Below are 72,089 nucleotides of genomic sequence, written 5' to 3' on the forward strand. Positions count from 1 at the left end.
CTCCTTATTGAGAGCGGGCACTCCTCGTTGACAGGGGACACACCTCACTGACGGGGGAACTCCTCACTGACAGGCGGCACTCCTCATTGACAGCGGGCACTCCTCATTGACAGGTGGCACTCCTCATTGACAGGGGGCACTCCTCATTGACAGGGGTATTCCTCATTGACACGTGGCATTGCTCATTGACAGGGGGCACTCCTCATTGACAGCGGGCACTTCTCATTGACAGGGGGCACTCCTCATTGACGGGGGGGGTGGGGTGCACTCCTTATTGACCGCGGGCACTTCCCATTGACAGTGGGCACTCCTCATTGACAGGGGTTACTCCTCATTGACAGGGGGCACTCCTCATTGACGGGAGTGGGGGTCACCTCTCATTGACGGAGGGCACTCCTCATTGACAGGTGGTACTCTTTATAGAAGGGGGCGGTCCTCATTGACAGGGGACACTCCTCATTGACAGGGTTCATTCGTCATTGACGGGGGCACTGCTCAATGATGGGGGGTACTCCTAATTTAAAGCGGTTACTCCTCATTGACGGTGGGGCACTCCTCATTTACAGGGTTACTCCTCATTGACAGGGGGCTCTCCTCATTGACAGGGGGCACTCCTCATTGACAGGGGGCACTCCACATTGACAGAGGGCACTCCTCGTTGACAGCGGGCACTCCCCATTGACAGGTGGCACTCTTCATTGACAGGGGGTACTCCTCATTGACAGGGGGTACTCCTCATTGACAGGGGGCACTCCTCATTGACAGGGGGCAGTCCCAATTGACAGGGGGCACTCCTCATTGAGAGAGGGCACTCCGCATTGACAGCGGGAACTCCTCATTGACAGAGGGCACTCCTTATTGAGAGCGGGCACTCCTCGTTGACAGGGGACACACCTCATTGACGGGGGGCACACGTCATTGACAGGGGACACTCATCATTGACAGGGGGCACTCCTCATTTACGGGGTCATGCCTCATTTCCAGGGTCACTCCTCATTGACGGGGCACTACTCATTGACAGAGGGCACTCATAGTTGATAGCGTGCACTCCTCATTGAAATGGGGCCCTCCGCATTGACAGGGGGCACTCCTCATTGACAGGGGGCACTCGTCATTGACAGCGTGCACTTCTCATTGACATGGGGCACTCCTCATTGACAGAGGGCACTCATCATTGACAGGGGACTCTCCTCATTGACGGGGGGCACTCCTCATTGTTTGGCACTCTTCATTGACAGAGGGCACGGCTCATTGACCGGGGTCATTCGTCATTGACAGGGTGACTCCTCAATTACAGTGTCACGCCTCATTTCCAGGGTTACTCCTCATTGACGTGGGGCACTTCTCATTGACGGGGTACTACTCCTTGACAGAGGGCACTCATAGTTGATAGCAGGCACTCCTCATTGACATGGGGCCCTCCGCATTGACAGGGGACAAAACCCATTGACAGGGTGCACTCCTCATTGACAGGGGGCAGTCCACATTCACAGAGGCCACTCATAGTTGATAGCGGGCACTCCTCATTGACAGGGGGCCCTCCGTAATGACAGGGCGCAAAACCCATTGACACGGGGCACTCTTCATTGACAGGGGGCACTCCTCATTGACATGGGGTCTCCTCATTGACAGGGGGCACTCCTCATTGACAGGGCGCACTCCTCATTGACAGAGGGCACTCCTCATTGACAGGGGGCACTGCTCATTGACAGGGGCACTCCTCATTGACAGCGGGCACTTCTCATTGACAGGGGGCACTCTTCATTGACAGGGGGGAACTCCTCATTGACAGAGGTCAGTCCTCATTGTCAGGCGGCACTCCTCCTTGTCAGGGGTCATTCGTCATTGACGGGGGGCACTGCTCAATGATCGGGGGTCTCCTAATTTAGAGCGGTCACTCCTCATTGACGGTGGGGCACTCCTCATTGACAGGGGTCACTCCTCATTGACAGCGGGCTCTACTCATTTTTACGGGCACTCCTCATTGACAGGGGCCACGCCTCATTGACAGGGGGCACTCCTCATTGACAGAGGGCACTCCTAATTGACAGCGGGCACTCCTCATTGACAGGGGCACTCCTCATTGAAAGAGGGTCCCCCTCATTGACAGGGGGCACTCCTCATTGACAGGGGGCACTCCGCATTGACAGGGGGCACTCCTCATTGACAGAGGGCACTCATCATTGGCGTGGGCATTCTTCATTGACAGGGGGCACGGCTCATTGACCGGGTCATTCGTCATTGACAGGGTGACTCCTCAATTACAGTGTCTCGCCTCATTTCCAGGGTTACTCCTCATTGACGTGGGGCACTTGACCACTTGACAGAGAGCACTCATAGTTGATAGCAGGCACTCCTCATTGACATGGCGCCCTCCGCATTGGCAGGGGACAAAACCCATTGACAGGGTGAACTCCTCATTGACAGGGGGCAGTCCACATTGACAGAGGGCACTCATAGTTGATAGAGAGCACTCCTCATGTACAGGGGTCCCTCCGCATTGACAGGGGGCAAAACCCATTGACACGGGGCACTCTTCATTGACAGGGGGCACTCCTCATTGACATGGGGAACTCCTCATTGAGTGCGGGCACTCCTCATTGATAGTGGGCTCTGCTCATTGACAGGGGGCACTCCTCAGTGACAGGGGGCACTCCTCATTGACAGAGGGAACTCCGCATTCAATGCGGGCACTCCTCATTGACAGAGGGCACTCCTCATTGACGGGGGTGAGGGGGGCACTTCTCATTGACGGCGGGCACTCCTCATTGACAGGTGGTACACTTTATAGAAGGGGGGGCGCTCCTCATTGACAGGGGACACTCCTCAGTGTCAGGGGTCATTCGTCATTGACGGGGGGCACTGCTCATTGACAGGCGGCACTCCTCATTGAGAGAGGGCACTCCGCATTGACAACGGGAACTCCTCATTGACAGAGGGCACTCCTTATTGAGAGCGGGCACTCCTCGTTGACAGGGGACACACCTCATTGACGGGGGCACTCCTCACTGACAGGCGGCACTCCTCATTGACAGCGGGCACTCCTCATTGACAGGTGGCACTCCTCATTGACAGGGGGCACTCCTCATTGACAGGGGTATTCCTCATTGACACGTGGCATTGCTCATTGACAGGGGGCACTCCTCATTGACAGCGGGCACTTCTCATTGACAGGGGGCACTCCTCATTGACGGGGGGGGTGGGGTGCACTCCTTATTGACCGCGGGCACTTCCCATTGACAGTGGGCACTCCTCATTGACAGGGGTTACTCCTCATTGACAGGGGGCACTCCTCATTGACGGGAGTGGGGGTCACCTCTCATTGACGGAGGGCACTCCTCATTGACAGGTGGTACTCTTTATAGAAGGGGGCGGTCCTCATTGACAGGGGACACTCCTCATTGACAGGGTTCATTCGTCATTGACGGGGGCACTGCTCAATGATGGGGGGTACTCCTAATTTAAAGCGGTTACTCCTCATTGACGGTGGGGCACTCCTCATTTACAGGGTTACTCCTCATTGACAGGGGGCTCTCCTCATTGACAGGGGGCACTCCTCATTGACAGGGGGCACTCCACATTGACAGAGGGCACTCCTCGTTGACAGCGGGCACTCCCCATTGACAGGTGGCACTCTTCATTGACAGGGGGTACTCCTCATTGACAGGGGGTACTCCTCATTGACAGGGGGCACTCCTCATTGACAGGGGGCAGTCCCAATTGACAGGGGGCACTCCTCATTGAGAGAGGGCACTCCGCATTGACAGCGGGAACTCCTCATTGACAGAGGGCACTCCTTATTGAGAGCGGGCACTCCTCGTTGACAGGGGACACACCTCATTGACGGGGGGCACACGTCATTGACAGGGGACACTCATCATTGACAGGGGGCACTCCTCATTTACGGGGTCATGCCTCATTTCCAGGGTCACTCCTCATTGACGGGGCACTACTCATTGACAGAGGGCACTCATAGTTGATAGCGTGCACTCCTCATTGAAATGGGGCCCTCCGCATTGACAGGGGGCACTCCTCATTGACAGGGGGCACTCGTCATTGACAGCGTGCACTTCTCATTGACATGGGGCACTCCTCATTGACAGAGGGCACTCATCATTGACAGGGGACTCTCCTCATTGACGGGGGGCACTCCTCATTGTTTGGCACTCTTCATTGACAGAGGGCACGGCTCATTGACCGGGGTCATTCGTCATTGACAGGGTGACTCCTCAATTACAGTGTCACGCCTCATTTCCAGGGTTACTCCTCATTGACGTGGGGCACTTCTCATTGACGGGGTACTACTCCTTGACAGAGGGCACTCATAGTTGATAGCAGGCACTCCTCATTGACATGGGGCCCTCCGCATTGACAGGGGACAAAACCCATTGACAGGGTGCACTCCTCATTGACAGGGGGCAGTCCACATTCACAGAGGCCACTCATAGTTGATAGCGGGCACTCCTCATTGACAGGGGGCCCTCCGTAATGACAGGGCGCAAAACCCATTGACACGGGGCACTCTTCATTGACAGGGGGCACTCCTCATTGACATGGGGTCTCCTCATTGACAGGGGGCACTCCTCATTGACAGGGCGCACTCCTCATTGACAGAGGGCACTCCTCATTGACAGGGGGCACTGCTCATTGACAGGGGCACTCCTCATTGACAGCGGGCACTTCTCATTGACAGGGGGCACTCTTCATTGACAGGGGGGAACTCCTCATTGACAGAGGTCAGTCCTCATTGTCAGGCGGCACTCCTCCTTGTCAGGGGTCATTCGTCATTGACGGGGGGCACTGCTCAATGATCGGGGGTCTCCTAATTTAGAGCGGTCACTCCTCATTGACGGTGGGGCACTCCTCATTGACAGGGGTCACTCCTCATTGACAGCGGGCTCTACTCATTTTTACGGGCACTCCTCATTGACAGGGGCCACGCCTCATTGACAGGGGGCACTCCTCATTGACAGAGGGCACTCCTAATTGACAGCGGGCACTCCTCATTGACAGGGGCACTCCTCATTGAAAGAGGGTCCCCCTCATTGACAGGGGGCACTCCTCATTGACAGGGGGCACTCCGCATTGACAGGGGGCACTCCTCATTGACAGAGGGCACTCATCATTGGCGTGGGCATTCTTCATTGACAGGGGGCACGGCTCATTGACCGGGTCATTCGTCATTGACAGGGTGACTCCTCAATTACAGTGTCTCGCCTCATTTCCAGGGTTACTCCTCATTGACGTGGGGCACTTGACCACTTGACAGAGAGCACTCATAGTTGATAGCAGGCACTCCTCATTGACATGGCGCCCTCCGCATTGGCAGGGGACAAAACCCATTGACAGGGTGAACTCCTCATTGACAGGGGGCAGTCCACATTGACAGAGGGCACTCATAGTTGATAGAGAGCACTCCTCATGTACAGGGGTCCCTCCGCATTGACAGGGGGCAAAACCCATTGACACGGGGCACTCTTCATTGACAGGGGGCACTCCTCATTGACATGGGGAACTCCTCATTGAGTGCGGGCACTCCTCATTGATAGTGGGCTCTGCTCATTGACAGGGGGCACTCCTCAGTGACAGGGGGCACTCCTCATTGACAGAGGGAACTCCGCATTCAATGCGGGCACTCCTCATTGACAGAGGGCACTCCTCATTGACGGGGGTGAGGGGGGCACTTCTCATTGACGGCGGGCACTCCTCATTGACAGGTGGTACACTTTATAGAAGGGGGGGCGCTCCTCATTGACAGGGGACACTCCTCAGTGTCAGGGGTCATTCGTCATTGACGGGGGGCACTGCTCATTGACAGGCGGCACTCCTCATTGAGAGAGGGCACTCCGCATTGACAACGGGAACTCCTCATTGACAGAGGGCACTCCTTATTGAGAGCGGGCACTCCTCGTTGACAGGGGACACACCTCATTGACGGGGGCACTCCTCACTGACAGGCGGCACTCCTCATTGACAGCGGGCACTCCTCATTGACAGGTGGCACTCCTCATTGACAGGGGGTACTCCTCATTGACAGGGGGTACTCCTCATTGACAGGGGGCACTCCTCATTGACAGGGGGCAGTCCCAATTGACAGGGGGCACTCCTCATTGAGAGAGGGCACTCCGCATTGACAGCGGGAACTCCTCATTGACAGAGGGCACTCCTTATTGAGAGCGGGCACTCCTCGTTGACAGGGGACACACCTCATTGACGGGGGGCACACGTCATTGACAGGGGACACTCATCATTGACAGGGGGCACTCCTCATTTACGGGGTCATGCCTCATTTCCAGGGTCACTCCTCATTGACGGGGCACTACTCATTGACAGAGGGCACTCATAGTTGATAGCGTGCACTCCTCATTGAAATGGGGCCCTCCGCATTGACAGGGGGCACTCCTCATTGACAGGGGGCACTCGTCATTGACAGCGTGCACTTCTCATTGACATGGGGCACTCCTCATTGACAGAGGGCACTCATCATTGACAGGGGACTCTCCTCATTGACGGGGGGCACTCCTCATTGTTTGGCACTCTTCATTGACAGAGGGCACGGCTCATTGACCGGGGTCATTCGTCATTGACAGGGTGACTCCTCAATTACAGTGTCACGCCTCATTTCCAGGGTTACTCCTCATTGACGTGGGGCACTTCTCATTGACGGGGTACTACTCCTTGACAGAGGGCACTCATAGTTGATAGCAGGCACTCCTCATTGACATGGGGCCCTCCGCATTGACAGGGGACAAAACCCATTGACAGGGTGCACTCCTCATTGACAGGGGGCAGTCCACATTCACAGAGGCCACTCATAGTTGATAGCGGGCACTCCTCATTGACAGGGGGCCCTCCGTAATGACAGGGCGCAAAACCCATTGACACGGGGCACTCTTCATTGACAGGGGGCACTCCTCATTGACATGGGGTCTCCTCATTGACAGGGGGCACTCCTCATTGACAGGGCGCACTCCTCATTGACAGAGGGCACTCCTCATTGACAGGGGGCACTGCTCATTGACAGGGGCACTCCTCATTGACAGCGGGCACTTCTCATTGACAGGGGGCACTCTTCATTGACAGGGGGGAACTCCTCATTGACAGAGGTCAGTCCTCATTGTCAGGCGGCACTCCTCCTTGTCAGGGGTCATTCGTCATTGACGGGGGGCACTGCTCAATGATCGGGGGTCTCCTAATTTAGAGCGGTCACTCCTCATTGACGGTGGGGCACTCCTCATTGACAGGGGTCACTCCTCATTGACAGCGGGCTCTACTCATTTTTACGGGCACTCCTCATTGACAGGGGCCACGCCTCATTGACAGGGGGCACTCCTCATTGACAGAGGGCACTCCTAATTGACAGCGGGCACTCCTCATTGACAGGGGCACTCCTCATTGAAAGAGGGTCCCCCTCATTGACAGGGGGCACTCCTCATTGACAGGGGGCACTCCGCATTGACAGGGGGCACTCCTCATTGACAGAGGGCACTCATCATTGGCGTGGGCATTCTTCATTGACAGGGGGCACGGCTCATTGACCGGGTCATTCGTCATTGACAGGGTGACTCCTCAATTACAGTGTCTCGCCTCATTTCCAGGGTTACTCCTCATTGACGTGGGGCACTTGACCACTTGACAGAGAGCACTCATAGTTGATAGCAGGCACTCCTCATTGACATGGCGCCCTCCGCATTGGCAGGGGACAAAACCCATTGACAGGGTGAACTCCTCATTGACAGGGGGCAGTCCACATTGACAGAGGGCACTCATAGTTGATAGAGAGCACTCCTCATGTACAGGGGTCCCTCCGCATTGACAGGGGGCAAAACCCATTGACACGGGGCACTCTTCATTGACAGGGGGCACTCCTCATTGACATGGGGAACTCCTCATTGAGTGCGGGCACTCCTCATTGATAGTGGGCTCTGCTCATTGACAGGGGGCACTCCTCAGTGACAGGGGGCACTCCTCATTGACAGAGGGAACTCCGCATTCAATGCGGGCACTCCTCATTGACAGAGGGCACTCCTCATTGACGGGGGTGAGGGGGGCACTTCTCATTGACGGCGGGCACTCCTCATTGACAGGTGGTACACTTTATAGAAGGGGGGGCGCTCCTCATTGACAGGGGACACTCCTCAGTGTCAGGGGTCATTCGTCATTGACGGGGGGCACTGCTCATTGACAGGCGGCACTCCTCATTGAGAGAGGGCACTCCGCATTGACAACGGGAACTCCTCATTGACAGAGGGCACTCCTTATTGAGAGCGGGCACTCCTCGTTGACAGGGGACACACCTCATTGACGGGGGCACTCCTCACTGACAGGCGGCACTCCTCATTGACAGCGGGCACTCCTCATTGACAGGTGGCACTCCTCATTGACAGGGGGCACTCCTCATTGACAGGGGTATTCCTCATTGACACGTGGCATTGCTCATTGACAGGGGGCACTCCTCATTGACAGCGGGCACTTCTCATTGACAGGGGGCACTCCTCATTGACGGGGGGGGTGGGGTGCACTCCTTATTGACCGCGGGCACTTCCCATTGACAGTGGGCACTCCTCATTGACAGGGGTTACTCCTCATTGACAGGGGGCACTCCTCATTGACGGGAGTGGGGGTCACCTCTCATTGACGGAGGGCACTCCTCATTGACAGGTGGTACTCTTTATAGAAGGGGGCGGTCCTCATTGACAGGGGACACTCCTCATTGACAGGGTTCATTCGTCATTGACGGGGGCACTGCTCAATGATGGGGGGTACTCCTAATTTAAAGCGGTTACTCCTCATTGACGGTGGGGCACTCCTCATTTACAGGGTTACTCCTCATTGACAGGGGGCTCTCCTCATTGACAGGGGGCACTCCTCATTGACAGGGGGCACTCCACATTGACAGAGGGCACTCCTCGTTGACAGCGGGCACTCCCCATTGACAGGTGGCACTCTTCATTGACAGGGGGTACTCCTCATTGACAGGGGGTACTCCTCATTGACAGGGGGCACTCCTCATTGACAGGGGGCAGTCCCAATTGACAGGGGGCACTCCTCATTGAGAGAGGGCACTCCGCATTGACAGCGGGAACTCCTCATTGACAGAGGGCACTCCTTATTGAGAGCGGGCACTCCTCGTTGACAGGGGACACACCTCATTGACGGGGGGCACACGTCATTGACAGGGGACACTCATCATTGACAGGGGGCACTCCTCATTTACGGGGTCATGCCTCATTTCCAGGGTCACTCCTCATTGACGGGGCACTACTCATTGACAGAGGGCACTCATAGTTGATAGCGTGCACTCCTCATTGAAATGGGGCCCTCCGCATTGACAGGGGGCACTCCTCATTGACAGGGGGCACTCGTCATTGACAGCGTGCACTTCTCATTGACATGGGGCACTCCTCATTGACAGAGGGCACTCATCATTGACAGGGGACTCTCCTCATTGACGGGGGGCACTCCTCATTGTTTGGCACTCTTCATTGACAGAGGGCACGGCTCATTGACCGGGGTCATTCGTCATTGACAGGGTGACTCCTCAATTACAGTGTCACGCCTCATTTCCAGGGTTACTCCTCATTGACGTGGGGCACTTCTCATTGACGGGGTACTACTCCTTGACAGAGGGCACTCATAGTTGATAGCAGGCACTCCTCATTGACATGGGGCCCTCCGCATTGACAGGGGACAAAACCCATTGACAGGGTGCACTCCTCATTGACAGGGGGCAGTCCACATTCACAGAGGCCACTCATAGTTGATAGCGGGCACTCCTCATTGACAGGGGGCCCTCCGTAATGACAGGGCGCAAAACCCATTGACACGGGGCACTCTTCATTGACAGGGGGCACTCCTCATTGACATGGGGTCTCCTCATTGACAGGGGGCACTCCTCATTGACAGGGCGCACTCCTCATTGACAGAGGGCACTCCTCATTGACAGGGGGCACTGCTCATTGACAGGGGCACTCCTCATTGACAGCGGGCACTTCTCATTGACAGGGGGCACTCTTCATTGACAGGGGGGAACTCCTCATTGACAGAGGTCAGTCCTCATTGTCAGGCGGCACTCCTCCTTGTCAGGGGTCATTCGTCATTGACGGGGGGCACTGCTCAATGATCGGGGGTCTCCTAATTTAGAGCGGTCACTCCTCATTGACGGTGGGGCACTCCTCATTGACAGGGGTCACTCCTCATTGACAGCGGGCTCTACTCATTTTTACGGGCACTCCTCATTGACAGGGGCCACGCCTCATTGACAGGGGGCACTCCTCATTGACAGAGGGCACTCCTAATTGACAGCGGGCACTCCTCATTGACAGGGGCACTCCTCATTGAAAGAGGGTCCCCCTCATTGACAGGGGGCACTCCTCATTGACAGGGGGCACTCCGCATTGACAGGGGGCACTCCTCATTGACAGAGGGCACTCATCATTGGCGTGGGCATTCTTCATTGACAGGGGGCACGGCTCATTGACCGGGTCATTCGTCATTGACAGGGTGACTCCTCAATTACAGTGTCTCGCCTCATTTCCAGGGTTACTCCTCATTGACGTGGGGCACTTGACCACTTGACAGAGAGCACTCATAGTTGATAGCAGGCACTCCTCATTGACATGGCGCCCTCCGCATTGGCAGGGGACAAAACCCATTGACAGGGTGAACTCCTCATTGACAGGGGGCAGTCCACATTGACAGAGGGCACTCATAGTTGATAGAGAGTACTCCTCATGTACAGGGGTCCCTCCGCATTGACAGGGGGCAAAACCCATTGACACGGGGCACTCTTCATTGACAGGGGGCACTCCTCATTGACATGGGGAACTCCTCATTGAGTGCGGGCACTCCTCATTGATAGTGGGCTCTGCTCATTGACAGGGGCACTCCTCAGTGACAGGGGCATTCCTCATTGACAGGGGGCACTGCTCATTGACAGGGGGCACTCCTCATTGACATCGGGCACTGCTCATTGACAGGGGGCACTCCTCATTGACGGGGGGCGGTGCACTCCTTATTGACCGGGGGCACATCCCATTGACAGGGGGCACTCCTCATTGACAGGGGGACCTCCTCATTGACAGGGGGCACTCCTCATTGACGGGGGTGGGAGGGGCACTTCTCATTGACGGAGGGCCATCCTCATTGACAGGGGGTACATTTTATAGAAGGGGTGGCGCTCCTCATTGACAGGGGACACTCCTCATTGATAGGGGTCATTCGTCATTGACGGGGGGCACTGCTCAATGATGGGGGGACTACTAATTTACAGCGGTCACTCCTCATTGACCGTGGGGCACTCCTCATTTACAGGGTTACTCCTCATTGACAGGGGGCACTCCTCATTGACAGGGGGCTCTCCTCTTTGACAGGGGGCACTCCTCATTGACAGGGGACACTCCTAATTGACAGAGGGCGCTCGCTGTTGACAGCGGGCACTCCTCATTGACAGGGGGCACTCCTCATTGACAGGGGGCACTCCTCATTGACAGAGGGAACTCCGCATTCAATGCGGGCACTCCTCATTGACAGAGGGCACTCCTCATTGACGGGGGTGAGGGGGGCACTTCTCATTGACGGCGGGCACTCCTCATTGACAGGTGGTACACTTTATAGAAGGGGGGGCGCTCCTCATTGACAGGGGACACTCCTCAGTGTCAGGGGTCATTCGTCATTGACGGGGGGCACTGCTCATTGACAGGCGGCACTCCTCATTGAGAGAGGGCACTCCGCATTGACAACGGGAACTCCTCATTGACAGAGGGCACTCCTTATTGAGAGCGGGCACTCCTCGTTGACAGGGGACACACCTCATTGACGGGGGCACACCTCACTGACAGGCGGCACTCCTCATTGACAGCGGGCACTCCTCATTGACAGGTGGCACTCCTCATTGACAGGGGGCACTCCTCATTGACAGGGGTATTCCTCATTGACACGTGGCATTGCTCATTGACAGGGGGCACTCCTCATTGACAGCGGGCACTTCTCATTGACAGGGGGCACTCCTCATTGACGGGGGGGGTGGGGTGCACTCCTTATTGACCGCGGGCACTTCCCATTGACAGTGGGCACTCCTCATTGACAGGGGTTACTCCTCATTGACAGGGGGCACTCCTCATTGACGGGAGTGGGGGTCACCTCTCATTGACGGAGGGCACTCCTCATTGACAGGTGGTACTCTTTATAGAAGGGGGCGGTCCTCATTGACAGGGGACACTCCTCATTGACAGGGTTCATTCGTCATTGACGGGGGCACTGCTCAATGATGGGGGGTACTCCTAATTTAAAGCGGTTACCCCTCATTGACGGTGGGGCACTCCTCATTTACAGGGTTACTCCTCATTGACAGGGGGCTCTCCTCATTGACAGGGGGCACTCCTCATTGACAGGGGGCACTCCACATTGACAGAGGGCACTCCTCGTTGACAGCGGGCACTCCCCATTGACAGGTGGCACTCTTCATTGACAGGGGGTACTCCTCATTGACAGGGGGTACTCCTCATTGACAGGGGGCACTCCTCATTGACAGGGGGCAGTCCCAATTGACAGGGGGCACTCCTCATTGAGAGAGGGCACTCCGCATTGACAGCGGGAACTCCTCATTGACAGAGGGCACTCCTTATTGAGAGCGGGCACTCCTCGTTGACAGGGGACACACCTCATTGACGGGGGGCACACGTCATTGACAGGGGACACTCATCATTGACAGGGGGCACTCCTCATTTACGGGGTCATGCCTCATTTCCAGGGTCACTCCTCATTGACGGGGCACTACTCATTGACAGAGGGCACTCATAGTTGATAGCGTGCACTCCTCATTGAAATGGGGCCCTCCGCATTGACAGGGGGCAAAACTCATTGACAGGTTGCACTCCTCATTGACAGGGGGGCACTCCTCATTGACAGGGGGCACTCCTCATTGACAGAGGGCACTTCTCATTGACATGGCGCACTCCTCATTGACGGGGAGTGGAACTCCTTATTGACGGGGTGCTCTCCTCATTGACAGGGGGCTCTCTTCAGAGATGGGGGCGCACTCCTCAATGACAGGGGACACTCCTCATTGACGGCGGGCACTTCCCATTAACAGGGGCACTCCTCATTGACGTGGAGTGGAACTCCTTATTGACGGGGGGGAACTCCTCATTGACAGGGGTCACTCCTCATTGACATGGGGAAATCCTCATTGACAGGGAGCACTCCTCAATGACAGAGGGCACTCCTCAGTGACAGCGGGCACTCCCCATTGACAGGGGGCACACCTCATTGACAGGGGGCACTCCTCATTGACAGGGGTATTCCTCATTGACAGATGGCACTGCTAATTGACAGGGGGCACTCCTCATTGACAGCGGGCACTTCTCATTGACAGGGGGCACTCCTCATTGACGGGGGGGGGGGGGTGCACTCCTTATTGACCGCGGGCACTTCCCATTGACAGTGGGCACTCCTCATTGACAGGGGTTACTCCTCATTGACAGGGGGCACTCCTCATTGACGGGGGTGGGGGTCACTTCTCATTGACGGAGGGCACTCTTCATTGACAGGTGGTACACTTTATAGACGGGGGGGCGCTCCTCATTGACAGGGGACACTCCTCATTGACAGGGGTCATTCGTCATTGACGGGGGGCACTGCTCAATGATGGGGGGTACTCCTAATTTACAGCGGTCACTCCTCAATGACGGTGGGGCACTCCTCATTTACAGGGTTACTCCTCATTGACAGGGGGCTCTCCTCATTGACAGGGGGCACTCCTCATTGACAGGGCGCACTCCTCATTGACAGAGGGCACTCCTCGCTGACAGTGGGCACTCCTCATTGACAGGGGGCACTCTTCATTGACAGGGGGCAGTCCTAATTGACAGGGGTCCCTCCTCATTGAGAGAGGGCACTCCGCATTGACAGCGGGAGTTCCTCATTGACAGTGGGAACTCCTCATTGACAGGGGGCACTCTTCATTGACAGGGGGCAGTCCTAATTGACAGGGGGCACTCCTCATTGAGAGAGGGCACTCCGCATTGACAGCGAGAGTTCCTCATTGACAGAGGGCACTCCTTACTGAGAGCGGGCACTCCTCGTTGACAGGGGACACACCTCATTGACGGGGGGCACTCTTCATTGACAGTGGGCACTCCTCATTGACAGGGGTTACTCCTCATTGACAGGGGGCACTCCTCATTGATAGGGATCACTCCTGTGTGACAGGGAGCACTCCTCATTGACAGGGGGCACTCATCATTGACGGGGGGGGGGGGGGGGGGCAGTCCTCATTGACCGAAGGCACTCCTAATTTACAGGGATCATTCCAAATTGGCAGTGGGCACTCCTCATTGATAGTGGGCACTCCTCATTGACAGGGGACACTCCTAATTGACAGAGGGCGCTCGCTGTTGACAGCGGGCACTCCTCATTGACAGGGGGCACTCCTCATTGCCAGGGGTACTCCTCATTGACAGGGGGCTCTCCTCATTGACAGGGGGCAATCCTCATTGACAGGGGGCACTCCGCATTGACAGAGGGAACTCCGCATTCAAAGCGGGCACTCCTCATTGACAGAAGGCACTCCTCTTGATATCGCGCACTCCTCGTTTACAGGGGCGCTCCTCATTGACAGGGGTGTTCCTCTTTGACAGGGGGCACTGCTCATTGACAGGGGGCACTCCTCATTGAGAGCGGGCACTTCTCATTGACAGGGGGCCCTCCTCATTGACGGGGGTGAGGGGGGCACTTCTCATTGACGGCGGGCACTCCTCATTGACAGGTGGTACACTTTATAGAAGGGGGGGCGCTCCTCATTGACAGGGGACACTCCTCAGTGTCAGGGGTCCTTCGTCATTGACGGGGGGCACTGCTCATTGACAGGGGGCACTCCTCATTGAGAGAGGGCACTCCGCATTGACAGCGGGAACTCCTCATTGACAGAGGGCACTCCTTATTGAGAGCGGGCACTCCTCGTTGACAGGGGACACACCTCATTGACGGGGGCACTCCTCACTGACAGGCGGCACTCCTCATTGACAGCGGGCACTCCTCATTGACAGGTGGCACTCCTCATTGACAGGGGGCACTCCTCATTGACAGGGGTATTCCTCATTGACACGTGGCATTGCTCATTGACAGGGGGCACTCCTCATTGACAGCGGGCTCTTCTCATTGACAGGGGGCACTCCTCATTGACGGGGGGGGGGGGGGGTGCACTCCTTATTGACCGCGGGCACTTCCCATTGACAGTGGGCACTCCTCATTGACAGGGGTTACTCCTCATTGACAGGGGGCACTCCTCATTGAGAGAGGGCACTCCGCATTGACAGCGGGAGTTCCTCATTGCCAGTGGGAACTCCTCATTGACAGGGGGCACTCTTCATTGACAGGGGGCAGTCCTAATTGACAGGGGGCACTCCTCATTGAGAGAGGGCACTCCGCATTGACAGCGAGAGTTCCTCATTGACAGAGGGCACTCCTTACTGAGAGCGGGCACTCCTCGTTGACAGGGGACACACCTCATTGACGGGGGGCACTCTTCATTGACAGTGGGCACTCCTCATTGACAGGGGTTACTCCTCATTGACAGGGGGCACTCCTCATTGATAGGGATCACTCCTGTGTGACAGGGAGCACTCCTCATTGACAGGGGGCACTCATCATTGACGGGGGGGGGGGGCAGTCCTCATTGACCGAAGGCACTCCTAATTTACAGGGATCATTCCAAATTGGCAGTGGGCACTCCTCATTGATAGTGGGCACTCCTCATTGACAGGGGACACTCCTAATTGACAGAGGGCGCTCGCTGTTGACAGCGGGCACTCCTCATTGACAGGGGGCACTCCTCATTGCCAGGGGTACTCCTCATTGACAGGGGGCTCTCCTCATTGACAGGGGGCAATCCTCATTGACAGGGGGCACTCCGCATTGACAGAGGGAACTCCGCATTCAAAGCGGGCACTCCTCATTGACAGAAGGCACTCCTCTTGATATCGCGCACTCCTCGTTTACAGGGGCGCTCCTCATTGACAGGGGTGTTCCTCTTTGACAGGGGGCACTGCTCATTGACAGGGGGCACTCCTCATTGAGAGCGGGCACTTCTCATTGACAGGGGGCCCTCCTCATTGACGGGGGTGAGGGGGGCACTTCTCATTGACGGCGGGCACTCCTCATTGACAGGTGGTACACTTTATAGAAGGGGGGGCGCTCCTCATTGACAGGGGACACTCCTCAGTGTCAGGGGTCCGTCGTCATTGACGGGGGGCACTGCTCATTGACAGGGGGCACTCCTCATTGAAAGAGGGCACTCCGCATTGACAGCGGGAACTCCTCATTGACAGAGGGCACTCCTTATTGAGAGCGGGCACTCCTCGTTGACAGGGGACACACCTCATTGACGGGGGCACTCCTCACTGACAGGCGGCACTCCTCATTGACAGCGGGCACTCCTCATTGACAGGTGGCACTCCTCATTGACAGGGGGCACTCCTCATTGACAGGGGTATTCCTCATTGACACGTGGCATTGCTCATTGACAGGGGGCACTCCTCATTGACAGCGGGCTCTTCTCATTGACAGGGGGCACTCCTCATTGACGGGGGGGGGGGTGCACTCCTTATTGACCGCGGGCACTTCCCATTGACAGTGGGCACTCCTCATTGACAGGGGTTACTCCTCATTGACAGGGGGCACTCCTCATTGAGAGAGGGCACTCCGCATTGACAGCGGGAGTTCCTCATTGACAGTGGGAACTCCTCATTGACAGGGGGCACTCTTCATTGACAGGGGGCAGTCCTAATTGACAGGGGGCACTCCTCATTGAGAGAGGGCACTCCGCATTGACAGCGAGAGTTCCTCATTGACAGAGGGCACTCCTTACTGAGAGCGGGCACTCCTCGTTGACAGGGGACACACCTCATTGACGGGGGGCACTCTTCATTGACAGTGGGCACTCCTCATTGACAGGGGTTACTCCTCATTGACAGGGGGCACTCCTCATTGATAGGGATCACTCCTGTGTGACAGGGAGCACTCCTCATTGACAGGGGGCACTCATCATTGACGGGGGGGGGGGGCAGTCCTCATTGACCGAAGGCACTCCTAATTTACAGGGATCATTCCAAATTGGCAGTGGGCACTCCTCATTGATAGTGGGCACTCCTCATTGACAGGGGACACTCCTAATTGACAGAGGGCGCTCGCTGTTGACAGCGGGCACTCCTCATTGACAGGGGGCACTCCTCATTGCCAGGGGTACTCCTCATTGACAGGGGGCTCTCCTCATTGACAGGGGGCAATCCTCATTGACAGGGGGCACTCCGCATTGACAGAGGGAACTCCGCATTCAAAGCGGGCACTCCTCATTGACAGAAGGCACTCCTCTTGATATCGCGCACTCCTCGTTTACAGGGGCGCTCCTCATTGACAGGGGTGTTCCTCTTTGACAGGGGGCACTGCTCATTGACAGGGGGCACTCCTCATTGAGAGCGGGCACTTCTCATTGACAGGGGGCCCTCCTCATTGACGGGGGTGAGGGGGGCACTTCTCATTGACGGCGGGCACTCCTCATTGACAGGTGGTACACTTTATAGAAGGGGGGCGCTCCTCATTGACAGGGGACACTCCTCAGTGTCAGGGGTCCGTCGTCATTGACGGGGGGCACTGCTCATTGACAGGGGGCACTCCTCATTGAGAGAGGGCACTCCGCATTGACAGCGGGAACTCCTCATTGACAGAGGGCACTCCTTATTGAGAGCGGGCACTCCTCGTTGACAGGGGACACACCTCATTGACGGGGGCACTCCTCACTGACAGGCGGCACTCCTCATTGACAGCGGGCACTCCTCATTGACAGGTGGCACTCCTCATTGACAGGGGGCACTCCTCATTGACAGGGGTATTCCTCATTGACACGTGGCATTGCTCATTGACAGGGGGCACTCCTCATTGACAGCGGGCTCTTCTCATTGACAGGGGGCACTCCTCATTGACGGGGGGGGGGGGGGGTGCACTCCTTATTGACCGCGGGCACTTCCCATTGACAGTGGGCACTCCTCATTGACAGGGGTTACTCCTCATTGACAGGGGGCACTCCTCATTGACGGGGGTGGGGGTCACCTCTCATTGACGGAGGGCACTCCTCATTGACAGGTGGTACTCTTTATATAAGGGGGCGGTCCTCATTGACAGGGGACATTCCTCATTGACAGGGTTCATTCGTCATTGACGGGGGCACTGCTCAATGATGGGGGGTACTCCTAATTTACAGCGGTTACTCCTCATTGACGGTGGGGCACTCCTCATTTACAGGGTTACTCCTCATTGACAGGGGGCTTCTCCTCATTGACAGGGGGTACTCCTCATTGACAGGGGGCACTCCTCATTGACAGAGGGCACTCCTCATTGACAGGGGGCAGTCCCAATTGACAGGGGGCACTCCTCATTGAGAGAGGGCACACCGCATTGACAGCGGGAACTCCTCATTGACAGAGGGCACTCCTTATTGAGAGCGGGCACTCCTCCTTGACAGGGGACACACCTCATTGACGGGGGGCACACGTCATTGACAGGGGACACTCATCATTGACAGGGGGCACTCCTCATTGACAGGGTGATGCCTCATTTCCAGGGTCACTCCTCATTGACGGGGCACTACTCATTGACAGGGGGCACTCTTCATTGACAGGGGGCACTCCACATTGACACAGGGCACTCCTCATTGATGGGGGCACTCTTCTTTGACGGGGGCACTCCTCATTGACGGAGGGCACTCCTCATTCATGTTGGGCACTCCAAATTTACAGAGGGGTTACTCCTCATTGACAGGGGGAGCACTCCTCATTGACAGGTCCAACCCTCATTGACAGGGTCACTTATTGAAAGAGGGCACTCCTCATTGACGGGGTGCACTCCTCATTGACAGGTGGGGCACTCCTAATTTGCAGCGGGCACTCCTCATTGACGGGGGGGGGGGGTGTTCACTCCTCATTTACAGCATCCTTCCTCATTTACAGCGTCACTCCTCATTTGCAGGGGGTACTCGTAAATGGCAGGGGGGAGTCCTAATTGACAGAGCCACTCCTCATTTTTGGGGGACACCACCCATTGACAGGGGCACTCCTAATTGACACGGGGCACTCCTAATTGACAGGGTGCATCCACCTCATTGACATGGGCACTCCAAATTGACATGGGGCATTGCGAATTCACATGGGGCACTCCGAATTGAGGGGAGGCACTCCTTATTGACAGTGGGCACTCCTTATTGACAGGAGGCATTCCGTATTGACAGTGGGCACTCCTTATTGACAGGGGGCACTCCTAATTGACAGGGGGCACTTCTAATTGACAAGGGGCACTCCTAATTGACAGGGGGCACTTCTAATTGACATTGGGCACTCCTCATTGACAGGGGGCACTCCCCAATGACGGGCGGCACTCTTCATTGACGGGGGCATTTCCTCATTGAATGGGTGCACTCCTCATTAACGGGGGGCACTCCTCATTTTCAGTGGTCTCTCCTCATTGACCGGGGAAACTGCTCATTGATGGGGGGCGCTCCTAATTTGCAGAGGTCACTCCTCATTGACGGGGTGCAGTCTTCATTGACAGGGAGGACTCCTCATTGAAGGGGGCACTCATCATTGACAGGGGGCACTCTTCATTGACGTGGGGCACATTTCCCATTGACGGGGGGCACTCCTCATTGATGGGGGCACTCCTAATTTGCAGTGGTAACTCCTCATTGATGGGGCGTGGGGGCACTCTTCATTGACAGGGAACACTCCTCATTGACAGGGAGCATTCATCATTGACGGCGGGCACTCCTCAGTGATGGGGGGCACTCCTAACTTTCAGAGTTCACTCCTCATCGACGAGTGGGCTCTCCTCATTGACCGGGGGCTCTCCTCATTGACCAGGGGCAGTCCTCATTGACGGGGGGCACTCCTCATTGACGAGGGGGCCCTCCTCAGTGACGGGGGCATTTCACATTGAGAGGGTGACTCCGCATTGACAGGGATCACTCCTCATTGACAGGGGGCACTCCTCATTGATGGGGGATTCTCTTCATTGACAGGGGATTCTCCTCATTGACAGGAGTTACCCCTCATTGAAAAGGGGCAGTCCTCATTGTCAGGGGGAATCCTCATTGTCAGGGGGCCCTTTGCAATTACACGGGGCACTCCTCATTGACAGGGGGCATTTCACATTAACAGGAGGCACTCCTCATTAACCGGTGGTACGCCTGATTGACAGAGGGCACTCCTCATTGACAGTGGTGACTCCTCATTGACAGGGGGCACTGCTCATCGACAGGGGGGACTCCTCCTTGACGGGCGGCACTCCTCATTGATGGGTGGGGCACTCCTCGTTTACAGGGTCATTCCTCATTTACAGGGTCACTCCTCATTTCCAGGGCCACTCCTCATTGACAGAAGGCACTCCTCATTGGGAGGGGGCCCTCCACATTGATGGGAGGCACTCCTAACTTCCAGTGATCACTCTTCATTGACAGGGGGACACTCCTCATTTACAGGAGGCACTCCTCTTTGAAAGGGAGCATTCGGCAAAGGTGGGGGGGGCACACCTCATTGATGGGGGGCACTCCTAATTTACAGGGATCATTCCAAATTGACCGGGAGCACTCCTCATTGACAGAGGGCACTCCTCATTGACAGGGGTGTCTCCTCATTGGTAGGGGGCACTCCAAATTGACAGGGGGCACTCCCAACTGACAGGGGGAAATCCTAATCGACAAAGTGTACTCCCAATTAAAAGGTGGTACTCCTAATTGACAGGGGGCACTCCTAATTGACAGGGGGCACTCCTAATTGACAGGCATAAGTCCTAATTAACAGGGGGCACACTTCATTGTCAGGGGCCCTCTGCATTTACAGGGTGACTACTCATTGACAGAGGGCATTCCACATTGACAGGAGATACTCCTGATTGGCAGGGGGCACTCTTCATTGACAGTGGGCACTCCTCATTGACAGGGAACACTCCTCATTGGCAGGGGCGCTCATCATTGATTGGGGGTGTCACTCGTCATTTACGGGGGGGGGGGGCGACTCCCAATTGACAGATTTCTCTCCTAATTGAAAGTGGACACTGCTCATTGACAGGGGACACTCCTCATTGACAGGGGGCACTCGTCATTGACAGGGGACACTCCTCATTGACAGGGGTCATTCGTCATTGACGGGGGACACTGCTCAATGATGGGGGGTACTCCTAATTTACAGCGGTCACTCCTCAAAGAAGGTGGGGCAGTCCTGATTTACAGGGTTACTCCTCATTGACAGGGGGCTCTCCTCATTGACAGGGGGCACTCCTCATTGACAGGGGGCACTCCTCATTGACAGAGGCACTCCTCGTTGACAGTGGGCACTCCTCATTGACAGGGAGCACTCTTCATTGACAGGGGGCAGTCCTAATTGACAGGGGGCACTCCGCATTGAGAGAGGGCACTCCGCATTGACAGCGGGAGTTCCTCATTGACAGTGGGCACTCCTCATTGACAGGGGGCACTCTTCATTGACAGGGGGCAGTCCTAATTGACAGGGCGCACTCCTCATTGAGAGAGGGCACTCCGCATTGACAGCGGGTGTTCCTCATTGACAGAGGGCACTCCTTCCTGAGAGCTGGCACTCCTCGTTGACAGGGGACACACCTCATTGACGGGGGGCACACGTCATTGGCAGGGGACACTCATCATTGACAGGGGGCACTCCTCATTTACGGGGTCACGCCTCATTTCCAGGGTCACTCCTCATTGACGGGGCACTACTCATTGACAGAGGGCACTCATAGTTGATAGCGGGCACTCCTCATTGAAATGGGGCCCTCCGCATTGACAGGGGGCAAAACCCATTGACAGGTTGCACTCCTCATTGACAGGGGGCACTCCTCATTGACAGGGGGTACTCTTCATTGACAGGGGGCACACCTCATTGACAGGGGGCACTCCTCTTTAACAGAGGGCACTTCTCATTGACATGGGGCAATCCTCATTGATGGGGAGTGGAACTCCTTATTGACAGGGGGCACTCCTCATTGACAGGGGGCACTTCTCATTGACAGGGTGCACTCCTCATTGACAGGTGGCAGTGCACATTGACAGAGGGAACTCATAGTTGACAGCGGGCAGTCCTTATTGACAGGGGCCTTCCGCATTGACAGGGGGCAATACCCATAGGCACGGGGCACTCCTCATTGACAGGGGGCACTCCTCACTGACACGGGGCACTCCTCATTGACAGGGGGCACTCCTCATTGACAGGGGGCACTCCTCATTGACGGGGTGTGGGGCACTTCTCATTGACGTGGGGCGCTCCTCATTGACAGGGGGTACACTTTATTGAAGTAGGGGCGCTCCTCATTGACAGGGGACACTCCTCATTCTCAGGGGTCATTCGTCATTGAAGAGGGCAATGCTCAATGATGGGGGGACTCCTAATTTACAGCGGTCACTCCTCATTGACAGGGGGAATTCCACATTGACAGGAGACGCTCCTCTTTGTCAGGGAGCACTCCTCATTGCCGTGGGCACTCTTCATTGACAGGGGGCACTGCTCATTGACCGGTGGCATTCGTCATTGACGGGGGCACTCCTCATTACAGAAGGCACTCATTATTGAGAGAGGGCACTCATCATTGACAGAAGGCACTCATTATTGACAGAGGTAACTCCTCATTGTCAGGGGGCACTCCGCATTTCCTGGGGGCCCTTCTCATTGACAGGGGGCACTCCACATTTACTGGGGTCACTCCTAATTGACAGGGGGAATTCCACATTGACAGGAGAGACTCCTCATTGACAGGGTCACTCCAAATTGACAGGGTCACTCCTAATTGAGAGGGGGCTCTTCGCATTGACAGGGGACACTCAGCATTGACTGGAGACACTCATCATTGACAGGGGACACTCCTCAGTGACAGGGGGCACTTCTCATTGTCAGGGGGCACTGCTTATTGAAGGTGGGGCAGACCTCATAGACGGGGGGGGGGCACTCCTGATTGACAGGGGACATTCTTCATTGACAGGGGCACTCCTCATTGACTGGGAGCAAACCTCTTTAGCAGGAATCACTCCTCATTGACAGGGGCACTCCTCATTGACAGCGGGCACTTCTCATTGACAATGGCACTCCTCATTGACAGGGGGCACACCTCATTGGTGGTTCGGCACTCCTCATTGACGGGGGGGCACTCCTCATTGACAGGGGGCACTCTTCATGGACGGGGGGCGCTCCTCATTGACAGGGGCACTCCTCATTGACAGGGGGCATTCGACATTGACTGCGGGGCACTCCACATTGACAGGTGGCATTCGACATTGTGGGGGGGAGGACACTGCTCATTGATTGGCGGCACTCCTAATTTACAGCGGTCACTCCTCATTGATGTGCACATAGTTGATAGCGGGCACTGCTCATTGACAGGGGGTCCTCCGCATTGACGGGGGCAAAACCCATTGACAGGGGGCACTCCTCATTGGCAGTGGGCACTCCTCATTGAGAGGGGGCACTTCTCATTGACAGGGGGCGCTCCTCATTGACAGCGGCACTTCTCATTAACAGGGGGCACTACTCATTGACAGGGGGCTCTCCTCATTGACAGGGTGCACTGCTCATTGAGCGGGGGCATTCGTCATTGACGGGGTCACTCCTCATTGGCAGGGGGCACCTAACACATTGGCATGGCCACTCCAAATTGTCATGGGGCATTGCGAATTCACATAGGGCACTCCGAATAGACAGGAGGCACTCCTCATTGACAGTGGGCACTCCTTATTGACAGAGGGCACTCCTTATTGACAGTGGGCATTCCGTATGGACAGTGGGCCCTTCTAATTGACAGGTGGCACGCCAATTGACAGGGGATACTCCAATTGAAAGAGGGCACTTGAATTGACATGGGGCACTCCAATTGACATGGGGACTCTCATTGACAGGGGGCACTCCTCATTGGCAGAGGACACTCCGAATAGGCAGGGGGCACTCGTAAATGGCAGGGGGGGGGGGTCCTAACTGACAGTGGGCACGACTAATTAACAGGGGGTACTCCAAATTGACAGAGGAAACTCCGAATTCACAGGGGGCACTCCTCATTGACAGCGGGCAATCTTCATTGTCAGCGGGGACTCCTCAATAATGGTGGGGCAGTCCACGTTGACAGTGGGCCACTCCTCATTGACGGAGGGGGGGGCGCTCCTCATTGACAAGTGGAACTCCTCATTGACATGGGCCTCCTAATTGACAGGGGCACTCCTAATTGTCGGGGGACACTACCCATTGACAGGGGGCACTCCTAATTGAGAGCAGGCACTCCTAATTGACAGGGTGTACTCCTGATTGACATGGGCATTGCTATTTGACATGGGGCACTCCTAATTGACAGGAGGCACTCCTTATTGATAGTGGGCACTCCTTATTGACAGAACGCACTACCTATTGACAGGGGGCACGTCTTATTGACAGGGGGCACTCCTCATTTACCGGGGGCTCTTATCATTGAAAGGGGAAAATCCTCTTGACAGGGGTATTGCTCATTGACAGGGGGCACTCCTCATTGACGGCGGGCACTTCTCATTAACAGGGGCACTCCTCATTGACGTGGAGTGGAACTCCTTATTGACGGGGGGAACTCCTCATTGACAGGGGTCACTCCTCATTGACATGGGAAATCCTCATTGACAGGGAGCACTCCTCACTGACATGGGGCACTCCTCAGTGACAGCGGGAACTCCTCATTGACAGGAGGCACTCCTCATTGACGGGGGGGGGGTGCACTCCTATTGACCGCGGGCACTTCCCATTGACAGTGGGCACTCCTCATTGAGAGGGGTTACTCCTCATTGACAGGGGGCACTCCTCATTGACGGGGGTGGGGGTCACTTCTCATTGACGGTGGGCACTCCTCATTGACAGGTGGTACACTTTATAGAAGGGCGGGCGCTCCTCATTGACAGGGGACACTCCTCATTGACAGGGGTCATTCGTCATTGACGGGGGGCACTGCTCAATGATGGGGGGTACTCCTAATTTACAGCGGTCACTCCTCAATGACGGTGGGGCACTCCTCATTTACAGGGTTACTCCTCATTGACAGGGGGCTCTCCTCATTGACAGGGGGCACTCCTCATTGACAGGGGGCACTCTTCATTGACAGGGGGCAGTCCTAATTGACAGGGGGCACTCCTCATTGAGGGAGGGCACTCCGCATTGACAGCGGGAGTTCCTCATTGACAGTGGGCACTCCTCATTGACAGGGGGCACTCTTCATTGACAGGGGGCAGTCGTAATTGACAGGGGGCACTCCTCATTGAGAGAGGGCACTCCGCATTGACAGCGGGAGTTCCTCATTGACAGAGGGCACTCCTTACTGAGAGCGGGCACTCCTCGTTGACAGGGGACACACCTCATTGACGGGGGGCACACTTCATTGACAGGGGACACTCATCATTGATAGGGGGCACTCCTCATTTACGGGGTCACGCCTCATTTCCAGGGTCACTCCTCATTGACGGGGCACTACTCATTGACAGAGGGCACTCATAGTTGATAGCGGGCACTCCTCATTGAAATGGGGACCTCCGCATTGACAGGGGGCAAAACCCATTGACAGGTTGCACTCCTCATTGACAGGGGGCACTCCTCATTGACAGGGGTTACTCTTCATTGACAGGGGGCACACCTCATTGACAGGGGGCACTCCTCTTTAACAGAGGGCACTTCTCATTGACATGGGGCACTCCTCATTGATGGGGAGTGGAACTCCTTATTGACGGGGGGCACTCCTCATTGACAGGGGGCACTCTCCAGAGACGGATGGGGGGCACTCCGCATTGACAGGGGGCACTCCACATTGACAGGGGGCACTTCTCATTGACAGGGTGCACTCCTCATTGACAGGTGGCAGTGCACATTGACAGAGGGAACTCATAGTTGACAGCGGGCAGTCCTTATTGACAGGGGCCTTCCGCATTGACAGGGGGCAATACCCATAGGCACGTGGCACTCCTCATTGACAGGGGACACTCCTCATTGACATGGGTAACTCCTCATTGACAGGGGGCACTCCTCACTGACACGGGGCACTCCTCATTGACAGGGGGCACTCCTCATTGACAGGGGGCACTCCTCATTGACGGGGGTGGGGGGGCACTTCTCATTGACGTGGGGCACTCCTCATTGACAGGGGGTACACTTTATAGAAGTAGGGGCGCTCCTCATTGACAGGGGACACTCCTCATTCTCAGGGGTCATTCGTCACTGAAGAGGGCAATGCTCAATGATGGGGGGACTCCTAATTTACAGCGGTCACTCCTCATTGACAGGGGGAATTCCACATTGACAGGAGACGCTCCTCTTTGACAGGGAGCACTCCTCATTGCCGTGGGCACTCTTCATTGACAGGGGGCACTGCTCATTGACCGGTGGCATTCGTCATTGACGGGGGCACTCCTCATTACAGAAGGCACTCATTATTGAGAGAGGGCACTCATCATTGACAGAAGGCACTCATTATTGACAGAGGTAACTCTTCATTGTCAGGGGGCACTCCGCATTTCCTGGGGGCCCTTCTCATTGACAGGGGGCGCTCCTCACTGACACGGGGCACTCCTCATTGACAGGGGGCACTCCTCATTGACAGGGGGCACTCCTCATTGACGGGGGTGGGGGGGCACTTCTCATTGACGTGGGGCACTCCTCATTGACAGGGGGTACACTTTATAGAAGTAGGGGCGCTCCTCATTGACAGGGGACACTCCTCATTCTCAGGGGTCATTCGTCACTGAAGAGGGCAATGGTCAATGCTGGGGGGACTCCTACTTTACAGCGTTCACTCCTCATTGACAGGGGGAATTCCACATTGACAGGAGACGCTCCTCTTTGACAGGGAGTACTCCTCATTGCCGTGGGCACTCTTCATTGACAGGGGGCACTGTTCATTGACCGGTGGCATTCGTCATTGACGGGGGCACTCCTCATTACAGAAGGCACTCATTATTGAGAGAGGGCACTCATCATTGACAGAAGGCACTCATTATTGACAGAGGTAACTCCTCTTTGTCAGGTGGCACTCCGCATTTCCTGGGGGCCCTTCTCATTGACAGGGGGCACTCCACATTTACTGGGGTCACTCCTAATTGACAGGGGGAATTCCACATTGACAGGAGAGACTCCTCATTGACAGGGTCACTCCAAATTGACAGGGTCACTCCTAATTGAGAGGGGGCTCTTCGCATTGACAGGGAACACTCAGCATTGACTGGAGACACTCATCATTGACAGGGGACACTCCTCATTGACAGGGGGCACTTCTCATTGTCAGGGGGCACTGCTTATTGAAGGTGGGGCTGACCTCATAGACGGGGGGGGGGCACTCCTGATTGACAGGGGACATTCTTCATTGACAGGGGCACTCCTCATTGACTGGCAGCAAACCTCATTGGCAGGAATCACTCCTCATTGACAGGGGCACTCCTCATTGACAGCGGGCACTTCTCATTGACGATGGCACTCCTCATTGTCGGGGGCACACCTCATTGGCGGTTGGGCACTCCTCATTGACGGGGGGTCACACCTCATTGACAGGGGGCACTCTTCATGGACGGGGGGGGCGCTCCTCATTGACAGGGGCACTCCTCATTGACAGGGGGCATTCGACATTGACTGCGGGGCACTCCACATTGACAGGTGGCATTCGACATTGTGGGGGGGGGGGCACTGCTCATTGATTGGCGGCACTCCTAATTTACAGCGGTCACTCCTCATTGATGTGCACATAGTTGATAGCGGGCACTGCTCATTGACAGGGGGTCCTCCGCATTGACGGGGGCAAAACCCATTGACAGGGGGCACTCCTCATTGGCAGTGGGCACTCCTCATTGAGAGGGGGCACTTCTCATTGACAGGGGGCGCTCCTCATTGACAGCGGCACTTCTCATTAACAGGGGGCACTACTCATTGACAGGGGGCTCTCCTCATTGATAGGGTGCACTCCTCAATTGGCGTGGGCACTCTTCATTGACAGGGGGTACTGCTCATTGAGCGGGGGCATTCGTCATTGACGGGGTCACTCCTCATTGGCAGGGGGCACCTAACACATTGGCATGGCCACTCCAAATTGTCATGGGGCATTGCGAATTCACATTGGGTACTCCGAATAGACAGGAGGCACTCCTCATTGACAGTGGGCACTCCTTATTGACAGAGGGCACTCCTTATTGACAGTGGGCATTCCGTATGGACAGTGGGCCCTTCTAATTGACAGGTGGCACGCCAATTGACAGGGGATACTCCAATTGAAAGAGGGCACTTGAATTGACATGGGGCACTCCAATTGACATGGGGACTCTCATTGACAGGGGGCACTCCTCATTGGCAGAGGACACTCCGAATAGGCAGGGGGCACTCGTAAATGGCAGGGGGGGGGGTCCTAACTGACAGTGGGCACGACTAATTAACAGGGGGTACTCCAAATTGACAGAGGAAACTCCGAATTCACAGGGGGCACTCCTCATTGACAGCGGGTACTCTTCATTGTCAGCGGGGACTCCTCAATAATGGTGGGGCAGTCCACGTTGACAGTGGGCCACTCCTCATTGACGGAGGGGGGGGGGGGCTCCTCATTGACAAGTGGAGCTCCTCATTGACATGGGCCTCCTAATTGACAGGGGCACTCCTCATTGTCGGGGGACACTACCCATTGACAGGGGACACTCCTAATTGGGAGCAGGCACTCCTAATTGACAGGGTGTTCTCCTGATTGACATGGGCATTGCTATGTGACATGGGGCACTCCTAATTGACAGGAGGCACTCCTTATTGATAGTGGGCACTCCTTATTGACAGAACGCACTACCTATTGACAGGGGGCACGTCTTATTGACAGGGAGCTCTCCTCATTTACCGTGGGCTCTTATCATTGAAAGGGGAAAATCCTCTTGACAGGCGTATTGCTCATTGACATGGGGCACTCCTCATTGACGGCGGGCACTTCTCATTAAGAGGGGCACTCCTCATTGACGTGGAGTGGAACTCCTTATTGAAGGGGGGGAACTCCTCATTGACAGGGGTCACTCCTCATTGACATGGGAAATGCTCATTGACAGGGAGCACTCCTCACTGACATGGGGCACTCCTCAGTGACAGCGGGAACTCCTCATTGACAGGGGGCACTCCTCATTGACAGGGGGCACTCCTCATTGACAGAGGTATTCCTCATTGACAGGTGGCACTGCTCATTGACAGGGGGCACTCCTCATTGACAGCGGGCACTTCTCATTGACAGGGGGCACTCCTCATTGACGGGGGGGGGTGCACTCCTTATTGACCGCGGGCACTTCCCATTGACAGTGGGCACTCCTCATTGACAGGGGTTACTCCTCATTGACAGGGGGCACTCCTCATTGACGGGGGTGGGGGTCACTTCTCATTGACGGAGGGCACTCCTCATTGACAGGTGGTACACTTTATAGAAGGGCGGGCGCTCCTCATTGACAGGGGACACTCCTCATTGACAGGGGTCATTCGTCATTGACGGGGGGCACTGCTCAATGATGGGGGGTACTCCTAATTTACAGCGGTCACTCCTCAATGACGGTGGGGCACTCCTCATTTACAGGGTTACTCCTCATTGACAGGGGGCTCTCCTCATTGACAGGGGGCACTCCACATTGACAGGGGGCACTCCTCATTGACAGAGGGCACTCCCCGTTGACAGTGGGCACTCCTCATTGACAGGGGGCACTCTTCATTGACAGGGGGCAGTCCTAATTGACAGGGGGCACTCCTCATTGAGAGAGGGCACTCCGCATTGACAGCGGGAGTTCCTCATTGACAGAGGGCACTCCTTACTGAGAGCGGGCACTCCTCGTTGACAGGGGACACACCTCATTGACGGGGGTCACACGTCATTGACAGGGGACACTCATCATTGACAGGGGGCACTCCTCATTTACGGGGTCACGTCTCATTTCCAGGGTCACTCCTCATTGACGGGGCACTACTCATTGACAGAGGGCACTCATAGTTGATAGCGGGCACTCCTCATTGAAATGGGGCCCTCCGCATTGACAGGGGGCAAAACCCATTGACAGGTTGCACTCCTCATTGACAGGGGGCACTCCTCATTGATAGGGGGTACTCTTCATTGACAGGGGGCACACCTCATTGACAGGGGGCACTCCTCTTTAACAGAGGGCACTTCTCATTGACATGGGGCACTCCTCATTGATGGGGAGTGGAACTCCTTATTGACGGGGGGCACTCCTCATTGACAGGGGGCACTCTCCAGAGACGGTTGGGGGGCACTCCGCATTGACAGGGGGCACTCCACATTGACAGGGGGCACTCATCATTGACGGGGGGGGGGGGGGCGGCAGTCCTCATTGACCGAGGGCACTCCGAATTTACAGGGATCATTCCAAATTGGCAGAGGGCACTCTCATTGACAGTGGGCACTCCTCATTGACACAGGGCACTCCTCATTGATGGGGGCACTCTTCTTTGACGGGGGCACTCCTCATTGACGGAGGGCACTCCTCATTGATGTTGGGCACTCCAAATTTACAGAGGGGTTACTCCTCATTGACAGGGGGAGCACTCCTCATTGACAGGTCCAACCCTCATTGACAGGGTCACTTATTGAAAGAGGGCACTCCTCATTGACGGGGTGCACTCCTCATTGACAGGTGGGGCACTCCTAATTTGCAGCGGGCACTCCTCATTGACGGGGGGGGGGGGTGTTCACTCCTCATTTACAGCATCCTTCCTCATTTACAGCGATACTCCTCATTTGCAGGGGACACTCGTAAATGGCAGGGGGGAGTCCTAATTGACAGAGCCACTCCTCATTTTTGGGGGACACCACCCATTGACAGGGGCACTCCTAATTGACACGGGGCACTCCTAATTGACAGGGTGCATCCACCTCATTGACATGGGCACTCCAAATTGACATGGGGCATTGCGAATTCACATGGGGCACTCCGAATTGACGGGAGGCACTCCTTATTGACAGTGGGCACTCCTTATTGACAGGAGGCATTCCGTATTGACAGTGGGCACTCCTTATTGACAGGGGGCACTCCTAATTGACAGGGGGCACTTCTAATTGACAAGGGGCACTCCTAATTGACAGGGGGCACTTCTAATTGACATTGGGCACTCCTCATTGACAGGGGGCACTCCCCATTGACGGGCGGCACTCTTCATTGACGGGGGCATTTCCTCATTGAATGGGTGCACTCCTCATTAACGGGGGGCACTCCTCATTTTCAGTGGTCTCTCCTCATTGACCGGGGAAACTGCTCATTGATGGGGGGCGCTCCTAATTTGCAGAGGTCACTCCTCATTGACGGGGTGCAGTCTTCATTGACAGGGAGCACTCCTCATTGAAGGGGGCACTCATCATTGACAGGGGGCACTCTTCATTGACGTGGGGCACATTTCCCATTGACGGGGGGCACTCCTCATTGACAGTGGACACTCTTCATTGATGGGGGCACTCCTAATTTGCAGTGGTAACTCCTCATTGATGGGGCGTGGGGGCACTCTTCATTGACAGGGAACACTCCTCATTGGCAGGGAGCATTCATCATTGACGGCGGGCACTCCTCATTGATGGGGGGGGGGGCACTCCTAATTTTCAGAGTTCACTCCTCATCGACGAGTGGGCTCCTCTCATTGACCGGGGGCTCTCCTCATTGACCAGGGGCAGTCCTCATTGACGGGGGGCACTCCTCATTGACGGGGGCACTCCTCATTGACGAGGGGGCACTCCTCATTGACGGGGGCATTTCATATTGAGAGGGTGACTCCTCATTGACAGGGATCACTCCTCATTGACAGGGGGCACTCCTCATTGATGGGGGATTCTCTTAATTGACAGGGGATTCTCCTCATTGACAGGGGTTACCCCTCATTGAAAAGGGGCACTCCTCATTGTCAGGGCGAATCCTCATTGTCAGGGGGCCCTTTGCAATTACACGGGGCACTCCTCATTGACTGGGGGCATTTCACGTTAACAGGAGACACTCCTCATTAACCGGTGGTACGCCTGATTGACAGAGGGCACTCCTCATTGACAGTGGTGACTCCTCATTGACAGGGGGCACTCCTCATCGACAGGGGGGACTCCTCTTTGACGGGCGGCACTCCTCATTGATGGGTGGGGCACTCCTTGTTTACAGAGTCATTCCTCATTTACAGGGTCACTCCTCATTTCCAGGGCCACTCCTCATTGACAGAAGGCACTCCTCATTGGGAGGGGGCCCTCCACATTGATGGGAGGCACTCCTAACTTCCAGTGGTCACTCTTCATTGACAGGGGGACACTCCTCATTTACAGGAGGCACTCCTCTTTGACAGGGAGCATTCGGCAAAGGGGGGGGGGGACACCTCATTGATGGGGGGCACTCCTAATTTACAGGGATCATTCCTAATTGACAGGGAGCACTCCTCATTGACAGAGGGCACTCCTCATTGACAGGGGTGTCTCCTCATTGGTAGGGGGCACTCCCAACTGACAGGGGGAAATCCTAATCGACAAAGTGTACTCCCAATTAAAAGGTGGTACTCCTAATTGACAGGGGGCACTCCTAATTGACAGGGGGCACTCCTAATTGACAGGCATAAGTCCTAATTAACAGGGGGCACACTTCATTGTCAGGGGCCCTCTGCATTTACAGGGTGACTACCCATTGACAGAGGGCACACCTCATTGACAGGGGGCACTCCTCATTGACAGAGGGCATTCCACATTGACAGGAGTAACTCCTGATTGGCAGGGGGCACTCTTCATTGACAGTCGGCACTCCTCATTGACAGGGAACACTCCTCATTGGCAGGGGCGCTCATCATTGATTGGGGGTGGCACTCGTCATTTACGGGGGGGGGGGGGGGGGGCGACTCCCAATTGACAGATTTCTCTCCTAATTGAAAGTGGACACTGCTCATTGACAGGGGACACTCCTCATTGACAGGGGGCACTCGTCATTGACAGGGGACACTCCTCATTGACAGGGGTCATTCGTCATTGACGGGGGGCACTGCTCAATGATGGGGGTACTCCTAATTTACAGCGGTCACTCCTCAATGACGGTGGGGAAGTCCTCATTTACAGGGTTACTCCTCATTGACAGGGGGCTCTCCTCATTGACAGGGGGAACTCCACATTGACAGGGGGCACTCCACATTGACAGAGGGCTGTCCTCGTTGACAGTGGGCACTCCTCATTGACAGGGAGCACTCTTCATTGACAGGGGGCAGTCCTAATTGACAGGGGGCACTCCTCATTGAGAGAGGGCACTCCGCATTGACAGCGGGAGTTCTTCATTGACAGTGGGCACTCCTCAGTGACAGGGGGCACTCTTCATTGACAGAGGGCAGTTCTAATTGACAGGGAGCACTCCTCATTGAGAGAGGGCACTCCGCATTGACAGCGGGAGTTCCTCATTGACAGAGGGCACTCCTTACTGAGAGCGGGCACTCCTCGTTGACAGGGGACACACCTCATTGACGGGGGGCACACGTCATTGACAGGGGACACTCATCATTGACAGGGGGCACTCCTCAATTACGGGGTCACGCCTCATTTCCAGGGTCACTCCTCATTGACGGGGCACTACTCATTGACAGAGGGCACTCATAGTTGATAGCGGGCACTCCTCATTGAAATGGGGCCCTCCGCATTGACAGGGGGCAAAACCCATTGACAGGTTGCACTCCTCATTGGCAGGGGGCACTCCTCATTGACAGGGGGTACTCTTCATTGACAGGGGGCACACCTCATTGACAGGGGGCACTCCTCTTTAACAGAGGGCACTTCTCATTGACATGGGGCACTCCTCATTGATGGGGAGTGGAATTCCTTATTGACGGGGGGCACTCCTCATTGACAGGGGGCACTCTCCAGAGACGGGTGGGGGGGGCACTCCGCATTGACAGGGGGCACTCCACATTGACAGGGGGCACTTCTCATTGACAGGGTGCACTCCTCATTGACAGGTGGCAGTGCACATTGACAGAGGGAACTCATAGTTGACAGCGGGCAGTCCTTATTGACAGGGGCCTTCCGCATTGACAGGGGGCAATACCCATAGGCACGGGGCACTCCTCATTGGCAGGGGACACTCCTCATTGACATGGGGAACTCCTCATTGACAGGGGGCACTCCTCACTGACACGGGGCACTCCTCATTGACAGGGGGCACTCCTCATTGACAGGGGGCACTGCTCATTGACGAGGGTGGGGGGCACTTCTCATTGACGTGGGGCACTCCTCATTGACAGGGGGTACACTTTACTGAAGTAGGGGCGCTCCTCATTGACAGGGGACACTCCTCATTCTCAGGGGTCATTCGTCATTGAAGAGGGCAATGCTCAATGATGGGGGGACTCCTAATTTACAGCGGTCACTCCTCATTGACAGGGGGAATTCCACATTGACAGGAGACGCTCCTCTTTGTCAGGGAGCACTCCTCATTGCCGTGGGCACTCTTCATTGACAGGGGGAACTGCTCATTGACCGGTAGCATTCGTCATTGACGGGGGCACTCCACATTACAGAAGGCACTCATTATTGAGAGAGGGCACTCATCATTGACAGAAGGCACTCATTATTGACAGAGGTAACTCCTCATTGTCAGGGGGCACTCCGCATTTCCTGGGGGCCCTTCTCATTGACAGGGGGCGCTCCACATTTACTGGGGTCACTCCTAATTGACAGGGGGAATTCCACATTGACAGGAGAGACTCCTCATTGACAGGGTCACTCCAAATTGACAGGGTCACTCCTAATTGAGAGGGGGCTCTTCGCATTGACAGGGGACACTCAGCATTGACTGGAGACACTCATCATTGACAGGGGACACTCCTCATTGACAGGGGGCACTTCTCATTGTCAGGGGGCACTGCTTATTGAAGGTGGGGCTGACCTCATAGACGGGGGGCACTCCTGATTGACAGGGGACATTCTTCATTGACAGGGGCACTCCTCATTGACTGGGAGCAAACCTCATTGGCAGGAATCAGTCCTCATTGACAGGGGCACTCCTCATTGACAGCGGGCACTTCTCATTGACAATGGCACTCCTCATTGACAGGGGGCACACCTCATTGGCGGTTGGGCACTCCTCATTGACGGGGGGGCACTCCTCATTGACAGGGGGCACTCTTCATGGACGGGGGGGCGCTCCTCATTGACAGGGGCACTCCTCATTGACAGGGGGCATTCGACATTGACTGCGGGGCACTCCACATTGACAGGTGGCATTCGACATTGTGGGGGGGGGCACTGCTCATTGATTGGCGGCACTCCTAATTTACAGCGGTCACTCCTCATTGATGTGCACATAGTTGATAGCGGGCACTGCTCATTGACAGGGGGTCCTCCGCATTGACGGGGGCAAAACCCATTGACAGGGGGCGCTCCTCATTGGCAGTGGGCACTCCTCATTGAGAGGGGGCACTTCTCATTGACAGGGGGCGCTCCTCATTGACAGCGGCACTTCTCATTAACAGGGGGCACTACTCATTGACAGGGGGCTCTCCTCATTGACAGGGTGCACTCCTCATTGGCGTGGGCACTCTTCATTGACAGGGGGTACTGCTCATTGAGCGGGGGCATTCGTCATTGACGGGGTCACTCCTCATTGGCAGGGGGCACCTAACACATTGGCATGGCCACTCCAATTTGTCATGGGGCATTGCGAATTCACATGGGGCTCTCCGAATAGACAGGAGGCACCCCTCATTGACAGTGGGCACTCCTTATTGACAGAGGGCACTCCTTATTGACAGTGGGCATTCCGTATGGACAGTGGGCCCTTCTAATTGACAGGTGGCGCGCCAATTGACAGGGGATACTCCAAATGAAAGAGGGCACTTGAATTCACAGGGGGCAGTCCAATTGACATGGGGGACTCTCATTGACAGGGGTCACTCCTCATTGGCAGAGGACACTCCGAATAGGCAGGGGGCACTCGTAATTGGCAGGGGGGGGGGGGAGTCCTAACTGACAGTGGGCACGACTAATTAACAGGTGGTACTCCAAATTGACAGAGGAAACTCCGAATTCACAGGAGGCACTCCTCATTGACAGCGGGCACTCTTCATTGTCAGCGGGGACTCCTCAATAATGGTGGGGCAGTCCACGTTGACAGTGGGCCACTCCTCATTGACGGAGGGGGGGGGGGCGCTCCTCATTGACAAGTGGAACTCCTCATTGACATGGTCCTCCTAATTGACAGGGGCACTCCTAATTGTCGGGGACACTCCCCATTGACAGGGGGCACTCCAAATTGAGAGCAGGCACTCCTAATTGACAGGGTGTACTCCTGATTGACATGGGCATTGCTATTTGACATGGGGCACTCCTAATTGACAGGAGGCACTCCTTATTGATAGTGGGCACTCCTTATTGACAGAACGCACTCCCTATTGACAGGGGGCACGTCTTATTGACAGGGGGCCCTCCTCATTTACCGGGGGCTCTTATCATTGAAAGGGGAAAATCCTCTTGACAGGGGTATTGCTCATTGACAGGGGGCACTCCTCATTGACGGCGGGCACTTCTCATTAACAGGGGCACTCCTCATTGACGTGGAGTGGAACTCCTTATTGACGGGGGGAACTCCTCATTGACAGGGGTCACTCCTCATTGACATGGGAAATCCTCATTGACAGGGAGCACTCATCACTGACATGGGGCACTCCTCAGTGACAGCGGGAACTCCTCATTGACAGCGGGCACTCCTCATTGACAGGGGGCACTCCTCATTGACAGGGGTATTCCTCATTGACAGGTGGCACTGCTCATTGACAGGGGGCACTCCTCATTGACAGCGGGCACTTCTCATTGACAGGGGGCACTCCATAAGACCATAAGACATAGGAGCGGAAGTAAGGCCATTCGGCCCATCGAGTCCACTCCACCATTCAATCATGGTTGATTTCAACTCCATTTACCCGCTCTCTCCCCATAGCCCTTAATTCCTCGAGAAATCAAGAATTTATCAATTTCTGTCTTGAAGACGCTCAACGTCTCGGCCTCCACAGCCCTCTGTGGCAATGAATTCCACAGACCCACCACTCTCTGGCTGAAGAAATTTCTCCTCATCTCTGTTCTAAAGTGACTCCCTTTTATTCTAAGGCTGTGCCCCCGCGTCCTAGTCTCCCCTGTTAATGGAAACAACTTCCCTACGTCCATCCTATCTAAGCCGTTCATTATCTTGTAAGTTTCTATCAGATCTCCCCTCAACCTCCTAAACTCCAATGAATATAATCCCACGATCCTCAGACGTTCATCGTATGTCAGGCCTACCATTCCTGGGATCATCCGTGTGAATCTCCGCTGGACCCGCTCCAGTGCCAGTATGTCCTTCCTGAGGTGTGGGGCCCAAAATTGCTCACAGTACTCCAAATGGGGCCTAACCAGTGCTTTATAAAGCCTCAGAAGTACATCCCTGCTTTTGTATTCCAAGCCTCATTGACGGGGGGGAGGGTGCACTCCTTATTGACCGCGGGCACTTCCCATTGACAGTGGGCACTCCTCATTGACAGGGGTTACTCCTCATTGACAGGGGGCACTCCTCATTGACGGGGGTGGGGGTCACTTCTCATTGACGGAGGGCACTCCTCATTGACAGGGGTCATTCGTCATTGACGTGGGGCACTGCTCAATGATGCGGGGTACTCCTAATTTACAGCGGTCACTCCTCAATGACGGTGGGGCACTCCTCATTTACAGGGTTGCTCCTCATTGACAGGGGGCTCTCCTCATTAAGAATGGGAACTCCGCATTGACAGCGGGAGTTCCTCATTGACAGTGGGCACTCTTCATTGACAGGGGGCACTCTTCATTGACAGGGGGCAGTCCTAATTGACAGGGGGCACTCCTCATTGAGAGAGGGCACTCCGCATTGACAGCGGGAGTTCCTCATCGACAGAGGGCACTCCTTACTGAGAGCGGGCACTCTTCGTTGACAGGGGACACACCTCATTGACGGGGGTCACACGTCATTGACAGGGGACACTCATCATTGACAGGGGGCACTCCTCATTTAGGGGGTCACGCCTCATTTCCAGGGTCACTCCTCATTGACGGGGCACTACTCATTGACAGAGGGCACTCATAGTTGATAGCGGGCACACCTCATTGAAATGGGGCCCTCCGCATTGACAGGGGGCAAAACCCATTGACAGGTTGCACTCCTCATTGACAGGGGGCACTCCTCATTGATAGGGGGTACTCTTCATTGAAAGGGGGCACACCTCATTGACTGGGGGCACTCCTCTTTAACAGAGGGCACTTCTCATTGACATGGGGCACTCCTCATTGATGGGGAGTGGAACTCCTTATTGACGGGGGGCACTCCTCATTGACAGGGGGCACTCTCCAGAGACGGTTGGGTGGCACTCCGCATTGACAGGGGGCACTCCACATTGACAGGGGGCACTTCTCATTGACAGGGTGCACTCCTCATTGACAGGTGGCAGTGCACATTGACAGAGGGAACTCATAGTTGACAGCGGGCAGTCCTTATTGACAGTGGCCTTCCGCATTGACAGGGGGCAATACCCATAGGCACAGGGCACTCCTCATTGACAGGGGACACTCCTCATTGACATGGGTAACTCCTCATTGACAGGGGGCACTCCTCACTGACACGGGACACTCCTCATTGACAGGGGGCACTCCTCATTGACAGGGGGCACTCCTCATTGACGGGGGTGGGGGGCACTTCTCATTGACGTGGGGCACTCCTCATTGACAGGGGGTACACTTTATAGAAGTAGGGGCGCTCCTCATTGACAGGGGACACTCCTCATTCTCAGGGGTCATTCGTCACTGAAGAGGGCAATGCTCAATGATGGGGGGACTCCTAATTTACAGCGGTCACTCCTCATTGACAGGGGGAATTCCACATTGACAGGAGACGCTCCTCTTTGACAGGGAGCACTCCTCATTGCCGTGGGCACTCTTCATTGACAGGGGGCACTGCTCATTGACCGGTGGCATTCGTCATTGACGGGGGCACTCCTCATTACAGAAGGCACTCATTATTGAGAGAGGGCACTCATCATTGACAGAAGGCACTCATTATTGACAGAGGTAACTCCTCATTGTCAGGGGGCACTCCGCATTTCCTGGGGGCCCTTCTCATTGACAGGGGGCACTCCACATTTACTGGGGTCACTCCTAATTGACAGGGGGAATTCCACATTGACAGGAGAGACTCCTCATTGACAGGGTCACTCCAAATTGACAGGGTCACTCCTAATTGAGAGGGGGCTCTTCGCATTGATAGGGAACACTCAGCATTGACTGGAGACACTCATCATTGACAGGGGACACTCCTCATTGACAGGGGGCACTTCGCATTGTCAGGGGGCACTGCTTATTGAAGGTGGGGCAGACCTCATAGACGGGGGGGGCACTCCTGATTGACAGGGGACAATCTTCATTGACAGGGGCACTCCTCATTGACAGGGGCACTCCTCATTGACAGCGGGCACTTCTCATTGACAATGGCAATCCTCATTGTCGGGGGCACACCTCATTGGCGGTTGGGCACTCCTCATTGACGGGGGGCACTCTTCATGGACGGGGGGGCGCTCCTCATTGACAGGGGCACTCCTCATTGACAGGGGGCATTCGACATTGACTGCGGGGCACTCCACATTGACAGGTGGCATTCGACATTGTGGGGGGGGGCACTGCTCATTGATTGGCGGCACTCCTAATTTACAACGGTCACTCCTCATTGATGTGCACATAGTTGATAGCGGGCACTGCTCATTGACAGGGGGTCCTCCGCATTGACGGGTGCAAAACCCATTGACAGGGGGCACTCCTCATTGGCAGTGGGCACTCCTGATTGAGAGGGGGCACTTCTCATTGACAGGGGGCGCTCCTCATTGACAGCGGCACTTCTCATTAACAGGGGGCACTACTCATTGACAGGGGTCTCTCCTCATTGACAGGGTGCACTCCTCATTGGCGTGGGCACTCTTCATTGACAGGGGGTACTGCTCATTGAGCGGGGGCATTCGTCATTGACGGGGTCACTCCTCATTGGCAGGGGGCACCTAACACATTGGCATGGCCACTCCAATTTGTCATGGGGCATTGCGATTTCACATAGGGTACTCCGAATAGACAGGAGGCACTCCTCATTGACAGTGGGCACTCCTTATTGACAGAGGGCATTCTGTATGGACAGTGGGCCCTTCAAATTGACAGGTGGCACGACAATTGACAGGGGATACTCCAATTGAAAGAGGGCACTTGAATTGACAGGGGACACCCCTCATTGACAGGGGGCACTTCTCATTGTCAGGGGGCACTGCTTATTGAAGGTGGGGCAGACCTCATAGACGGGGGGGGGGGCACTCCTGATTGACAGGGGACAATCTTCATTGACAGGGGCACTCCTCATTGACTGGGAGCAAACCTCATTGGCAGGAATCACTCCTCATTGACAGGGGCACTCCTCATTGACAGCGGGCACTTCTCATTGACAATGGCAATCCTCATTGTCGGGAGCACACCTCATTGGCGGTTGGGCACTCCTCATTGACGGGGGGCACTCTTCATGGACGGGGGGCGCTCCTCATTGACAGGGGCACTCCTCATTGACAGGGGGCATTCGACATTGACTGCGGGGCACTCCACATTGACAGGTGGCATTCGACATTGTGGGGGGGGGCACTGCTCATTGATTGGCGGCACTCCTAATTTACAGCGGTCACTCCTCATTGATGTGCACATAGTTGATAGCGGGCACTGCTCATTGACAGGGGTTCCTCCGCATTGACGGGGGCAAAACACATTGACAGGGGGCACTCCTCATTGGCAGTGGGCACTCCTGATTGAGAGGGGGCACTTCTCATTGACAGGGGGCGCTCCTCATTGACAGCGGCACTTCTCATTAACAGGGGGCACTACTCATTGACAGGGGTCTCTCCTCATTGACAGGGTGCACTCCTCATTGGCGTGGGCACTCTTCATTGACAGGGGGTACTGCTCATTGAGCGGGGGCATTCGTCATTGACGGGGTCACTCCTCATTGGCAGGGGGCACCTAACACATTGGCATGGCCACTCCAATTTGTCATGGGGCATTGCGAATTCACATAGGGTACTCCGAATAGACAGGAGGCACTCCTCATTGACAGTGGGCACTCCTTATTGACAGAGGGCACTCCTTATTGACAATGGGCATTCTGTATGGACAGTGGGCCCTTCTAATTGACAGGTGGCACGACAATTGACAGGGGATACTCCAATTGAAAGAGGGCACTTGAATTGACAGGGGACACTCCTCATTGACAGGGGGCACTTCTCATTGTCAGGGGGCACTGCTTATTGAAGGTGGGGCAGACCTCATAGACGTGGGGGGGGCACTCCTGATTGACAGGGGACAATCTTCATTGACAGGGGCACTCCTCATTGACTGGGAGCAAACCTCATTGGCAGGAATCACTCCTCATTGACAGGGGCACTCCCCATTGACAGCGAGCACTTCTCATTGACAATGGCAATCCTCATTGTCGGGGGCACACCTCATTGGCGGTTGGGCACTCCTCATTGACGGGGGGCACTCTTCATGGACGGGGGGGCGCTCCTCATTGACAGGGGCACTCCTCATTGACAGGGGGCATTCGACATTGACTGCGGGGCACTCCACATTGACAGGTGGCATTCGACATTGTGGGGGGGGGGCACTGCTCATTGATTGGCGGCACTCCTAATTTACAGCGGTCACTCCTCATTGATGTGCACATAGTTGATAGCGGGCACTGCTCATTGACAGGGGGTCCTCCGCATTGACGGGGGCAAAACCCATTGACAGGGGGCACTCCTCATTGGCAGTGGGCACTCCTGATTGAGAGGGGGCACTTCTCATTGACAGGGGGCGCTCCTCATTGACAGCGGCACTTCTCATTAACAGGGGGCACTACTCATTGACAGGGGGCTCTCCTCATTGACAGGGTGCACTCCTCATTGGCGTGGGCACTCTTCATTGACAGGGGGTACTGCTCATTGAGCGGGGGCATTCGTCATTGACGGGGTCACTCCTCATTGGCAGGGGGCACCTAACACATTGGCATGGCCACTCCAATTTGTCATGGGGCATTGCGAATTCACATAGGGTACTCCGAATAGACAGGAGGCACTCCTCATTGACAGTGGGCACTCCTTATTGACAGAGGGCACTCCTTATTGACAGTGGGCATTCTGTATGGACAGTGGGCCCTTCTAATTGACAGGTGGCACGACAATTGACAGGGGATACTCCAATTGAAAGAGGGCACTTGAATTGACAGGGGGCACTCCAATTGACATGGGGGACTCTCATTGACAGGGGGCACTCCTCATTGGCAGAGGACACTCCGAATAGGCAGGGGGCACTCGTAATTGGCAGCGGGGGAGTCCTAACTGACAGTGGGCACGTCTAATTAACAGGGGGTACTCCAAATTGACAGAGGAAACTCCGAATTCACAGGGGGCACTCCTCATTGACAGCGGGCACTCTTCATTGTCAGCGGGGACTCCTCAATAATGGTGGGGCAGTCCACGTTGACAGTGGGCCACTCCTCATTGACGGAGGGGGGGGGGCGTTCCTCATTGACAAGTGGAACTCCTCATTGACATGGGCCTCCTAATTGACAGGGGCACTCCTAATTGTCGGGGGACACTACCCATTGACAGGGGGCACTCCTAATTGAGAGCAGGCACTCCTAATTGACAGGGTGTACTCCTGATTGACATGGGCATTGCTATTTGACATGGGGCACTCCTAATTGACAGGAGGCACTCCTTATTGATAGTGGGCACTCCTTATTGACAGAACGCACTCCCTATTGACAGGGGGCACGTCTTATTGACAGGGGGCACTCCTCATTTACCGGGGGCTCTTATCATTGAAAGGGGAAAATCCTTTTGACAGGGGTATTGCTCATTGACAGGGGGCACTCCTCATTGACGGCGGGCACTTCTCATTAACAGGGGCACTCCTCATTGACGTGGAGTGGAACTCCTTATTGACGGGGAGGAACTCCTCATTGACAGGGGTCACTCCTCATTGACATGGGAAATCCTCATTGACAGGGAGCACTCCTCACTGACATGGGGCACTCCTCAGTGACAGCGGGAACTCCTCATTGACAGGGGGCACTCCTCATTGACAGGGGGCACTCCTCATTGACAGGGGTATTCCTCATTGACAGGTGGCACTGCTCATTGACAGGGGGCACTCCTCATTGACAGCGGGCACTTCTCATTGACAGGGGGCAGTCCACATTGACGGGGGGGGGGGTGCCCTCCTTATTGACCGCGGGCACTTCCCATTGACAGTGGGCACTCCTCATTGACAGGGGTTACTCCTCATTGACAGGGGGCACTCCTCATTGACGGGGGTGGGGGTCACTTCTTATTGACGGAGGGCACTCCTCATTGACAGGTGGTACACTTTATAGAAGGGGGGGCGCTCCTCATTGACAGGGGACACTCCTCATTGACAGGGGTCATTCGTCATTGACGGGGGGCACTGCTCAATGATGGGGGGTACTCCTAATTTACAGCGGTCACTCCTCAATGACGGTGGGGCACTCCTCATTTACAGGGTTACTCCTCATTGACAGGGGGCTCTCCTCATTGACAGGGGGCACTCCACATTGACAGGGGGCACTCCTCATTGACAGAGGGCACTCCTCGTTGACAGTGGGCACTCCTCATTGACAGGGGGCACTCTTCATTGACAGGGGGCAGTCCTAATTGACAGGGGGCACTCCTCATTGAGAGAGGGCACTCCGCATTGACAGCGGGAGTTCCTCATTGACAGCGGGCACTCCTTCCTGAGAGCGGGCACTCCTCCTTGACAGGGGACACACCTCATTGACGAGGGGCACACGTCATTGACAGGGGACACTCATCATTGACAGGGGGCACTCCTCATTTACGGGGTCACGCCTCATTTCCAGGGTCACTCCTCATTGGCGGGGCACTACTCATTGACAGAGGGCACTCATAGTTGATAGCGGGCACTCCTCATTGAAATGGGGCCCTCCGCATTGACAGGGGGCAAAAACCATTGACAGGTTGCACTCCTAATTGACAGGGGGCACTCCTCATTGATAGGGGGTACTCTTCATTGACAGGGGGCACACCTCATTGACAGGGGGCACTCCTCTTTAACAGAGGGCACTTCTCATTGACATGGGGCACTCCTCATTGATGGGGAGTGGACCTCCTTATTGACGGGGGGAACTCCTCATTGACAGGGGGCACTCTCCAGAGACGGTTGGGGGGCACTCCGCATTGACAGGGGGCACTCCACATTGACAGGGGCACTTCTCATTGACAGGGTGCACTCCTCATTGACAGGTGGCAGTGCACATTGACAGAGGGAACTCATAGTTGACAGCGGGCAGTCCTTATTGACAGGGGCCTTCCGCATTGACAGGGGGCAATACCCAGAGGCACGGGGCACTCCTCATTGACAGGGGACACTCCTCATTGACATGGGTAACTCCTCATTGACAGGGGGCACTTCTCACTGACACGGGGCACTCCTCATTGACAGGGGGCACTCCTCATTGACAGGGGGCACTGCTCATTGACGGGGGTGGGGGGCACTTCTCATTGACGTGGGGCACTGCTCATTGACAGGGGGTACACTTTATAGAAGTAGGGGCGCTCCTCATTGACAGGGGACACTCCTCATTCTCATGGGTCATTCGTCACTGAAGAGGGCAATGCTCAATGATGGGGGGAGTCCTAATTTACAGCGGTCACTCCTCATTGACAGGGGGAATTCCACATTGACAGGAGACGCTCCTCTTTGACAGGGAGCACTCCTCATTGCCTTGGGCACTCTTCATTGACAGGGGGCACTGCTCATTGACCGGTGGCATTCGTCATTGACGGGGGCACTCCTCATTACAGAAGGCACTCATTATTGAGAGAGGGCACTCATCATTGACAGAAGGCACTCATTATTGGCAGAGGTAACTCCTCATTGTCAGGGGGCACTCCGCATTTCCTGGGGGCCCTTCTCATTGACAGGGGGCACTCCACATTTACTGGGGTCACTCCTAATTGACAGGGGGAATTCCACATTGACAGGAGAGACTCCTCATTGACCGGGTCACTCCAAATTGACAGGGTCACTCCTAATTGAGAGGGGGCTCTTCGCATTGACAGGGGACACTCAGCATTGACTGGAGACACTCGTCATTGACAGGGGACACTCCTCATTGACAGGGGGCACTTCTCATTGTCAGGGGGCACTGCTTATTGAAGGTGGGGCAGACCTCATAGACGGGGGGGGGGCACTCCTGATTGACAGGGGACATTCTTCATTGACAGGGGCACTCCTCATTGACTGGGAGCAAACCACATTGGCAGGAATCACTCCTCATTGACAGGGGCACTCCTCATTGACAGCGGGCACTTCTCATTGACAATGGCACTCCTCATTGACAGGGGGCACACCTCATTGGCGGTTGGGCACTCCTCATTGACGGGGGGGCACTCCTCATTGACAGGGGGCACTCTTCATGGACGGGGGGGCGCTCCTCATTGACAGGGGCACTCCTCATTGACAGGGGGCATTCGACATTGACTGCGGGGCACTCCACATTGACAGGTGGCATTCGACATTGTGGGGGGCGGGGCACTGCTCATTGATTGGCGGCACTCCTAATTTACAGCGGTCACTCCTCATTGATGTGCACATAGTTGATAGCGGGCACTGCTCATTGACAGGGGGTCCACCGCATTGCCGGGGCAAAACCCATTGACAGGGGGCACTCCTCATTGGCAGTGGGCACTCCTCATTGAGAGGGGGCACTTCTCATTGACAGGGGGCGCTCCTCATTGACAGCGGCACTTCTCATTAACAGGGGGCACTACTCATTGACAGGGGGCTCTCCTCATTGACAGGGTGCACTCCTCATTGGCGTGGGCACTCTTCATTGACAGGGGGTACTGCTCATTGAGCGGGGGCATTCATCATTGACGGGGTCACTCCTCATTGGCAGGGGGCACCTAACACATTGGCATGGCCACTCCAAATTGTCATGGGGCATTGCGAATTCACATAGGGCACTCCGAATAGACAGGAGGCACTCCTCATTGACAGTGGGCACTCCTTATTGACAGAGGGCACTCCTTATTGACAGTGGGCATTCCGTATGGACAGTGGGCCCTTCTAATTGACAGGTGGCACGCCAATTGACAGGGGATACTCCAATTGAAAGAGGGCACTTGAATTGACAGGGGGCACTCCAATTGACATGGGGGACTCTCATTGACAGGGGGCACTCCTCATTGGCAGAGGACACTCCGAATAGGCAGGGGGCACTCGTAATTGGCAGGGGGGGGAGTCCTAACTGACAGTGCGCACGACTAATTAACAGGGGGTACTCCAAATTGACAGAGGAAACTCCCAATTCACAGGGGGCAGCCCTCATTGACAGCGGGCACTCTTCATTAGAACATAGAACATAGAACATTACAGCGCAGAACAGGCCCTTCGGCCCACGATGTTGCACCGACCAGTTAAAAAAAAAACTGTGACCCTCCAACCTAAACCAATTTCTTTTCGTCCATGAACCTATCTACGGATCTCTTAAACGCCCCCAAACTAGGCGCATTTACTACTGATGCTGGCAGGGCATTCCAATCCCTCACCACCCTCTGGGTAAAGAACCTACCCCTGACATCGGTTCTATAACTACCCCCCCTCAATTTAAAGCCATGCCCCCTCGTGCTGGATTTCTCCATCAGAGGAAAAAGGCTATCACTATCCACCCTATCTAAACCTCTAATCATCTTATATGTTTCAATAAGATCCCCTCTTAGCCGCCGCCTTTCCAGCGAAAACAATCCCAAATCCCTCAGCCTCTCCTCATAGGATCTCCCCTCCATACCAGGCAACATCCTGGTAAACCTCCTCTGCACCCTCTCCAAAGCCTCCACATCCTTCCTGTAATGTGGGGACCAGAACTGCACACAGTACTCCAAGTGCGGCCGCACCAGAGTTGTGTACAGTTGCAACATAACGCTACGACTCCTAAATTCAATCCCCCTACCAATAAACGCCAAGACACCATATGCCTTCTTAACAACCTTATCTACTTGATTCCCAACTTTCAGGGATCTATGCACACATACACCTAGATCCCTCTGCTCCTCCACACTATTCAAAGTCCTCCCGTTAGCCCTATACTCAACACATCTGTTATTCCGACCAAAGTGAATTACCTCACACTTCTCCGCATTGTCAGCGAGGACTTCTCAATAATGGTGGGGCAGTCCACGTTGACAGTGGGCCACTCCTCATTGACGGAGGGGGGGGGGGGGCGCTCCTCATTGACAAGTGGAACTCCTCATTGACATGGGCCTCCTAATTGACAGGGGCACTCCTAATTGTCGGGGGACACTACCCATTGACAGGGGGCATTCCTAATTGAGAGCAGGCACTACTAATTGACAGGGTGTACTCCTGATTGACATGGGCATTGCAATTTGACAGGGGGCACTCCTAATTGACAGGAGGCACTCCTTATTGATAGTGGGCACTCCTTATTGACAGAACGCACTCCCTATTGACAGGGGGCACGTCTTATTGACAGGGGGCACTCCTCATTTACCGGGGGCTCTTATCATTGAAAGGGGAAAATCCTCTTGACAGGGGTATTGCTCATTGACAGGGGGCACTCCTAATTGACGGGGCACTCCAATTGACAGGGTGCACTCCAATTCACAGGGAGCACTCCAACTGACAGGGGGGACTCCTCATTGACAGGGCGCACTCCTCATTGACAGGAGGCACTCCTCATTGACAGGGGCGCCCCTCATTGACAGGAGGCAGTCCTCATTGAAACAGGGTACTCTTAATTGACAGGGGAAATCCTAATTGACAGGGGAACTCCTAATTGACAGGGGGCAGTCCTAATTGACGGGGCCACTCCTCATTGACAGGGTGCACTCCTCATTGACAGGGGGCACTCCTCAGGCTGGCGGGCTGTCCTCTTTGACAATTGACATGGGGCATTCCAATTGACATGGGGGACGCCTAATTGACAGCGGGTACTCCTCATTGGCAGCGGGAACTCCTAATTAAGGGGGAACTACTAATTGCCAGAGGACACTGCTAATTGAGAAGGGGTACTCCAACCATGACAGGAGGCACACCAAATTGATAGGGGCACTCCAAATTGACGGGGGGTACTTCGAATTGGCAGGGTCACTCCGAATTGGCAGGGGGCACTCGAAAATGACAGGTGGATCTCCTAAATGACAGGGGGCACTCCTCATTGACAGGTGACACTCCTCATTGACAGAGGGCACTCCTCATTGACAGGGAGCACTCCTCATTGACAGGGGGCACTCCTCAGTGACAGGGGGAACTCCTCATTGACAGGGGGCACTCCTCATTGATAGGGATCACTCCTGAGTGACAGGGAGCACTCCTCATTGACAGGGGGCACTCATCATTGACGGGGGGGGGGCGGCAGTCCTCATTGACCGAGGGCACTCGTAATTTACAGGGATCACTCCAAATTGGCAGAGGGCACTCCTCATTGTCAGTGGGCACTCCTCGTTGACACAGGGCACTCCTCATTGATGGAGGGCACTCCCCATTGATGTTGGGCACTCCAAATGTACAGAGGGGTTACTCCTCATTGACAGGGGGAGCACTCCTCATTGACAGGTCCAACCCTCATTGACAGGGTCACTTATTGAAAGAGGGCACTCCTCATTGTCGGGGTGCACTCCGCATTGACAGGTGGGGCACTCCTAATTTGCAGCGGGCACTCCTCATTGACGGGGGGGGGGCGGTGTTCACTCCTCATTTACAGCATCCTTCCTCATTTACAGCGTCACTCCTCATTTGCAGAGGGCACTCGTAAATGGCAGGGGGGAGTCCTAATTGACAGGGCCACTCCTCATTTTTGGGGGACACCACCCATTGACAGGGGCACTCCTAATTGACACGGGGCACTCCTAATTGACAGGGTGCATCCACCTCATTGACATGGGCACTCCAAATTGACATGGGGCATTGCGAATTCACATGGGGCACTCCGAATTGACGGGAGGCACTCCTTATTGACAGTGGGCACTCCTTATTGACAGGAGGCATTCCGTATTGACAGTGGGCACTCCTTATTGACAGGGGGCACTCCTAATTGACAGGGGGCACTTCTAATTGACAAGGGGCACTTCTAATTGACAGGGGGCACTTCTAATTGACATTGGGCACTCCTCATTGACAGGGGGCACTCCCCATTGACGGGCGGCACTCTTCATTGACGGGGGCATTTCCTCATTGAATGGGTGCACTCCTCATTAACGGGCGGCACTCCTCATTAATGGGGGGCACTCCTCATTTTCAGTGGTCTCTCCTCATTGACCGGGGAAACTGCTCATTGATGGGGGGCGCTCCTAATTTGCAGAGGTCACTCCTCATTGACGGGGTGCAGTCTTCATTGACAGGGAGCACTCCTCATTGAAGGGGGCACTCATCATTGACAGGGGGCACTCTTCATTGACGTGGGGCACATTTCCCATTGACGGGGGGCACTCCTCATTGACAGTGGACACTCCTCATTGATGGGGGCACTCCTAATTTGCAGTGGTCACTCCTCATTGATGGGGCGTGGGGGCACTCTTCATTGACAGGGAACACTCCTCATTGACAGGGAGCATTCATCATTGACGGCGGGCACTCCTCATTGATGGGGGGGGGCACTCCTAATTTTCAGAGTTCACTCCTCATCGAAGAGTGGGCTCTCCTCATTGACCGGGGGCTCTCCTCATTGACCAGGGGCAGTCCTCATTGACGGGGGGCACTCCTCATTGACGGGGGCACTCCTCATTGACGAGGGGGCACTCCTCATTGACGGGGGCATTTCACATTGAGAGGGGTGACTCCTCATTGACAGGGATGACTCCTCATTGACAGGGGGCACTCCTCATTGATGGGGGATTCTCTTCATTGACAGGGGATTCTCCTCATTGACAGGGGTTACCCCTCATTGAAAAGGGGCACTCCTCATTGTCAGGGGGAATCCTCATTGTCAGGGGGCCCTTTGCAATTACACGGGGCACTCCTCATTGACAGGGGGCATTTCACATTAACAGGAGACACTCCTCATTGACCGGTGGCACGCCTGATTGACAGAGGGCACTCCTCATTGACAGTGGTGACTCGTCATTGACAGGGGGCACTCCTCATCGACAGGGGGGACTCCTCCTTGACGGGCGGCACTCCTCATTGATGGGTGGGGCACTCCTCGTTTACAGGGTCATTCCTCATTTCCAGGGTCACTCCTCATTTCCAGGGCCACTCCTCATTGACAGAAGGCACTCCTCATTGGGAGGGGACCCTCCACATTGATGGGAGGCACTCCTAACTTCCAGTGGTCACTCTTCATTGATAGGGGGACACTCCTCATTTACAGGAGGCACTCCTCTTTGACAGGGAGCATTCGGCAAAGGGGGGGGGGCACATCTCATTGATGGGGAGCACTCCTAATTTACAGGGATCATTCCTAATTGACAGGGAGCACTCCTCATTGACAGAGGGCACTCCTCATTGACAGGGGTGTCTCCTCATTGGTAGGGGGCACTCCAAATTGACAGGGGGCACTCCCAACTGACAGGGGGAAATCCTAATCGGCAAAGTGTACTCCCAATTGAAAGGTGGTACTCCTAATTGACACGGGGCACTCCGAATTGACAGGGGGCACTCCTAATTGACAGGCATGAGTCCTAATTAACAGGGGGCACACTTCATTGGCAGGGACCCTCTGCATTTACAGGGTGACTACTCATTGACAGAGGGCACACCTCATTGACAGGGGGCACTCCTCATTGACAGAGGGCATTCCACATTGACAGGAGATACTCCTGATTGGCAGGGGGCACTCATCATTGACAGTGGGCACTCCTCCTTGACAGGGAACACTCCTCATTGGCAGGGGCGCTCATCATTGATTGGGGGTGGCACTCGTCATTTACGGGGGGGGGGGGGGGGGGGCGACTCCCAATTGACAGATTCCTCTCCTCATTGAAAGTGGACACTGCTCATTGACAGGGGACACTCCTCATTGACAGTGGGCACTCCTCATTGGCAGGCGGCACCCAACATTGATGGGGGGTGGTGGGCACTTGTCATTGACGGGGGGGAGCGGGGGCACTCCAAATTGACAGACGTCTCTCCTAAATGACAGGGGACATTGTCATTGACAGGGCGCACTCCTCATTGACAGGGAGCACTCCTCATTGACAGGGAGCACTCGTCATTGACAGGGGGCACTCGTCATTGACGTGGGGGGGATTTCCTCATTGACAGAGGGCACTCCTAATTTACAGGGATCACTCCTAATTGGCAGAGAACACTCCTCATTGACAGGGCTCACTCCTCATTGACGGGGGGCACTCCTCATTGACGGGGGGGGCACTCCTCGTTGACACGTTCACTCCACATTGACAGGCGTCACTCCTCATTGACGGGGCATTCGACGTTGACGGGGGGCACTTCTCGTTGACGGGAGGACACTCCTCGTTGACGGGGGGCACTCCTCATTTACGGGGGCATTCCTCATTTTCAGGGGTCTCTTCTCATTGACAGAGGGCACACCTCATTGACGGGGCACTCCTCATTGACGGGGGCATTCCTCATTGAGGGGGGCATTCCACATTGTTGGGGGCATCCCTCATTGTCGGGGTGCATTCCTCATTGACGGGGGCATTACTCATTGACAGGGGTCACTTTTTGTCAGGGGGCTCTCTTCGTTGTCGGGCGCCATCCGCATTTTCATGGGGCACTCCTCATTGACAGGGGGCACTCCTCATTGATGGGGGCACTCCTTATTGTCAGGGGGCACTCTTCATTGATGGGGGACGGCACTCCTATTGACAGGAGGCACTCCTCATTGATAGGGGGCATTCGTCAAAGGGGGGGGGGGCGCACTCAACATTGATGGGGGGGCACTACTAATTTACAGTGATCACTCCAAATTGACAGGGGGCATCCCTCATTGAAAGAGGGAACTCTTCATTGACAGAGGGCACTCCTCATTGACACGGGTGTCTCCTCATTGGAAGCGGGCACTCCAAATTGACAGGGGGCACTCCCAACTGACAGTGGGAGATCCTAATCGACAAAGAGCGCTCCCAATTGAAAGGTGGTACACCTAATTGACAGGGGGCACTCCTAATTGACAGGGATAAGGCCTAATTGACAGGGGGTACACTTCATTGTCTGGGGCTCTCTGCATTTACAGGGTGACTACTCATTGACAGAGGGCACTACTCATTGACAGGGGTGACTCCTCATTGACAGGAGGCACCCCTCATTGACAGGGGGCATTCCACATTGACAGGGATCACTCCTCATTGACAGGGGACAATCTTGATTGACGGGGCAGGCAATCCCTATTTACAGGGGTCACTCCTCAGTGACAGGGTTCACTCCTAATTGACAGGGGGCACTCCTCATTGACAGGGGGCACTGCTCATTGACTGGGGATATTCCTCATTGGCATGGGGCGCTCATCATTGATGGGTGGGGCACTGGTCATTCACGGGTGGCTCTACCAATTGACAGAGGTCTCTCCTAATTGACAGTGGACACTGCGCATTGACAGGGGGCACTCCTCATTGGCAGGGGCGCTCATCATTGATTGGGGGTGGCACTCGTCATTTACGGGGGGGGGGGGCGACTCCCAATTGACAGATTTCTCTCCTAATTGAAAGTGGACACTCCTCATTGACAGGCGGCACCCAACATTGATGGGGGTGGGGGGGGGGGGGTGGGCACTTGTCATTGACGGGGGGGAGAGGGGGCACTCCAAATTGACAGACGTCTCTCCTAATTGACAGGGGACATTGCTCATTGACAGGAGCACTCCTCATTGACAGGGAGCACTCCTCATTGACAGGGAGCACTCGTCATTGACAGGGGGCACTCGTCATTGACGTGGGGGGGGCACTCCTCATTGACAGAGGGCACTCCTAATTTACAGGGATCACTCCTAATTGGCAGAGAACACTCCTCATTGACAGGGCTCACTCCTCATTGACGGGGGGCACTCCTCATTGACGGGGGGGGCACTCCTCGTTGACAGGTTCACTCCACATTGACAGGCGTCACTCCTCATTGACGGGGCATTCGACGTTGACGGCGGCACTTCTCGCTGACGGGGGGACACTCCTCGTTGACGGGGACACTCCTCATTTGCGGGGGAATTCCTCATTTTCAGGGGTCTCTTCTCATTGACAGAGGGCACACCTCATTGACGGGGCTCTCCTCATTGACGGGGGCATTCCTCATTGAGGGGGCATTCCTCATTGTTGGGGGCATCCCTCATTGTCGGGGTGCATTCCTCATTGACGGGGGCATTACTCATTGATGGGTGGCACTCCTCCTTGACAGAGGGGACTCCTCATTGACAGAGGGCACTCCTCATTGACAGTGGACACTGCGCATTGACAGGGGGCACTCCTCATTGACGGGGGTACTCCTCATTGACAGGGTGTCATCCTCATTGACAGGTAGCAATCCTCATTGACAGGGGGCACTCCTCATAGACGGGGGGCGAGGTCACTCCTCATTTACAGCATCACTCCTCATTTACAGCATCATTCCTCATTTACAGGGTCACTCCTCATTTACAGGGTGACTCCTCATTGACAGGAGGCACTCTTCATATACAGCGGACATGCCACATTGACAGGGAACACTGCTAATTGGCAGAGGGCACTCCTCACTGACAGGGAGCTCTCATCATTGACAGTGGGCACTCCTCCTTGACAGTGGGCACTCCTCATTGACAGAGGGCACTCCTCATTGACAGGGATCACTCCTCTTTGACAGGGGGCACTCCTCATTGACAGGGGGAACTCCTCATTTACAGGGGGCACTCCTCATTGACAGGAGGCATTCCGTATTGACAGTGGGCACTCCTTATTGACAGGGGGCACTCCTAATTGACAGGGGGCACTTCTAATTGACAAGGGGCACTTCTAATTGACAGGGGGCACTTCTAATTGACATTGGGCACTCCTCATTGACAGGGGGCACTCCCCATTGACGGGCGGCACTCTTCATTGACGGGGGCATTTCCTCATTGAATGGGTGCACTCCTCATTAACGGGCGGCACTCCTCATTAATGGGGGGCACTCCTCATTTTCAGTGGTCTCTCCTCATTGACCGGGGAAACTGCTCATTGATGGGGGGCGCTCCTAATTTGCAGAGGTCACTCCTCATTGACGGGGTGCAGTCTTCATTGACAGGGAGCACTCCTCATTGAAGGGGGCACTCATCATTGACAGGGGGCACTCTTCATTGACGTGGGGCACATTTCCCATTGACGGGGGGCACTCCTCATTGACAGTGGACACTCCTCATTGATGGGGGCACTCCTAATTTGCAGTGGTCACTCCTCATTGATGGGACGTGGGGGCACTCTTCATTGACAGGGAACACTCCTCATTGACAGGGAGCATTCATCATTGACGGCGGGCACTCCTCATTGATGGGGGGGGGGCAGTCCTAATTTTCAGAGTTCACTCCTCATCGAAGAGTGGGCTCTCCTCATTGACCGGGGGCTCTCCTCATTGACCAGGGGCAGTCCTCATTGACGGGGGGCACTCCTCATTGACGGGGGCACTCCTCATTGACGAGGGGGCACTCCTCATTGACGGGGGCTTTTCACATTGAGAGGGGTGACTCCTCATTGACAGGGATGACTCCTCATTGACAGGGGGCACTCCTCATTGATGGGGGATTCTCTTCATTGACAGGGGATTCTCCTCATTGACAGGGGTTACCCCTCATTGAAAAGGGGCACTCCTCATTGTCAGGGGGAATCCTCATTGTCAGGGGGCCCTTTGCAATTACACGGGGCACTCCTCATTGACAGGGGGCATTTCACATTAACAGGAGACACTCCTCATTGACCGGTGGCACGCCTGATTGACAGAGGGCACTCCTCATTGATAGTGGTGACTCGTCATTGACAGGGGGCACTCCTCATCGACAGGGGGGACTCCTCCTTGACGGGCGGCACTCCTCATTGATGGGTGGGGCACTCCTCGTTTACAGGGTCATTCCTCATTTCCAGGGTCACTCCTCATTTCCAGGGCCACTCCTCATTGACAGAAGGCACTCCTCATTGGGAGGGGGCCCTCCACATTGATGGGAGGCACTCCTAACTTCCAGTGGTCACTCTTCATTGATAGGGGGACACTCCTCATTTACAGGAGGCACTCCTCTTTGACAGGGAGCATTCGGCAAAGGGGGGGGGGGGGCACACCTCATTGATGGGGAGCACTCCTAATTTACAGGGATCATTCCTAATTGACAGGGAGCACTCCTCATTGACAGAGGGCACTCCTCATTGACAGGGGTGTCTCCTCATTGGTAGGGGGCACTCCAAATTGACAGGGGGCACTCCCAACTGACAGGGGGAAATCCTAATCGACAAAGTGTACTCCCAATTGAAAGGTGGTACTCCTAATTGACACGGGGCACTCCGAATTGACAGGGGGCACTCCTAATTGACAGGCATGAGTCCTAATTAACAGGGGGCACACTTCATTGTCAGGGACCCTCTGCATTTACAGGGTGACTACTCATTGACAGAGGGCACACCTCATTGACAGGGGGCACTCCTCATTGACAGAGGGCATTCCACATTGACAGGAGATACTCCTGATTGGCAGGGGGCACTCATCATTGACAGTGGGCACTCCTCCTTGACAGGGAACACTCCTCATTGGCAGGGGCGCTCATCATTGATTGGGGGTGGCACTCGTCATTTACGGGGGGGGGGGGGGGGGCGACTCCCAATTGACAGATTTCTCTCCTCATTGAAAGTGGACACTGCTCATTGACAGGGGACACTCCTCATTGACAGTGGGCACTCCTCATTGGCAGGCGGCACCCAACATTGATGGGGGGTGGTGGGCACTTGTCATTGACGGGGGGGAGCGGGGGCACTCCAAATTGACAGACGTCTCTCCTAAATGACAGGGGACATTGTCATTGACAGGGCGCACTCCTCATTGACAGGGAGCACTCCTCATTGACAGGGAGCACTCGTCATTGACAGGGGGCACTCGTCATTGACGTGGGGGGGATTTCCTCATTGACAGAGGGCACTCCTAATTTACAGGGATCACTCCTAATTGGCAGAGAACACTCCTCATTGACAGGGCTCACTCCTCATTGACGGGGGGCACTCCTCATTGAGGGGGCATTCCTCATTGTTGGGGGCATCCCTCATTGTCGGGGTGCATTCCTCATTGACGGGGGCATTACTCATTGATGGGTGGCACTCCTCCTTGACAGAGGGCACTCCTCATTGACAGATGGCACTCCTCATTGACAGTGGACACTGCGCATTGACAGGGGACACTCCTCATTGACGGGGGTACTCCTCATTGACAGGGGGTCATCCTCATTGACAGGTAGCACTCCTCATTGACAGGGGGCACTCCTCATAGACGGGGGGCGAGGTCACTCCTCATTTACAGCATCACTCCTCATTTACAGCATCATTCCTCATTTACAGGGTCACTCCTCATTTACAGGGTGACTCCTCATTGACAGGAGGCACTCTTCATATACAGCGGACATGCCACATTGACAGGGAACACTGCTAATTGGCAGAGGGCACTCATCACTGACAGGGAGCTCTCATCATTGACAGTGGGCACTCCTCCTTGACAGTGGGCACTCCTCATTGACAGAGGGCACTCCTCATTGACAGGGATCACTCCTCTTTGACAGGGGGCACTCCTCATTGACAGGGGGAACTCCTCATTTACAGGGGGCACTCCTCATTGACATGGATCACTCCTGAGTGACAGGGAACACTCTTCATTGACAGGGGGCACTCCTCATATTCGGGGGGGGGGCAGTCCTCATTGACAGAGGGCACTCCGAATTTACAGGGATCACTCCTAATTGACAGAAGGCACTCCTCATTGACAGTGGGCACTCCTCATTGACACTGGGCAGTCCTCATTGATGGGGGGCACTCCTCATTGACGGGGGCACTCCTCATTGACGGGGGGCACTACTCATTGACGGGGTCATCCCTCATTGATGGAGGGCACTCCTCATTGATGGTGGGCACTCCAAATTTACAGAGGGGTTCCTCGTCATTGACAGGGGGAGCACTCCTAATTGACTGGGCCAACCCTCATTGACAGGGTCACGTATTGACAGAGGGCTCTCCTCATTGACGGGGGCACTCCTCATGGACAGGTGGGGCACTCCTAATTTGCAGTGGGCACTCCTCATTGACGGGGGGGGGGGTCACTCCTCATTTACAGCATCCTTCCTCATTTCCAGCGCCACTCCTCATTTGCAGAGGGCACTCGTAATTGGCAGGGGGGAGTCCTAGTTGACAGGGGGCACTCCTAATTGTCGGGGGACACTACCCATTGACAGGGGCACTCCTAATTGACACGGGGCATTCCTACTTGACAGGGTGCACCCACCTCATTCTAATGGGCACTCCAAATTGACATGGGGCACTGCGAATTCACATCGGGCACTCCGAATTGACAGGAGGCACTCCTAATTGACAGGGGACACTCCTAATTGACAAGGGGCACTCCTAATTGACAGGGTGCACTTCTAATTGACATTGGGCACTTCCAATTGACAGGGGGCTCACCTCATTGAATGGGCGCACTCCTCATTGACGCCGGGGGACTCCTCATTGACGGGGGATGCACTCCGCATTGAGGGGGGAACTCCTCATTGACAATGGGAAGCACTCATTGACAGGGGCCATCTAATTGACAGGGGGCACTCCTAAGTGACATGGGGCACTCCAAATATTCGGGGGACACTACCCATTGACAGGAGGTACCCCTAATCGACAGGGTGCACTCCTCATTGACAGGGGGCGCTCCTCATTGACAGGGGGCGCTCCTCATTGTCAGGGGCACTCCGCATTGATGGTAGCGCTCATCTCATGGATGATGCGGCACTCCTCATTGACGTGGGGTGGAGGGGGGGAATCCTCATTGACGGGGCGGGCACTACTCATTCACGGGGGGGGCGGGGTGGGGGCACTCGTCATTGACGGTGGGCACTCCTGATTCACAGGGGGCACTTTTCATTGACAGGAGGCACTCCTAATTGACACGGGACACTACACATTGACGGGGGGCACTACTAATTGTAAGCAGTCCTTTTTGACATGGGGCACTCCTAATTGTAATGGGGCATTTCTCATTGACAGGGGGCAATCCCCTGCCACAACTAGGAGCTCCCCCTGTCAATTAGGAGTGCCCCATATCAATGAAGAGTGCCCCAGTCAATTAGTAGTACCACCTTTCAATCAGTGGTGCCCCCTTTCAATAAGGAGTGCCCCCTGTTAATGAGGAATGCCCCGTATTAATTAGGAGTGTCCCATTTCAATTTGGAGTTCCTCATGCGAATGAGGAATGCCCCAATTAATGAGGTGTGCCCCCTGTATTTGAGTAGTGTCCCCCGACAATTGGGACTGCCCCCTGTCAGTGAGGAGTGCCCCACCGTCAATCAGGAGTGCCCCCTCTCAACGAGGCGTGCCCGCTGTCACCAAGGAGTGACGCCGGTCAATTAGGAGCTCCCCCTGTCAATAACGAGTGCCCCCTGTCCATGAGGAGTGGCCCCTGTCAATGAGTAGTGTTCCCCGACAATTAAGAATGCCTCCTGTCAATTTGGAGTGCCCCCTGTCAATGAGGAGATTCCCTTGTCACTGAGGAGTTCCCCTTGTCAATGAGGAGTGCCCCCCGTCAATGAGGAGTGCCCCACCGTCAATGACGATTGCCCAACCGTCATTGAGGTGTTCCCCCTGTCAATGAGTAGTGCCCCATGTCAAAGAGGACTGCCCACTGTTCATGAGAAGTGCCCCTGTCGATCAAGAGTGCCCACTGCCCCCTTGTCAATTTGGATTGACCTCTTTCAATTTGGAGTGCCCCTTGTCAACGAGGAGCTCCCCCTGTCAATTAGGAGTGGCCCCGGTCAATTAGGAGTCACCCCTTTCAATTAGTAGCGCTCCATTTCAATGAGTAGTGTCCCGTGTCAATTAGGAGTACCCCCTGTCAATCAGAAGTGCCCCCTTCAATCCGGAATGCCCCATGTCAATGAGGAATGCCCCATGTCAAAGAGGAGTAGCCACTGTCAATCAGAAGTGCTCCCTGTCAATGAGTGGCGCCCCCTGTCAATAAGGAGTGCCCCCTGTCAATAAGGAGTGCCAGTGTCAATGAGGAGTGCCCCCTGTTAATGAGGAACACCCCGTATCAATTAGGAGTGCCCCATGTCAATTTGGAGTCCCCCATGTTAATGAGGAGTGCCCCCTGTCAATGAGGTGTACCCCCTGGCATTGAGTAGTGTCCCCCGACCATTGTGACTGTCCCCCTGTCAATGAGGAGTGCCCCACCGTCAATAAGGAGTGCCCCCTCTCAATGAGGCGTGCCCGCTGTCACCTAGGTGTGACCCCTGTCAATTAGGAGTGCCCCCTGTCAATTAGGAGTGGCCCCGGTCAATTAGGAGTCACCCCTTACAATTCGTAGTCCCTAATTTCAATGAGTAGTGTCCCGTGTCAATTTGGAGTGCCCCCTGTCAACCAGGAGTACCCCCTTCGGGCTGGAATGCTCCCTGTCAATAAGGAATGCCCCATGTCAATTAGGAGTGCCCCATGTCAATTAGGAGTCCCCCATTCCAATGAGGAGGATCTCCTAATTGACAAGGGGCACTCCTAATTGAAAGGGGTTAGTCCTACTTGACAGGGGGCGCTCCTAATTGGCAGGATGCAGTCCTAATTGACAGGGGGTAGTCCTACTTGACAGAGGGCACTCTTCGTTGACAGGGGTCACTCCTCATTGACAGGGGTACTCCTCATTGGCATTGGGCACTCCTCATTGACAGGGGGCATTCCTCAGTGACAGGGGGCACTCTTCATTGACAGGGGGCAGTCCTAATTAACACGGGACACTATTCATTGACGGGGAGCACTACTAATTGAAAGGAGCCACTCCGAATTGACCAGGGCCACTCCTCATTTGCCAAACATTCTCCCTGAAGGCAATGCTCCTTTAAGCTGCATGGTGCATGCTTCACTTCAAAAAAAATTTTTTTTTCCGTTTTTAATCAGTATCCACTGTCAGTTATGAGTGTTCCGTGCCAATTAGTCATTCGCCCCACCAATTAGTTTTGACCCCTGCCAAGTAGGAGTGACCACTGCCAATTAAGAGTTCCCCCTGTCAATTAGGAGTGCCCCCTGTCAATGAGTAGTGCCCTCTGTCAATGACGCGTGCCCACTGTCCATGAGGAGTGTCCCCTGTCAATTAAGAGTCTCCCCTTATCAATTTGGAGTGCCCACTTCCAATTAGGAGTGTCCTATGTCAATCAGGAACTCCCCCTGTCAATTAGGAGTGGCTCCGGTCAATTAGGTGCTCCCCCTGTCGGTTAGGAATGTTCCCTGCCAATTAGGAGTGACTGCTGCAAATTAGGAGTGACCGCTGCCAATTAGGAGTGCCCCCTGTCAATGAGGAGAGCCCCCTGTCAATGAGGAGTCCCCCTGTCAATGAGGAGTACCCCTGGAAATGAGGAGTGCCCCCTGTCAATGAGGAGTACCCCTGGAAATGAGGAGTGCCCCCTGTCAATGAGGAGTACCCCTGGAAATGAGGAGTGCCCCCTGTCAATCAGCAGTGCCCCCTGTCAATTAGGAGTGCCCCGGGAAATGAGGAGTACCCCTGGAATTGAGGAGTGCTCCCTGTCAATGAGGAGTACCCCTGGAAATGAGGAGTACCCCCTGTCAATCAGCAGTGCCCCCTGTCAAATAGGAGTGCCCCCTTTCGAATAGGAGTGCCCTCTGTCAATTAGGACTCTCCCCTGTCTGTTAGGAGTGCCCCCTTTCAATTTGGAGTGTCCCTTGTCAATTAGGAACACCCCCTGTCAATTCCGCTTGGCCCCGGTCAATTAGGAGAGACCCCTTTCAATTAGGAGTGCCCCCTGTCAATGAGGAGGGCCCGCTGTCAATTGGGAGTGGCCCCTGTCAATAAGGAGGGCCTTCTGTCAATGAGGAGTGCCACTGTTAATGTGGAGTGCCCCCTGTCAATGTACAATGCCCCATATCAATTAGTAGTGCCCCATGTCAATTATGAGTTCCCCATGCTAATGCGGAGTTCCCCCCCCGTCAATGAGGAGTGCCCCTTCGGTCAAAGAGGAGTGCCCCCCGTCAATGAGCAGTGCCCCCTCTCATTGAGTAGTGTCCCCCGACAATTACGATTGCCCCCTGTCAATGAGGAGTGCCCCCTGTCAATTTGGAGGCCCCGGTCAATGAGGTGTTCCCCTTGTCAATGAGGAGGCCCCCCACCCCCATCAATGAGGAGTGCCCCTTCCGTCAAAGAGGAGTGCCCCCTCTCAATGAGGCGTGCCCCATGTCACCTAGGAGTGACCCCAGTCAAATAGGAGTGCCCCCTGTCAATTAGGAATGCCCCCTGTCAATGAGGAGTCCTCTGTCAATGAGGAGTTGCCCTTGACAATTAGGAGTGCATCCTTTCAATTAGGAATGCCCGTTGTCAATTAGGTGCTCGCCCTCTCAATTAGGAGCGGCCCATATCAATTAGGAGAGCCCCCTGCCAATAAAGAACAAGGAACAAAGAACAGTACAGTACAGGAAACAGGCCCTTCGGCCCTCCAAGCCTGTGCCGCTCCTTGGTCCAACTAGACCAATCGTTTGTATCCCTCCATTCCCAGGCTGCTCATGTGACTATCCAGGTAAGTCTTAAACGATGTCAGCATGCCTGCCTCCACCACCCTACTTGGCAGCGCATTCCCGGCCCCCACCACCCTCTGTGTAAAAAACGTCCCTTTGATGTCTGATATACTTCGGCCCTCTCAGCTTGAGCCCGTGACCCCTCGTGATCGTCACCTCCGACCTGGGAAAAAGCTTCTCACTGTTCACCCTATCTCTACCCTTCATAATCTTGTATACCTCTATTAGATCTCCCCTCAATCTCCGTCTTTCTAAGGTGAACAACCCCAGTCTACCCAATCTCTCCTCATAGCGAAGACCCTCCATACCAGGCAACATCCTGGTAAAACTTCTCTGCACTCTCTCCAATGCCTCCACGTCCTTCTGGTTGTGCGGCGAGCAGAACTGGACGCAGTACTCCAAATGTGGCCTAACCAGCGTTCTATACAGCTGCATCATCAGACTCCAGCTTTTATACTCTATACCCCGTCCTATAAAGGCAAGCATACCATATGCCTTCTTCACCACCTTCTCCACCTGTGTTGCCACCTTCAAGGATTTTTGGGCTTGCACACCTAGGTCCCTCTGTGTTTCTATAATCCTGATGACTCTGCCATTTATTGTATAACTCCTCCCTACATTATTTCTTCCAAAATGCGTCACTTCGCATTTATCCGGATTAAATTCCATCTGCAACCTCTCCGCTCAATTTTCCAGCCTTTCTATATCCTGCTGTATTGCCCGACAATGCTCTTCGCTATCCGCAATTCCAGCCATCTTCGTGTCATCCGCAAACTTGCTGATTACACCAGTTACATCTTCATCCAAATCATTTATATATATCACAAATAGCAGAGGTCCCAATACAGAGCCCTGCGGAACACCACTGGTCACAGTCCTCCAGCCGGAAAATGACCCTTCGACCACTACCCTCTGTCTCCTATGGCCAAGCCAGTTATCCACCCATCGAGCCACTTCTCCTTGTATCCCATGAGCCTTAACCTTCTTAACCAACCTGCCATGTGGGACTTTGTCAAATGCCTTACTGAAATCCATATAGACGACATCCACGGCCCTTCCTTCATCAACCGTTTTTGTCACTTCCTCAAAAAACTCCACCAAATTTGTAAGGCACGACCTCCCTCTTACAAAACCATGCCGTCTGTCACTAATGAGATTGTTCCGTTCTAAATGCACATACATCCTGTCTCTAAGAATCCTCTCCAACAACTTCCCTACCACGGACGTCAAGCTCACCGGCCTATAATTTCCCGGGTTATCCCTGCTACCCTTCTTAAACAACGGGACCACATTCGCTATCCTCTAATCCTCAGGGACCTCACCCGTGTCCAAAGAAGCGACAAAGATTTCCGTCAGAGGCCCAGTAATTTCACCTCTCGTCTCCCCTGAGCAGTCGAGGATAGATGCCATCAGGCCCTGGGGCTTTGTCAGTTTTAATGTTCCCTAAAATACCTAACACTTCCTCTCTTGTAATGGAGATTTTCTCTAACGGGTTAGCACCTCCCTCCGAGACACTCCCGGTTAACACGCCCCTCCCCTTCGTGAATACCGATGCAAAGTATTCATTTAGGATCTCCCCTATTCCCTTGGGTTCTATGCATAATTCCCCTCCTTTGTCCCTGAGAGGTCCGATTTTCTCCCTGACAACTCTTTTCTTCCTAACAAAGAGTGCCCCCTGTCAGTCCAGCTTGGCCCCGGTCAATTAGGAGTCAGTAAGGAGTGCCCCCTGTCAATGAGGAATGCCCCATGTCAATTAGGACTGCCCAATTTCAATTTGGAGTGCCCCATGTCAATGCGGAGTGCCACCTGTCAATGAGGAGTGACCCCTGTCAATGAGTAGTGTCCCCCGACAATTAGGAATGCCCCCTGTCAATTAGGAGTGCCCCCTCTTTATTAGGAGGCCCTTGTCAATGAGTAGTTCCCCTTGTCAATGAGGAGTTCCACTTGTCAATGAGGAGTGCCTCCCGTCAATGAGGAGTGCCCCCCCACGTCAATGAGGAGTGCACCACCGTCAATGAGGACTGCCCCACCGTCAATTAGGAGTGCCCCACGGTCAATGAGGAGTTCCCCCTGTCAATGAGGAGTGTCCCCTGTCAATGAGTAGTGTCCCATGTCAATGAGGAGTGCCCACTGTCCATGAGAAGTGCCCCCTGTCGATCAGGAGAGCCCCCTGTCAATTTGGAGTCATCCTTGTCAATTTGGAGTGCCCCCTTTCAATTAGGAGTGCCTCTTTTCAATTGGGAGCTCCCCCTGTAAACTAGGAATGGCCCCTGTCAATGAGGTGTGTGCCCTGACAATGAGGAGTCTCCCCTGTCAATTAGATGTGACCCCTTACAATTAGGAGAGCCCCTTGTCAATTAGGAGCTCTCCTTGTAAACTAGGATTGGCCCCTGTCAATTAGGAGTGGCCCCTGTCAATTAGGAGCGACCCCTGTCAATTACTCGTGCCCCCATCAATGAATAGAGTCCTGTGCCAATTAGGAGTACCCCCTTTTCAATTACGAGTGCTCCATGTCAATTTGATGCTCCCACTGGCAACGAGGAGTGGCCCCTGCCAATTGGAGTGCCCCCTGTAAATTGGAGGGCACCTGTCAATTGGAGTGCCCCGTGTCAATAAGGAGTGCCCCCTGTCAAAAAGGAATGCCCACTGCCAATAAAGATTGCCCAGTCAATTTGGAGTGCCCCATGTCAATTAGGAGTGCCCCATGTCAATTAGGAATGCCCCATGTCAATCAGGATTGCCCCCTGTCAATGAGGAGTGCCCACGTACCACGAGGAGTGCCCCCTGTCGATTAGGAGTCTCCCCAGTCAATTTGGAGTGCCCCCTTTCAATCAGGAGTGCAACTTGTGAATTATGACCTCGCCCTGTCAATAAATAGTGGCCCCAGTCAATTCGGAGTGAATTCAATTAGTAGTGACCCCCGACAATGAGTAGTGTCCCGTGTCAATTAGTAGTGCCCCTGTTAATGAAGAGTGCCCCCTGTCAATCCGGGTTGCCCCCTGTAAATCAGGAATGCCCCCTGTCAATGAGGACTGCCCCCACCCCGTCAATGAGGAGTGCTCCACCGTCAATGAGGAGTGACCCACCGTCAATGAGGAGTGCCCCCTCGCAATGAGGAATGCCCCATGCCAATGAGGATTACCCCTGTCAATGAGGAGTGTCCCACCGGTAATGAGGAGTGACCCACCGTTCAATGACGAGTGCCGCTGTCAATGAGGAGTGCCCCATGCCAATGAGGAGTGCCTCTGTCAATGAGGAGTGCCCCCTGTCAATGAGGAATGCCCGCTGTCATTTAGGAGTGCCCCCGTCAATTAGGGGTGCCCCCTGTCAAGTAAGAGTAACCCCTTTCAATTCGGAGTGCCCCTTGTCAATAACGAGATCCCACTGTCATTTGGGAATGCTCCGTGTCAATTTGGAGTGACCCCTGCCAATTAGGAGTGCCCCCTGTCAATTAGGAGAGACCCCGGTCAATTAGGATTGACCCCTTTCAATTAGTGCCCTCCATCAATGAGTAGCGTATCGTGTCAATTAGGAGTCCCTCTTGTCAATTAGGAGTGTCCGCTGTAAATCCGTGCGTCCTGTGAATGAAGAATGCCTTCTGTCAATGAGGAATGCCCCTTGTCAATTAGGAGTGCCCCATGTCAATTAGGAGTGACCGATGTCAATGCGGAGTACCCGCTGCCAATGAGGATTGCTCCCTGTCGATGAGGAGTGCCCCCTGTCAATTTAGAGTCTCCCCTGTCAATTTGGTGTGCCCCCTTCCAATTACGACATCCCCCTGTCAATTAGGAGTGGCCCCGGTCAATTAGGAGTGACCCCTTTGAATTTGGAGTGAACCTATTAATGAGGAGTGCACCCTGTCAATTAATAGTGCCCCCTTTCAAGTAGGTGTGCCGCCTGTCAATAAGGAGTGCCCCCTGTCAATAAGGAGTGCCACTGTCAATGACGAGTGCCCCCTGTCAATGAGGAATGCCGCATGTCAATTAGAAGTGTCCCATCTCAATTAGGAGTGCCCCAAACTAATAAGGAGTGCCCCCTATCAATGAGGAGTGTCCCCTGTCATTGAGTAGTGTCCCCCGACAATTAGGAGTGCCCCCTGTCAAGTAGGAGTGCCCCCTGTCAATTTGGAGGCCGCTTTCAATGAGGAGGTCCCCTTGTTTATGGGGAGCGCCCCCCCCCGTCAATGAGGACAGCCCCCACCCCGTCAATGAGGACTGCCCCCACCCCGTCAATGAGGAGTGACCCACCGTCAATGAGGAGTGCCCCACCGTCAATGAGGAGTGCCCCCTCGCAATGAGGAGTGCCCCCCGTCACCTAGAAGTGACCCCTGTCAATTAGGAATGCCCCCTGTCAATTAGGAGTGTCCCCCTGAAAAGTAGGAGGTCCCTGTCAATGAGGAGTGCCCCCTGTTAATGTGGGGTGCCCCCTATCAATGGCGAGTGCCCACTGTCCATGAGGAGTGCCCCTGCCGATTAGGAGTGCCCCCTGTCAATTAGGAGTCTCGACTGTGAATCTGGACTGCCTCCTTTCAATTAGGTGTGCCCCTTGTCAACTAGGAACTTCCCCCTGTAAATTACGAGAGCCCCCTACAAATTAGAAGTGACCCCTGCCAATTAGTAGTGCCTCACATCAATGAGTAGAGTCCCGGGTCAATTAGGAGTCCCTCCTGTCAAATAGGAATTCCCCTGTCAATCAGGATTGCCCCATGTAAATGATGAATGCCCCCTGTCAAAGAGAAGTGCTCCCTGTCATTGAGGAGTGTCCCCTTGTCAATGAGCAGTACCCACCCTCAATGACGGGTGCCCCACCGTCAACGAGGAGTGTCCCCTAGTCAATGAGGAGTGACCACTGTCAATTAGGAGTGCCCCCTGTCAATGAGGAGTGTCCCCAGTCACTGAGGTGTGTCGTCTCTCAATTAGCAGTGCCCCCTGTCAATTAGGTCTGCCCCTATCAATTAGCATAGCGCCTTGTCAATTAGGAGCTCCCCCTGTCATTTCGGAGTGGCACCTATCAATTAGGAGTGCCCCCTGTCAATGAGGAGTGCCCCCTGACAATGAGGAGCGCTCCCTGTCAAGGAGGAATGCCCCCTGTTAATGAGGAGTGCCCCCTGTCAATTAGGTCTGCCCCCTGGAAATTCGGAGTGGCACCAATCAATTAGGTGTGACCCCTGTCAACTTGGAGAGCCCCGTGTCAATGAACACTTCACCGTGTCAATGAGCCGTGCCCCACCGTCAATGAAGAGTGCTCCCCGCACCCTCCCACCCCCGGCCTCCCCCCTCCTCCGTGAATGAGTAGTGCCCGCCCCGTCAATGAGGATTTCCCCCACGTCAATGAGGAGTGCCCCCCCGTCAACGAGGAGTGCCGGACCATCCATGAGGAGACACCCACCAGCAACGCGGAGTGCCCCTGTCAATGAGGAGTGGCCCCCGTCATCAAGGAGTGATCCCTGTCAATTAGGAGTGCCCCCCTTTTCAACTAGGAGTGCCGCTCTGTCAATTAGGTGTGTCCACTGTAATATAGGAGCGCCCCTGTAAAAGAGGAGTCTCCCCTGTCAAGTAGGAGTGCCCCCTTTCATATAGGAGTGCCCCATGTAAGTTAGGACATTGATCAGTTAGCGCCACCGTCAATGAGTAGTGCCGCCTGTCAATGAGGAGTGTCCCCTGTCACTGAGGTGTGTCGCCTGTCAATTAGGAGTGCACCCTGTCAATTAGGATAGCGCCTTGTCAATGAGGAGCTCTCCCTGTCAATGAGGAGTGGCACCTATCAATTAGGAGTGCCCCCTGTCAATGAGGAGTGCCCCCTGTCAATGACGGATGCTCCCTGTCAATGATGCGTGCCCCCTGTCAATGAGGAGTGTCCACTGCCGATGGGGTGTGTCAACTGTCAATTAGGAGTACCCCCTGTCAATTAGGAATGCCCCCTGTCAATAAGGAAGTCCCTGTCAATGGGGAAATTCCCATGTCATTGAGCAGTACCCCCCCCCCCCTCAATGACGAGTGCCCAACCGTCAACGAGGCGTGACCCCTAGTCAATGAGGAGTGACCATTGTCAATTAGGAGTGCCCCCTGTCAATGACGAGTGCCCCCTGTCAACGAGGAGTGGTCCCTGTCAAGGAGGAATTCACCTGTCAATGGGGAGTGCCGCGTGTCAATGACGAGTGCCCCCTGTCAATGAGGTGTGGTCCCTGTAAATAAGGAATGCCCCCTGTCAATGAGGAGTGCCCCCTGTCAATTAAGTCTGCCCCCTGTCAATTAGTACGGCGCCTTGTAAATTTGGAGCTCACCCTGTCAACTAGGAGTGGCACCTATCAATTAGGAGTGCCCCCTGTCAATGAGGAGTGTTCCCTGTCAATGAGGAGGGCTCCCTGTCAATGAGGACGTCCCCTTGTCAATGAGCAGTACCCCTCCCCCTCAATGATAAGTGCACCACCGTCAATTAGGAGCCTTTGAGGAGTGCCGCCTGTCAATGAGGAGTGTCCCCTGTCACTGAGGTGTGTCGCCTGCCAATTAGCAGTGCCCCCTGACAATTAGGTCTGCCCCCTGTCAATTAGGATAGCGCCTTGTCAATTAGGAGCTCCCCCTGTGATTTCGGAGTGCCACCTATGAATTAGAAGTGCCCCCTGTAAATGAGGAGTGCCCCCTGTCAACGAAGAGTGCCCCCTGTCAAGGAGGAATGCCCCCTGTCAAAGAGGAGTGCCCCCTGTCAATGAGGAGTGTCCCCTGCCGATGGGGTGTGTCGCCAGTCAATTAGTTGTGCCCCCTGTCAATTAGGTCGCCCCTGTCAATGAGGAAGTCCCCTTGTCAATGAGCAGTACCCCCCGCCCCCCTCAATGACGAGTGCCCACCGTCAACGAGGAGTGACCCCTAGTCAATGAGGAGTGACCACTGTCAATGAGGAGTGCCCCCTGTCAATGAGGTGTGCCCCCTGTCAATGAGGAGTGCCAACTCTCAAGTTGGAATGCCCACTGTCAATGAAAAGTGCTCCCCGTCAATGAGGAGTGCCCCCTGTCAATGAGGAGTGTCCCCTGCCGATGGGGTGTGTCGCCAGTCAATTAGTTGTTGCCCTTTCAATTCGGACGCCCCTGTCAGTGAGGAAGTGTCCCCTTGTCAATGAGCAGTACCCCCCACCCCTCAATGAGGAGTGCCCCACCGTCAACGAGGAGTGACCCCTAGTCAATGAGGAGTGACGACTGTCAATTAGGAGTGCCCCCTGTCAATGAGGAGTGCCCCCTGTCAATGAGGAGTGCCCCCTGTCAAGGAGGAATGCGCCCTGTCAATGAGGAGTGCCCGCTGTCAATGACGAGTGCCGCCTGTCAATGAGGAGTGTCCCCTGTCACTGAGGTGTGTCGTCTCTCAATTAGCAGTGCCCCCTTTCAATTAGGTCTGCCCCCTGTCAATTCGCACAGCGCCTTGTCAATTTGGAGCTCCCCCTGTCATTTCGGATTGGCACCTATCAATTAGGAGTGCCCCCTGTCAATGAGGAATGCCCCCTGTCAATGAGGAGTGCCCCCTGTCAATTAGGTCTGCCCCCTGGCGATTCGGAGTGGTACCTATCAATTAGGTGTGACCCCTGTCAATTTGGAGAGATTCGTGTCAATGAGCAGTGCCCCACCGTCAATGAGGAGTGCTCCCCGCACTCCCCCCACACCCCGGCCTCCCCCCCCCCCCACTCCGTGAATGAGTAGGGCCCGCCCCGTCAATCAGAAGTTCCCGCACGTCAATGAGGAGTTCCCCCCCGTAAATGAGGAGTGCCGGACCATCAATGAGGAGACACCTACCATCAACGCGGAATGCCCCTGTCAATGAGGAGTGGCCCCCGTCACCTAGGAGTGATCCCTGTCAATTAGGAGTGCCCCCCTTTTCAAATAGGAGTGCCTCTCTGTCAAAGAGGTGTGTCCACTATAAATTAGGAGCGCCCCTGTAAAAGAGGAGTGTCCCCTGTCAATTAGGAGTGCCCCCTGTCAATGAGAATTGCATACTGTCAATAAGGATTGCGCCCTGTCAATTACGAGTCTCCCCTGTCAATTAGCATTGCCCCCTTTCAGATAGGAGTGCCCCTGGTAAGTTAGGACAGTGGTCAGTTAGCCCCACCGTCAATGAGGAGTGGCCCCGAGTCAATGAGGAGTGTCCCCTGTCACTGAGGTGTGTCGCCTGTCAATTAGGAGTGCCCCCTGTCAATTAGGAGAGCGCCTTGTCAATTTGGAGATCTCCCTGTCAATTAGGAGTGGCACCTATCAATTAGAAGTGCCCCCTGTCAATGAGGAGTACCCCCTGTCAATGAGGAGTGCCCCCTGTCAATGACGAATGCTCCCTGTCAATGATGGGTGCCCCCTGTCAATGAGGAGTGTCCCCTGCCGATGGGGTGTGTCGCCTGTCAATTAGGAGTACGCCCTGTCAATTAGGAGTGCCCCCAGTCAATTACGACGCCCCTGTCAATGGGGAAATTCCCATGTCAATTAGCAGTACCCCCCCCCCTCAATGACGAGTGCCCGACCGTCAACGAGGAGTGATCCCTAGTCAATGAGGAGCGACCACTGTCAATTAGGAGTGCCCCCTGTCAATGACGAGTGCCCCCTGTCAATGAGGATTGCCCCCTGACAAGGAGGAATGCCTCCTGTCAATGAGGAGTGCTCCCTGTAAATGAGGAGTGCCCCCTGTCAATGAGGAGTGCCCCCTGACAAGGAGGAATGCCCCCTGTCAATGAACAGTGCCCCCTGTCAAGGAGGAATGCCCCCTGTCAATGAGGAGTGCCCCCTGACAAGGAGGAATGCCCCCTGTCAATGAAGAGTGCCCCCTGTCAAGGAGGAATGCCCCCTGTCAATGAGGAGTGCCCCCTGTCAATGAGGAGTGTCCCCTGCCGATGGGGTGTGTCGCCAGTCAATTAGTTTTGCCCCCTGTCAATTAGGTCGCCCCTGTCAATGAGGAAGTCCCCTTGTCAATGAGCAGTACCCCCCGCCTACCTCAATGACGAGTGCCCACCGTCAACGAGGAGTGACCCCGAGTCAATGAGGAGTGACCACTGTCAATTAGGAGTGCCCCCTGTCAATGAGGAGTGCCAACTGTCAAGTTGGAATGCCCACTGTCAATGATAAGTGCTCCCCGTCAATGAGCAGGGCCCCCTGTCAATGAGGAGTGTCCCCTGCCGATGGGGTGTGTCGCCAGTCAAGTAGATGTTGCCCTGTCAATTCGGACGCCCCTGTCAATGAGGAAGTGTCCCCTTGTCAATGAGCAGTACCCCCCCTCAATGACGAGGGCCCCACCGTCAACGAGAGTGACCCCTAGTCAATGAGGAGTGACCACTGTCAATTAGGAGTGCCCCCTGTCAATGAGGAGTGCCCCCTGTCAATGAGGAGTGCCCCCTGTCAAGGAGGAATGCGCCCTGTCAATGAGGACTGCCCGCTGTCAATGACGAGTGCCGCCTGTCAATGCGGAGTGTCCCCTGTCACTGAGGTGTTTCGTCTCTCAATTAGCAGTGCCCTCTGTCAATTAGGAATGCCCCTGTCAATGAGGAGTGCCGCCTGTCAATGACGAGTGCCCCCTGTCAATGAGGAGTGCCCCCCTCAATGAGTAGAGTCCCATGCCAATACGGTGTGACCCCTGTCAATTAGGTCTTCCCCCTGTCAGTTAGGATAGCGCAATGTCAATTAGGAGTACCCCCTGTCAATTAGGAGTGGCACCTATCAATTAGGAGTGCCCCCTGTCAATGAGGAGTACCCCCTGTCAATGAGGAATGCCCCCTGTCAATGTGGAACGCTCCCTGTCAATGATGAGTGCCCCCTGTCAATGAGGAGTGCCCCCTGTCAATGAGGAGTGCCCCCTGTCAATGACGAATGCTCCCTGTCAATGATGAGTGCCCCCTGTCAATGAGGAGTGCCCCCTGTCAATGAGGAGTGTCCTCTGCCGATGGGGTGTGTCGCCAGTCAATTAGTTGTGCCCCTGTCAATTAGGACGCCCCTGCCAATGAGGAAGTCCCCTTGTCAATGAGCAGTACCCCCCCCCCCCTTAATGACGAGTGCCCCACCGTCAACGAGGAGTGACCCCTAGTCAATGAGGAGTGACCGCAGTCAATTAGAAGTGCCCCTTGTCAATGACGAGTGCTCCCTGTCAATGAAGAGTGCCCCCTGTCAATGAGGAGTGCCCGCTGTCAATGACGAGTGCCGTCTGTCAATGAGGAGTGTCCACTGTCACTGAGGTGTGTCGTCTCTCAATTAGCAGTGCCCCCTGTCAATTAGGTCTGCCCCCTGACAATTAGCATAGCGCCTTGTAAATTAGGAGTTCCCCC

Source organism: Mustelus asterias, unplaced genomic scaffold, assembly GCF_964213995.1.
Source record: "Mustelus asterias unplaced genomic scaffold, sMusAst1.hap1.1 HAP1_SCAFFOLD_56, whole genome shotgun sequence".
In the NCBI taxonomy this organism is placed as follows: Eukaryota; Metazoa; Chordata; class Chondrichthyes; order Carcharhiniformes; family Triakidae; genus Mustelus; species Mustelus asterias.